This window comes from Candoia aspera, chromosome 4, assembly GCF_035149785.1.
Source record: "Candoia aspera isolate rCanAsp1 chromosome 4, rCanAsp1.hap2, whole genome shotgun sequence".
In the NCBI taxonomy this organism is placed as follows: Eukaryota; Metazoa; Chordata; class Lepidosauria; order Squamata; family Boidae; genus Candoia; species Candoia aspera.
The window spans coordinates 96,778,273-96,849,493 of record NC_086156.1 but is presented as its reverse complement, the minus strand read 5'-3'; the positions used below and the strand labels follow the sequence as shown (position 1 = coordinate 96,849,493).

General features: G+C 42.5%; 2 protein-coding genes and 1 long non-coding RNA gene across 6 annotated transcripts; 1 reads left to right on the top strand and 2 right to left on the bottom strand.

The window, feature by feature from the left end:
• Positions 1-1,340: 1,340 nt before the first annotated feature.
• LOC134497375 (claudin-4-like) lies at positions 1,341-13,783 on the bottom strand. Its single transcript, XM_063303031.1, has 2 exons — positions 13,701-13,783; positions 1,341-2,410 (listed from the first exon to the last, which is right to left on the bottom strand). Exon 2 carries the CDS (start codon positions 2,390-2,392, stop codon positions 1,748-1,750), a length of 645 nt encoding a protein of 214 aa, XP_063159101.1. The 5' UTR covers positions 2,393-2,410; positions 13,701-13,783; the 3' UTR covers positions 1,341-1,747.
• A 23,934-nt stretch (positions 13,784-37,717) lies between these two features.
• SRRM2 (serine/arginine repetitive matrix 2) lies at positions 37,718-56,191 on the top strand. Of its 2 annotated transcripts, none has more exons than XM_063301062.1 (15): positions 37,718-37,870; positions 39,485-39,760; positions 40,670-40,771; positions 41,075-41,254; positions 41,690-41,767; positions 41,919-41,981; positions 42,553-42,579; positions 43,114-43,164; positions 43,253-43,342; positions 43,436-43,625; positions 44,516-49,395; positions 51,481-51,744; positions 52,878-53,003; positions 53,125-53,241; positions 55,113-56,191. In XM_063301062.1, exons 2-15 carry the CDS (start codon positions 39,522-39,524, stop codon positions 55,120-55,122), a joined length of 6,417 nt encoding a protein of 2,138 aa, XP_063157132.1. In that variant the 5' UTR covers positions 37,718-37,870; positions 39,485-39,521; the 3' UTR covers positions 55,123-56,191. The 2 variants fall into 2 exon arrangements, with proteins under 2 accessions (XP_063157132.1, XP_063157133.1); XM_063301063.1 differs by lacking the exon at positions 37,718-37,870 and adding an exon at positions 38,047-38,063.
• Positions 56,192-58,423: 2,232 nt separating this feature from the next.
• On the bottom strand, positions 58,424-64,878 carry LOC134495549 (uncharacterized). Of its 3 annotated transcripts, none has more exons than XR_010067828.1 (3): positions 64,799-64,878; positions 64,072-64,219; positions 58,424-58,760 (listed from the first exon to the last, which is right to left on the bottom strand). It is a non-coding gene; the product is annotated as an uncharacterized LOC134495549 (long non-coding RNA). The 3 variants fall into 3 exon arrangements; XR_010067829.1 differs by lacking the exon at positions 58,424-58,760 and adding an exon at positions 61,580-61,902; XR_010067827.1 differs by lacking the exon at positions 58,424-58,760 and having other exon boundaries at positions 62,902-64,219.
• Between the last annotated feature and the right edge of the window lie 6,343 nt (positions 64,879-71,221).

Here is a 71,221-nt window from a genome sequence, read left to right as displayed (position 1 = left end):
CATCATTACACACCAGTATTTTGGCATCATGGTGGTTTATTATGTTGCTGCATGAGATGGTTTATTTGGTTTTGTGGCAGTGTATTGTGCAACTCTGCCACAGAGCACAGAAGGTATGAGCCCAATCAGTTGTAGTTTATTGAGTAAACAATTAAGCAAACCATGGATTAACATGTAAACATCCAGATTCAAACTGGGTTCAAATGTAATACTAAGCCACAGCTTGCCTACTCATGATATACTGCAGCCATCTTCAGTATGAGCACCCTCCATATTATGGACTTAAAATTCCCATAATTCTCAGCAATGGCCATATTACCTAAGGAATTCTGGAAGTTCAAGTCACCACCTCTAGATAACCCCAGACTGGGGAAGGCTAGGCAAATGCAAGTACTGTAAAGTCTATATTAGTTTGAGCTCCTGGTGGCTTCACGGTAGTTTTCTTGGCCACAGTACAGAAATCCATCCCAACCTAGTCTACAGCTCTATCATTTCCTGGTGGTATCGCACCCAAATACTGACCAGATTCAATCTCATTTAGCCCTTTGAGATAAGCCAAGGTTGATTAGGTGCTATACCTAATTGGGCTGGGATTGCTAGTGATTGCTCAGCTATCTGAGTTCATGCAACACTCTAGATCAAAACCAAGCAAATCACATTATGGCTTATCTGTGAACACAGCAATAACAACCAGAGCAACAAAGTGGGGGGAGCATCAGTCACCATTCACCATCATGATTTCCTGCCCTCCGCTGGACAAAGAAATATAGTTGTCTTGAGTGTCCTCCTCCCACACTGCGTTCTACCCAAGCCAGTCTTTCTATCCTGCCCTTCTGCAATGCAGGAGTTTGGGAATGCCCTATTGTGAAAAACCATCCACCCTCACATTCAGATTCAAAAAAGAAAAGAAAAGAACCACATGATAAAAGCTTTGAGTCCATGAGCCAGGGAAAAAAAAGACTTTTTCCAGTGGTAGATTCCCAGGTCAGCATCAGAGTTACACATACACAAAGACCAGAGCAAACTGCTATATACAAAAGCCTTAATTTTATTCAGGTTATATTAAAAAAAAGAGGAAAAACTGGCTTCCAGTATGAAATGCATGCAAGAGCAATTGAAAAAAGTTAAAAACAACAACAGGTCTAAATGGCCACATCCCCTTTCTTCACAAAATACTGTACAACAAATCACAGCTTCAAAAACATAAGTTTAGAGTAGCGTTTCTCAACCTCGGCAGGTTTCAGGTGTGTGGACTTCAACTCCCAGAATTGAAGTCTGGGGAATTCTGGGAATTGAAGTCCACACATCTGAAACCTGCCGAGGTTGAGAAACCCTGGTTTAGATAACCATTTCCACCCCCCCACCCCACCCCCATATGATCCTATTGAACAGGATTTGATCTCTGAGCCATCACAGACAGTTTCAGATTGTGGAATGGAAGGGTGGGGGCAAGAGCACACAAATGCCTTTATCACAAACTACTTGGAAACAGGACTTTGATTCAACACCTATCTATCTATACTGAATTCTTCTATCGCAAATCAAGGATCCTGTCCAGAAGAAGAGCTGAGACACGTGGGAGTCAATCTATCTAGCAGTAACGGGGAAGGAAGAATACTGATGGGCCAGAAACGTTGGGAAGCTCTGTTCTCCATAGGGACATTCATTATGCAGTTCTACTGCTCTCAGGGAGTCCACCAGGAACGAGCTTTCAGGATGGCAACTGCATCATCTCGGTGGGAGACTCTTAAACATAGTTCTTGCTGGGGTAATCGCTGCGGGGTTGAGAGACAGCAGCCGTGTATCGAGCACTGTAGTTGTTGCTTTCTTTCTTGGGGCAGTTGCAACAGAGCAGTGCTCCTCCGAGGATCATCAAAGCAGCAGCAGCCCAACCAAGGTAGAGGGAGGATCCCAGCTCTCTCTTCTGAGCCTCTATAACCAGTGGGCTGTAGAACTCCCGGATTATAGTGTTGGCCGACCAACAGACTGGGATGAGGCAAAGGACTCCCGCTACCACAAAGGTGGCTCCGGAGATGATGATGATACGTGCCTTGACATCTTCTTCCTCCACGCAGTTGGTGCATTTGGCGCCCACAATGCCAACCATCAGGGCGAACAGGGCCAGAAGCACGGAGATGACCATGAGAGCCCGGGCGGTTTGCATGTCCTGAGGCAGGGCCAGCATGGAGTCGTAGACCTTGCATTGCATCTGGCCGGTGCTCTGCACCACGCAGCTCATCCACAGCCCCTCCCAGGTGATCTGAGCCGTCACAATGTTGGTGCCGATGAAAGCCGTGACCTTCCACATAGGCAGGGCGCACGTGATGATTGCCCCGATCCAGCCCACTACAGAGAGGGCCATGCCCATGATTTGAAAAGCAGCCGAGACCATGGTTCAGTGGAGGAAGTCCTGGAGGGAGACAACAGCGTAGCATTAGAATTTTGTGAAATGTTGGCCTGATATGACAGTGCATCAGATAACTACATTTGTTATTTGGCAGGGATGCAGGCTGAACTGTCAATTGGATTTCCTGTTTTGAAACAAGAAACATATTAAACCTTAATAGGAGTCCAGAATAACCTTATACAAACAAGGACAAAAAAAACAGGAACATTCAGTCAAATTTATTTTCATGATGCAACCTACCTACTTTGCATTCAGGGGCATGGGGGGTGTTCAGTTGCCCAGTCATATCTCATTTGGTGTCACTGGCCCCCCATCCCACAAATGCCAGTGTTTGCAATCTCTGCCCCTTGCGCTTTAGCCTCTCTTCCGCATATGGTTAAGTATAAGCCCCCATAAAAGGTTGTTCAGTTCTGCTCTAGGGAGCAGGCTATGTGTCATTTGGCACCCACAATTTTCTCTATACAGCATCCGATTTAGTGAAAAATCCGAAATTTTGCTTATGGACACTAGTTTAGCTAGTGTTCTAGAGGGGGATTAGACCAGATGAACCCACCAGAGACATTACTAGAGTATACAGATAGTCCTCACTTAACGACTATTGATTTAGTGATGGTTCAGAATTATGACAGTGCTGAAAAACCAGTCCTTGCACTTACAACCAGTCCTTGCACTTATGACTGTTGCTGTGTCCATGCGGTCACATGATCACAATTTGGGCACTTGGCAACCGGTTTGCATTTACAGCCATTGCAGCATCCTGTGGTCATGTGATCACCATTTTCGACCTTCCTAGCCAGCTTCCAGCAAGCAAAATCAATGGGGAATCGCATTATTCACTTAACGACCATGTGGTTCACTTAATGGCCATGGTGATTTGCTTAATGATTGCTGCAAAAAAGGTCATAAAATCAGGATGCTTAATAACTGCTTCATTTAGCAACCAAAATTCTGGTCCCAATTGTGGTTGTTAAGTGAGGATTATCTGTAACTTACATTACTCCCCAACAGTACAGCCAAATGTCAGAGTAATGAAAGTTACCATGCACACATTTGAGGGTCCAAGGCAGGAGAGGTCTATCAACTACTGTAAACCAGAAGAGATACGACCAAAGCTTTGTGTTCAGCAGGAGGACATTTCCAAGTTCCTGCTGCTAGAGAGAAATAGGGATTAGCTAATGTTTTTGAATCCTGCCTTTGGTTTCTAGACATACTTCAAAACCATAGTCCAACACTTCTGGAGGGCATCAGGCTGGGGAGGCTGACCTAAATCCAGGTTGAGAAATCCCTGGTCTAATTCAGCGAAGGCTCTATATGGCAAACATATGAGATTCTAGAGCAGTGTTTCTTGACCTTGGCAGCTTGAAGCTGTGTGGACTTCAACTCCCAAAATTCCCCAGCCAACCATGCTGACTGGGGAATTCTGGGAGTTGAAGTCCACACAGCTTCAAGCTGCCAAGGTCAAGAAACACTGCTCTAGAGAAACATAGTAAAAGTGGAGACAGCTAATCTAAATTTCAGACAAATAGAAAGTTAATGAAAAGATCATATGAGCCAACCATCTTGGAAGTTACAGAGCCCGTTGTGCTGATGTTACAGGCTCGCAGAGCCGGTTTTTCCCTGGCCACCTCCCCTGGCCCCCCAGTGGTAAGGATTAGCTGCACGCATTATATAACCTGTTTCCTAAGCAAACTAAGAATCTATCACTCATCCATTGCCTACCCATTAGAGGGGTTTAATTATTAGGGGAAGGGGACTCTTTCTTTTAAATAGCAACATAGCATTTTATTCACCAAACTTGCTTTTTTTTTCCCCATGGAGGGAGTAGGGCATGTAAACAAGAACTGGAGGGTTCTTTCCCCACCTCTTTGGAGATCAGCTCTAGATCCAGTCAGTTCTGGTTAAAAGATGGATAGCTGGTAGGCACGTGGCAGGCCTGGAAAGATGCTCGATAAACTTTTCTATAGCAACTGAACCATTGTAGGATTTTTTCTCAAATAGTCCCATTCTGATAATATGCCTTTGAGAGAGGAACCATTGTTCACTGAAAGGGAGTATGTTTGGTATATCAAAGATCTCAAGATGCAGTTTCTGGCATCTTCAACTTAAAAAAAAATCAGGTGTTAAGTGTGAGGAGCCACATTCAAGAGGGTGTGTTGTTATGTGCATGCTGTTATATCATTGTTTCTGGGTGTTTATGCTAATTGTGTTATTGGGGCTTGGGGGCAGTTAAGCCTTGTATGCGACCTGGAGCCACTTGGGTAGCTATATAAATTGTCTTAATTATGGCAAGCCAAGATGTTATTTGCAAACCATGGACTGGAAAGACCCAGTTTCAAGTCCCACCCCAGCCATGGGAGTTCACTGGGTGATTCTGGACTAGTCACTCCCTCTCAGCCCAACCTACCTCCCAGGGTTGTTGTTCTAGGGGAAACTGGAGGAGGAGTGCTATGTATAATGTTGCTTGAGCTCCCAAAGGAAAGGTGGGATATAAGCAGTGGTGTGCTAATAAATGTATAACAACTGACTCAGCTGCCTTCATTGACACTGCTGTGTTGCAAACCACCAAACAGCTGATTGGCACGCCGGGCATTGAGGATCAGAATTCCTGCTCTCAAAATTCCTGAAAATTTAGCAATTAGCTCTTGTGAGCCTGTGCAAGCTGGCTCCAGCACTTCACTGGATATAAGTCTATCTAAAAAACAAATCTAACCATGACAATGCTGTGAGATAAATGGCTGAGTCAAGTGGGATTTGAACCTAGTTTCCCTAATCAAAGGGCAGCATCTTAACCATTACTAATTAAGGCTCAGTCATTTCACTGGAAGACTGTTGTTGTTGTTTATTCGTTTAGTCGCTTCCGACTCTTCGTGACTTCATGGACCAGCCCACGCCAGAGCTTCCTGTCGGTCGTCAACACCCCCAGCTCCCCCAGGGACAAGTCCGTCACCTCTAGAATATCATCCATCCATCTTGCCCTTGGTCGACCCCTCTTCCTTTTGCCTTCCACTCTCCCTAGCATCAGCATCTTCTCCAGGCTGTCCTGTCTTCTCATTATGTGGCCAAAGTATTTCGGTTTTGCCTTTAATATCATTCCCTCAAGTGAGCAGTCTGGCTTTATTTCCTGGAGGATGGACTGGTTGGATCTTCTTGCAGTCCAAGGCACTCTCAGAATTTTCCTCCAACACCACAGTTCAAAAGCATCGATCTTCCTTCGCTCAGCCTTCCTTATGGTCCAGCTCTCGCAGCCATATGTTACTACAGGGAACACCATTGCTTTAACTATGCGGGCCTTTGTTGTCAGTGTGATGTCTCTGCTCTTAACTATTTTATCGAGATTTGTCATTGCTCTTCTTCCAAGGATTAAGCGTCTTCTGATTTCCTGACTGCAGTCAGCATCTGCAGTAATCTTTGCACATGCCATGCAAAGTCATTGTTCTACCAGTCTTTAAGCAAACTCCTGCTCCAATTCAGCAATTTGCCTCCTCTTTAATCTGCAAATGAATCAGTAATTGCATCCCAGCCACAAATGTTGCTTTTTTTATTCTCCACCCGCCCCCGCCAGCTAAGCCAAAATTTAAATCAGGTTTATGATTTTCCTTCAGAGATGCAAAATAAATCAGAATCTGCCACTTCAATTGCAGATCATGGCAGGAGATAGGGATGTACATGAGTGAGTACAAGGGTCTCCCTCAAAGTGTCATTCTTATTTCTCTGGATTGGTGATATATCCACCTGATCCTACAGCTGATGACTTCAAATGCTAATTTTGTCATCTTGCCAAGTGTGTGTTAAATTCTTCAAGGCTATACTCCCACACTTTCCCCGTGAATCACACTTTCCCAGCCACGCCAAATGACCAAATCAGCTATAAGTATACTTTCAAGGGTTTATAATCTCTGTGGCTGTGTGACCCATCCCCTGGTTTTCAAGACATCCTGCCTGATTAATTCTTTTGGAGAACTAAAGAGTCTTTTGCATAATTTTGACTGAGCTTAATAGTTATTGTTGCTGTTATGGTCTTTCAAGTCCACCCAACACCTGATGACTTTTTCTTGGCCAAGAAGTGGTTTGCCATGACCTTCCTAGGGCTCAAAATAGAGTGACTGGCCCAAAGTCACCCAGCTGGTTTTGTGCCTATGAGAGAACTAGAATTCAGGCTCCTTATTAGTCCAGCATCTTTATTAATTGTAATTCTTCAGTCATACGAATTTCAAAAGTTCTAGAGCACAAACGTATTGTCAATTTTAATTCAGAAAGGAATGTTTCTTCACTACAGTATTAGGATTTCAGATTATGTAGCTTATAGATTTGCTAATGATGGAGAATTAAAGATTTGAGGTATGAGACATTTGGATATTTTACTATCATCAACCAAGTGGGAAATGGCAATTAACACTTGCTGCAACTGTTAACAGAAGAAAATAAAGAAATCACTGGGTTTACACACAAGTCATGATTTGTTTTAACCATGGTTTATTATATAAATCACCATGGCAGGGATCACACATGATAGGAAGCCAACCCAAACAAACCACATCATAGCATAGTGCAAAATAAACATCACCAATGACTTGGATTCTTGCAAGCTTTGAGAACAATAGTTTAATCCTAAACACAACCCTATCTTCTACACACCTCCTGCCCCAAGCAAGTTCCTGAAATTTCCAGCTTTGGAATCAAGTTTAATAAATGGGCAGGGAAGGTAGCCAGGTGGCTGAACCCTTTTTTCTCCCAAAGGAGGAAAATTTGGTTTTTTAAGTCATGCTCCCATCTGACTCAGGAAACAGCCTAAGGGAGGAGGTGGTTTTGCTTCAAGTACAAGGTTTACCCCAACTCATCACTCATACAATTGTTCCAAGACCAGCTCAGTAAAACTCAGCAACTTGTTTTTCCCCCCCCCGCCCCCTTTATCTCATCTTGAATAGGAGCTTTTCAAATCTTCCTCCAATTAGTCAGGTACCTAGAATATCAACGGCTCTTGTGCAATTAACTCTTCTCTCCCACAGTTTTGCTTGCAACAGGTCAAAGATAGTTGCACTGTGAGCTGTCTCAGTAACCACATCATCCCTTGCCCTCAGGGCTTCATGAGAGTCATCTGGAGTTTGTTGGCAACATTACGCAGAGGAAATAACAGGTATTTATCAACCTTTCACCTGGCTATTAGGCAAGCGATACATACCCAGCCAGGGGCTTTCTCCTTTCCTGGAAATGGTCAACCCTGCTTAAACTGAGTGTGGCCCTTGACTTCCAACCCACCCCCTTAACAATAAAGCCTCTTTCACGCAATGTGCTTATATATAATTTGCTTGGTTTGTGATTAGCATACTGCGTGAACTCAGCCATTGGCTAAACAGGTTCTGTGAATCCAGCCAACTGTGGTTTATTCAAAAACCAATGTTAAACAAACAAAGGCTTAGCCCAAGGTGTGAACCCAGCCTCCTCAATTCCAGGCAAATTGTGCTACAGCAGGTTGCTGAAACAAAAACCAAACAGCAGGGCAAGAGAAAGACAGGACTAGTTTTGCCTGCAAGTTCCATTTCTCATACAGAAAATGAATTTTTAGGGAAGAATTCCTCTAGCCAGGCATCCTCAAGATGTGTTTGATGTGACTCTTCAGATCAGCAGTCTGATGACACTTGTTGCTGAATGCTTCAGGATGACACTGAGTGAAGGGAAACCTGATTAAGGCTGAGCTTGTTCTAAAGCTCAGAACTTTTGTTCTGCTGTTCCATATTGGCTGCTCTGAGCTATTTTTTGACATCAACATCAGGCTGTTACAGCTCAGGGATCTAGAGGGAAAAGAAAATAGATCTTGCAAGCCAAGAGCCCATCCCTGTGCTACTGTGCAAGAAACACCAACCCAAGATTTTATAAAAACAATACACGAAGACTAAGAACATTGGCTGAAAGCCACGTTTTGGATGAACTTTCTGGGATTAGGGGTGGATAACAAGAAAACTCGTCCAGGTAACCTATGCAAGTGGCACCCCTAGAAAAATATGGCCCAAATACACAAAACTAGGGGTCCTGTAAGCTGAGCATTCAAGATTTTTATTTTACTTTAAAGCAGCCATATTGAGCTTTATCTGGCTCAGTACACTCTTCATATGCTTAAAATTATCGCCATCATCTCTTAGAACCAGAATAAAACTGCAGAAAAATCAGGATGGGACTGGTGTGTGGGAGCTACGCATCACCATCCAAGCAAGTAAACCTTGGGCGTGAAACACTTTCCAAATATAAAGTTAAGACCAACTACAAAAGCCAGTTATTCTATTTCACTTGACAGCAAAACTAGTAGTTCGAAAACATGCCCATGTGAGTAGATTAATAGGTACCGCTTTGGCTGGCAGGTAATGGCGTTCCGTTTAGTCATGCTGGCCACATGACCACGGAAGTGTCTATGGGCAAACGCCGGCTCTTCGGCTTTGAAACGGAGATGAGCACCGCCCCCTAGAGTCGGACACGACTGGACTTAATGTCAAGGGAAACCTTTACCTTTACCTAAGATTAAGAGATCCTTGAACTCTGGAATGTTAAAACCAACAAACAACTACATCAGTGTTTCTGGACCTTGGCAGCTTAAGATGTGTGGACTTCAGCCCCCAGAACTCCCTAGCCAGTGAGTCCACACATCTTAAAGTTGTCAAGGTTCAGAAACGCCGGTCTACATTGTCAATTCCATCTGTTTCATCCCCATATGGCAGGCTATTTGCAATGGCTTATTAAAGCAAAATCATCTTTTTTTTTTTTTAGTTTGGGTACTTTCCTAATTGTTTTCCCTGTTCCAAGATTTTGCAACCCACAGGCAGGGCAGGCCAAACAGCACCTTCCCACCCCCACCCCCAGATCAGGCTGCCCCAAATCAATGGGCAGAATGACTAATGTTTTTTTGACAGCCCCATTTTAACATCCTTTTTCTTCAACCCTGAGATGGGGAATGGAAGCCGAGGGGCTCTGCCAGGCGAACAGTTTCCGCTGCCATCTTTCACCTCCTTCAGAGCCCTTGCCAAAGGCTGGCAATTAGGCCATTTTATCGATGAAAATCACTGGTGCGTGTTCTCAGGGCTTTTGTGGTGGGGTAAAGGACAGGAACACAACTGGTTTACCTCAGAAGGCTCCTGCTCCCACCGAGCCCTTCAGTCCCCTGCTGAAACAGACTGATGCAGTGACACTGCTCTAGCAGACAGGGTCTTGCAGCCCATCAGAAATGGTGGTGGTGGGGAGACTTGCCCCCAACCTCCGTGTCTGCTTTGGTCTGACTACAACATTATCCAAAGCATTTTTAGACCACCATGTGCACAAGCAGTTTTTAAAATCTGTAAAATAATCTAAGCCTCAGAGGAATTTCTTACATATTAAAGTGTCTTCAAGATTTCTCTGGGGCCATGCTCAACTTCTAGTGAGAGCATGTGGCCATGCAATTTTCTTGGCAACTATACAAAAGCAGTTTGCCTCCATTTTCTTCCAGGAGGTTTTCTTGTCTTCCACATTTACCCAACAGCCCCATCCAAGGCCTAAGCAGAGCTGATCCTGCTTAACTTCCAAGATCAGCTGAAGTCCACTGGGGCTGCTATCTATTGAAGATATTTATACACTGAAGTTTGGTCTAGTGGTTAAGGCACCAGGCTAGAAACCAGGAGGCGGTGAGTCTAGACCCGCCTTAGGCACGAAGCCAGCTGGCTGACCTTGGGCCAGTCACTTCCTCTCAGCCCTAGGAAGGAGGCAAGGGCAAACCACCTCTGAAAAACCTTGCCAAGAAAACTGCAGGGACTTGCCCATGCAGTCTCCAAGAAATTGATACAATTGAACAGATACACACACACACACACACTGAAGTGCTTCTTTCTACTGATGATGTACAGTATTTATGTATATGTGTGGTTCCTGCCATATCTATATAGTTTATGTTTTTGGTTGTTTTAGTCTGGGCTGCGGGTTTATGTGTATTTAATTGTGTTTATTGTTTCTGAATTTTGTAAGCCACCCAGCATCTAATAGAGTGGGTGAGTATAAATCATCATCATCGTCATCACTCCCAAGCATTTTGCACATGTACACCACAGGTTTAGCAGTGGAATTATGTAATCACATTCTCCATCCCTCCACCCCCAGATCACTTGCAGTTGTGCTCAAGAAATGGCTTCTACAAAGTTGCTTCTTGGCAAACTGAACCCCTGAAGTCTAATCTCAGAAAAGTGGAAAGTCAATGTGTTTAGTCAGAAAGGATAGGCACTTATTAACAGTCTTCCTGCTTTCCCATCTACCTAGTCTGAGTTTTCCCTGTGAGACACACCAGTCTTCCTCCAGGTGGGTCTCCAAAAGGCTGCTATTTCTTCCAGTCATTGTAGGAGGAGACACGTGTTAGACCATGATAGGAAAAAATAAGGAATCTGGAAGCACCTTTTCTGACTAGCACATTTTGTTAAAAGGCATAAGCTTTTGGGAGACTTCTGATCTTCCTTTCAGAGATTCTTTCCAAGAAGGAAGAGGAGAGAGAAGTGAAAAGGCAGGCAGACATCAAGTTATAGAGCTCAAAATGGGCCCCTCTTTTTCAATCTGAGAAGAGATTGAGTACTGCCTACACAGAAGATGACAGCTTCCTTTATTGTGGCCTTCTGGCTGTGTTCGTACTACCTGCTTACCCACAATTCTTCTTCTTCCTAGCATTATTCCCGTGTTGTGGCAGGGTCCGCTTAGTTACCTGAATAATGATTTATGCAATTAATCTAATTTCTGGATTCATGTGATATACTGTACCATCAACTAATAACATGGGTTTCAGTTTGCACAACATACTATGCTACAAACTGATTGGCTAGCTTGTGCCTCAGCGTGCCATGTAATACTGCTTTTGTAACTGTATTGTATTTATATACCCTGCCTTGTCTTTGGGAGCTCAGCGAGGTATATGTGGGGGGACTTGCTTTATTTTTCTGTCTGCAGCCACAACTCTGTGTGGTAAATTGGTAAACCAAAGTTAGCTGTACTGGTTACCCAGTGCTCAATGCTTAAATGGAGACTTGAACCATGGACCAAGTCCAGTCTCTTAATCGCTGCCTCATATTGGCTCTCAAGTTCAGGAAGACAGTTTAATAGTCAACACACAATCCAGTTAAGGCTACAAGATTGTACCATTTTACATCATGATGGCAGGATCAGTTCCACATCACATCACAACTTTCTGCTTATTCTTATTTAAGGTCAACTTTCTTTCTGTATTTGCTCATAGATTGGATAGGTAGAGTGGGGTGCCATTCTCTCCCCTGGCAGTGTTAAATCTCATTCATCAGATTAAGCCATCTCACTTGGTCTTATCTAGTCTTGGGCAGAACAGCCAGTAATACCATCTTCACAGTCACTGCTTGTAACTTTGTTCAGGAAGAAAGTCTAGCTCAGTTATGAGGCCCTGATATTTCTTATGGGGAGAACTTCACTGCTATACAAAGGCACTACTGGGCCAAGCACCATGCTCCTAAGTTTCCCATCTAGCTTAGAGTTCAGAGGCAGGATGGATTATTTCAGATGAGCATCCCATTGCTTGATGCTCCGAGTGTATAGGAATTCACCTGTTGCAAGGTTTCTGTATAATGGTCAGTGTAAGAGCTTATGCCTCATCTCCTTTTCATCCCTGCCTCCTCCATTTCCCTGAAACACAGAAACAGCAAAACAGAACTCTGGATTGCTTCCCTTGGGAGTCTGAGGTATTTCAGGAGAACCAAAGCATTTGTTGCCAGGAATTTTATTTTCTGTGCTTCCTCAGCTTGTCTCTGAAAGAGATTCACTTTCTCAAGCCATGTCTACAGTCCACTTCAAACAGACGCAGTTGCAAGATGCACTTAGACAGAATTTGGTTTACTCAATTAAACCCACTTTTGAAACTACCTGACATAGTTTCCTATGGGTTGTGCAAACAGCCAGTAGGGATTGACCCTGGCCTTCGTTTATCCCCACACACTCAGAATAAGTTATTTATTGTGAGTGCATGCCTGTGCATGTGTAGTACAGGCAGCTAAAGAAGTACTCAAGATTTCAACCTTAGCTTTAGGCATCATTTTATAGGGTGGGAAGAAAATAATGATCTACAAAGAGGAAAGGGAACATTCGCCAACCGTCATCGCGATCCCACCAGTTCATCTATCCAACCTTCAAGGCAAAGGGACACGCGGTCACCGAGTGGCTACGCTCCACAGAACAAAGGTTTCCCCCTCTGATTCACGTATGTCTCGGGCGACGCCCAAATGGGGGCGACGACAAGAGGGCGGGGACGCCCTTAGGGCTTCTTCCTCGCCCTTCAACCGAAACTCGCCCCCTCCCCCCATCTCCAGGGTGAAAGGGGTTTTCTGCAAAACCAGCGCGCGCCATCAAAACTTCAGGGCGCCACCCAGCCCTCGCTCTTATCAGGAAGGGAAAGAGCCGCTCTCGTCCACGGCCGAAAGAGGAGACGCGGTGACCCGTAGCTTTGCGCAATTCCCCACCACCCAGTTCCCAAGAAAAAGGGTATTTTACACCTGACGTTTGTTACGCCTGAAGAAAAAGAGAAAGAAAAAAGAAAAAAAACCTGCCAAGGACGCGAAAAAAAATCAGGATCTATTGTCCGAAACCGACCGGCTGGGATCAAATCCGTTTCTTTCTATAGAAGGAACAGCCCTTGAGTTTCAGTACCCGAATCTCGGCGGCTGTGGGTTTTTTAATGTGATACTTTGTGGTTTTATTGTCTTTAATACTGCTAGCCGCCCAGAGTCCTGAATTTGAGATGGGAGGCCATATAAATCCAATAGATGAAATTCATGAAATAAATAAATAAAATAAACGCCCCTGCATATGCCGATCACTGTATCCAATACAGCTGGTTAGAATTAGGGTTAACCTACAACCCCCCCACCCCGCAAAGTAAATTTGGAATCGGTAGAAACCACCTAGATTAGGCAGCGGCGCGCGCGCGTCCTCGCTCTCAAAACAGCAGCTTTTCCCAAACGCTTCGCCGGCAGCACGAGGCTCTCCCGAGCGGGGACGGAAAGCGGGAGTCGGGTTCGAGTCTTCCTCGTCTCCTCTAAAGCCCCCTAAGTCTGGGGACACGAGAGAGGCGTCTTGGCCCCGCTTCCACATTAACCCCCCCACCCCCGTCCACAAGTCTTCAAGACTGATAAAACTCAGCTTTCATAAAGCTAGATCATACCGAGCATTGTAATATACATATGCGAGCATTTAAATGTATATACAGTAGGTGTATATTCCGTTGATACCCTAAAAGCCAAGTATTCCGTCATCCTCATCCAGACCCGACTCTTACCTGTTCAGTCGAACATAAACTCTCAACTTCGCTTCCACGGCCTGGATAGGGTAAATGCACGCACCTTTCCATATGGGGCCGGCTATATACCCCTCTCGTCCCCCCCATCCCTGCCCAGACCACACCCCTCCCATCCCGTGGTGACGTCACCGACAGGTGAAACTGGCGACTTGGGACGGGAAGCGGGAGGGGAACGAGACCCCAAAGGGAGGGAGGAGGGAGGCTGAGGGGAGATCGGCCGTTTGGACAGAAACCAGATCCAGCACGCTTTGACTAGTGTCGCGGTCCCTCACGCTGACTGGGGTCGAAGGACGAACTTGGGGCTTCAGTGGGGCTTGCCAAAACCTTGCAGGAAGAGATTAGAAGGAACAAGTGAATATTGAGCAGGGACCGTTCTAGGAACTGTTTCGCGCTGAATCAGGACGTCCTCTGTTTCGTTGGCAGAAACTCAGTGGGTGTGCTGGATTTATAAGTCGAGGTTAAGCAAGCCGTGACTGGAAGGACTATGTGAATATGGCCACTCTTGGACCGTAGGACTTCTGATGTGCCTCATTTAAAAATGGCTGGGGGTGCTCCTCTTCCTTTGAGTTGACCCCTGCTTTTGTTTTTGGGCATTATTCAAGTCTTGGGGAAGAGCTGTGTCTTCTTTATGATAAGCTTTTTATTTGTATAGCTGCGTGTGTGTCCATAAAATCAGGAGGAGTCTGTCCTTCTGTCCATAAAATCAGAAGGGGTCTTTCTGTCTATAAAATCAGAAGGTGTCTGATAGCAACTTTTCCAACCAGCAAATTTTATTAAACGGCATAGGTTTTCAAGAACTGCAGCTCACAAAAGCTTATACTTCTTAAGGAAATTTGTTAGCTGGAAAAGGTGCTATGGGCACCTCCTGATGTTTTTTTTTTTTTGCCACCATGGACTAACATGGCTCTCCTCTTGCTCAGTCCATAAAAGGCACTCAGGTCTTTGTCCTGCGATTTCATTGATTTATTTGCAAAGCTTTCTATCTTTTCCAGCTCCAAAGAGACCTTCAAACAGAGGGCCTTGGACTGAGTTTTGGTAGACTGCCTTCTACACCTGATGAGAGAAGAACCTCTGCCCCCCCATCCAACAGAGGGAAGGTTTCAAATTAGGGCTTCTGAAAGAGCCAAGAATATACAGACAAGCCACTGTTTCAGCCTCAGTTTCCCCAGTCAATAGTATGAACATACTAGTATTGGCCTGTCTTACGGGATTATTGTGAAGAAAAATGCTCGATAATGCAGGTAGAACAATTAGAAAAAGTACTATAGAAAAGGAGAGAGCCAGTTTGATGTAGTGGTTAAGGCACCAGGCTAGAAACTGGGAGACCCTGAGTTCTAGTCCTGCCTTAGGCACAAAGCCAGCTGGGTGACCCTGGGCCAGTCACTCTCAGCCCTAGGAAGGAGGTAATGGCAAACCACTTCTGAAAAACATTGCCAAGAAAACTGCAGGGACCAGTCCAGGCAGTCACCAGGAGTCAAAAACTGACTTGAAGGCACCAATCTGCCCCCCCCCCCGCCCAGAAATGGCACTATATGACTGCTATTGCCATATCTGAGGTGAGTTGATGGCACAGAAAAGATTTGGAATTTAACAGTTCTAGTGCTTCTTGTCCTCTTCACATGCTCAGAGGCACTGCTATTCAGACATGTCAGGATTGAACAGAGGTATTTATAACAGGTTTGGGGGTTCAACTCTGGGGATTGGTGCTTCAAATTAAGTCTCTATAGTAAGAATGTGTGTATGAGAGTCATCAGTTCCAGCCTTACCATTAGACAAAGTGGGGCAATTTCTTTACTGACAGATAATGGGGTCCAGGGATCAGGGATAAGAGCCCAGGGCACATGGCTTTTATAACCTGCCCTGTGCCCCCTAAATGTCCCCTAAGATAGCCTGCTGATTTCTCATGGGTTGCCCACCTGTCATGTCGAAGTAAGATTTGACTGTTGGTATCAGCCTTTGTACATGACTTGAGGGGCAGGCAGCAAAATACCTTGTTCAGGTCTTGATTGTATGTATGTTGGTGTATGAAGGTGTAAGGGAATGTTGTGTGCCAATGACTCCTCCCTCCCATTGGTATGCAATTCCCCATGGGTTTGCACAAAGGAATGCATCCCCTGGGAGAAAAAAAAGATTCCCTCCCTACTTCTCTTTTATAAGAATACAAAAATAACCTGTGCCAAATCAGACTGACCCAGCATCCTGTTTGCCCTTTGGCCAATCAAGCCCTTCAAGAAGGCTCGGTTCCTCCCAGAAGACTGGTACTTAGAGGTACACTACCTCCAGACATGGAGGTTTTCCTTGAATAGCTGCAAGCTGCCACCCTCCCTTCTCCTTAAAAGGCATCAAAGCAGATAGGCATTCCAGCCTGAGCAGCAGATTCTGAAAATAAGAGAGCTGTCTTACAGATGTTTCCCCAGCAGTTTGCTCTTTTGGACTGAAAAGGGACTTCACTCTCCAAGTGTGCTTAGGAACACAATGAAGAGTTAACTTGGAGACCACTGGAGATCTACATTCCTGAGTTTCTGGGACAACAAGGAAGTGAATAAGAAGGCTGGGGGCTGGGAGTCTGAATCCTTTTCAGGAGGAACAAACAACAGATGTGTTATATGCAGGTTAAAGCACATGTGGAAACCTGCTGACCAAAATGCTTTTGAGCATGTGTGAAGCTCCTTCCCTTTACTAGGGAGCAACACTAGTTATTCCTCATTTGAGATGAGGCTAAGGACTTTAGGGGTACAAATTGTGACAGTGTTTCCTCATCCAGCTAAACCACAATGTGGTTTGTTTGGCTTTAGCATGGAATGAACGTGCCAATCCTGCCTGAGTGTCAAGTTGATTCAACGTTGGGTCACTTATTTATGGATTTATTTATTTATGGTAAGCTTATGTTAGATAAATGTAGCACTGTGGCTTTGAACAGGGTGGAAGCCAGTGTGTCAGTTTCTTGGGATTAGATATTTAACAAACAAGAAAGTAAGGGTGTGTGTATGTGGCTCTGTGTGTGCAGGGTTTGAATAACCCCCCTGGTGGTTGTAAAACTGTCCCCTTTCTGGGCATGACAATGAATGTTTCAAATGGATACAGCTAGGAGATCCGGCCCTTTCATTCCTGGGATGGGAAAAGGGAGATGCAGAAGGAGAAGGAGAAGGAGAGGAAGAAGAGGAACATAAAAACGGAAGCTGTTCAGAGAGGGCAAGAATGAGAGATGTGATGTCTGTGGTTTAACAACAGCAGCCTAGGGAAAATCAACAAGGGAAATTTCCCCAGCACCTATGTTTGTCTATTGCCTCAGAACCAACCAAAATGCCTCAAAATAGCGAAATAACTTGCAATTTTTCCACAGTTCACCATCAAGAGTGATGAAAGATGACGCTAAGGTTAGCGTTTTTTCTCACCACCCAGCATAACTAACCTTTTGTTGTTGTTTATTTGTTTAGTTGCTTCTGACTCTTCGTGACTTCATGGACCAGCCCACGCCAGAGCTTCCTGTCGGTCGTCAACACCCCCAGCTCCCCCAGGGACGAGTCCGTCACCTCTAGAATATCATCCATCCATCTTGCCCTTGGTCGGCCCCTCTTCCTTTTGCCTTCCACTCTCCCTAGCATCAGCATCTTCTCCAGGGTGTCCTGTCTTCTCATGATGTGGCCAAAGTATTTCAGTTTTGCCTTTAATATCATTCCCTCAAGTTAATAATAGCTAACCTTAGCTTTTATATTTTTCCTGAGCCCAAGTGTTGTTGTTTTTTTCTGTTTTATGGCAACTTTTTGGAACATCAAACTTCTGTTCATGAAGAAAACATCATGGAATGTGGTCGTATTAATGGCCATAGCAAAAATAATACTCCTGAGTTTGCATCACACACAAAGCCGCAATGATCCCTCTGGAGGGGATCCCAGGAAGACCGACTAGGACCGGTGGTCATGAAATGCTGATCAAGTTCCTTCCTCCACAATGACTTTCTACCTCAGGGTTTTTCAAACTGGTTTCCACAGGACTGACAACAGTGCTGCAAAACCCTGATGGGTTCTGTGAGAGACTGAGGGGGGGAAAAAAGGTTCACTCGAATACAGATAATTTTCTATCCCTAGAGCAGTGTTTTTCAACCTTGGTAACTTGAAGGTGGGTGGACTTCAACTCCCAGAATTCCCCAGCCAGCCATTCTGGCTGGGGGATTCTGGCAGTTGAAGTCCACCCACCTTCAAGTTACCAAGGTTGAGAAACACTGCCCTAGAGTTTTGCCTCTTGATCAGGGGTTCTGGCAATTTTTTTTTAACTAACAGGTTCAGTGGCCCGAAAACCCCTATTCTATGCTATTCCACTTTAAAATATGGAATCAGTATACCTGGTTCACTTGCCTTTACCCAGGACTTGTACCATATTTCTTCTGTCATTCCTCTGTGTGTGTGTGTGTGTTTTTTTCATCCAGGTGAAATCTTATTTGCTTGCAATGTTCCCAAATGGTGCAATTTCTTTAGGTACAGATATCCTGAATGCTGTTCTCAGTTTTTACAGGACACAGGCCTAAACATATGGGGCAGGTGAGCCTTATACTACTCAGCACATTCTGTGATGGGCACCATTTTATAAGGTCATCATTTTGTTTTTAATTGGAATTTAATTACAAGCAAAGCAAACATTAGGTAATTTGTGTTTTTATGTTGATATGGAATAACAGGTAACAGCAGTTAAATAAATAAATAAATAAATAAATAAATGTGCTACCTAAATTACACACACACACACACACACACACAAACATATACACCTATTGCACTATTCTTTTGGGATAAGCAATGTGATGCAAAGAGCAGAAGGTGTAGTAAAAATTAAGCCTGAGAAACTAGAGCAATGTTTCTCAACCTCAGGGACTTTAAGATGTGTGGACTTCAACTCCCAGAATCCCCCATGGCTGGCTGGGGAATTCTGGGAGTTGAAGTCCACACATCTTAAAGTCCCTGAGGTTGAGAAACACTAAACTAGAGGCATGAGATAAGGAAAAGAAAGGGTAATCACCAACACCGTTCATTATACCTCCCCATGCCTTTCTATTCTTGCAAACCATCTTTGCTTCCATCACATCCGTACGCTGCTTCATACGCTGCTATTTGTTCTTTAAGTTCCATCCAACCACTTTCTTTCCAGTCTTCCCCTTCATCCCGAGCCATTCATATCTTCGTTTTGTGATTAAGCAGCATCTGTAGGTGGGGGTCAAAATCTGCAAGGTGTTGGGTGTGGTGTCCCAACCCAAGCCCCACCCCTTTTCTACATGTATCATTCATGCATATATAAAAGGGGCAGGGCTTGGAGCATGATGCTGAGCCCATGATCTTGAAGATTTTGACTTCCCCTTGGACACCTATATTGTAGTTTGATCCTTTGCAGGTCTGTAAAGCAAAGGAAAGCTGAGGTAAGATCGTAAGCACACCTGCAGTTTCACTTAGTGATGGCTTTGCTTAATGACTGAGTTGCTGGTCCCAATTGTGGTCATTAAATAAGGACTACCTGTATTGTATGCTTTCTATGAATCAGAAAACACACATTTTCCTTTTCACTTCCATACCTTTTTCTACAACCTGCTGAAGACCAAAAGTCTGTTCTGCAAGCCCTGCCTGGTATAAATTCATAATGCACTTTCCAGATTTCCTCGCTGACACCTCTCATAGCCTTTCAATCAGCATTCTGTCAAATATCTTTCCAGGCATACTTAACAATCTAATCCCTTTGTAGTTTTTGTGTTAATTCTTACTATTTTTCCCTTTGTTTAAGGTAACAATAATGGCATTCTTCCAATTGTTAGGTACCAATGTTTGCACATTTTTTAAACTAGAGTCATATATTGAGATGGGCAATTATATACATTTGATATAAATAAATAAATAAAGTGTGCAACCACTCTATAAGCCAGGGCTTCTTAAGCCAGGGGTGATACCATGATCCCTAAAGATTAAATAATTTTTATGATCTTCCAATGAATAGGTGCCTAGATCACAAAGGAATCAAGCCATTTGATGGGCACCAGAGGGAGTGAGATATGTCTCCTTTCTGCCAAACTGCAGTCTATCTGGAATGGTTTGTCAGGATTTTCAGAATCCAATGTGCTTGTTTCAGGTCCAAAACAAAACACATTTTCCACTTTGTGCATTTGTGCGTGTGTGTGCGCGCACCTTTGAGTCAGACAAGTCATTGCAGTTTTCTTGGCAAGATTTCAGAAGCGGTTTGCCATTCCCCGCTTCAAACATTGGAACAGTCAGGCATATGGTGCAAGACCAAACGGCATTTCGTTCTGTTATACATAGGGTCACCATGAGTCGTAAACGACTCGACAGCAACTAACAACCACCACAAAGGCTGAGAGAAAGTGACTGGCTCAAGGTCACCCAGCTGGCTTTGTGTCTAAAGCAGGACTAGAACTCACAGTCTCCCAGTTTCTAGCCTGATGTCTTAACCACTATACCAAACTGGCTCTCACTTTGTACATGTCCCCACTTTACTTCCGTATTTCTTTTTTCTCTAGATCTGCACTGGATACTACCAAAAAAATGGTCATGTCTTTCATCCAGAACCTCTCATCACAAACAATCTAATTATACTTTTTGGTTAATTTTCACATATGCTTATGAATAGAGTCATCCCTAAATCAGGTATTTGAAACAGATCTTTTTCTAAACTGATATCCTCCAAATAATCACCATTCTTGTTCATTTTCTGGATGGCTCAGTTGCATTTTCGGTACTCTTTCACCTTTTTCTCACCCATCCATTCATGTCACCTAATAGAAGTGTTTCTCCCCAGCATTCACGTTGCACATTTTCTTCCCCAAACTCATCCCTGGTTCTTCTATTGCCACCATTCCCTAGAGTACAGCATGAAACTATCACCAACCAATTAATTCTTACTTTCATAAATATTGAAAACAATCTAGATGACTATTTTAGTTCTTTCATTCATAATGAAACATACAGCTTCACTTTCATGCCTGCACTCATCAACTTTTTTCTACAAAAGCAGACCATATTCATACAATCCAATTACATCAGTCCTCTTCTTGGTTTCAAGGACACCATTTTCCTTTTTCATTTCACGTGTTAATTCATGCTTTTTAATATTTCCTCTTATATTCCAAGTTGCAGTCTCCCCCATGACAAGACTGTCTCCAAATGGGCCTCTAGATATTGTCTTCAGCTGCCCATCATGGCTTTTGTCACTCAAGGGTTTCTCATAATGGTTTTTAAGACTGTATGATAGAAAAGAAGTAGAGCTGATGATCAGGCTTAGTTGTACCCGTGCCACATGTATTATTTACTGTAAATAGTAAGGACTGATAAATTTGGGGGCATTTCGATTAGTATGCCCGAAATCCAGCCAAAGCGCAGCTCATGCATTCTCACACTACTCTGTGCAAGCTAGTATCTCTAATCCAGGGACTACCTTGCAAGCCAACATACTTTGCTTGCCTCCCATCAGTATGAAACACATGCTGCAGTGTATTCATACCCTCAGGATACCTGATAATTAATGCTAAATAAAAAATTGATCTGGACTTTTTTTTTTATTCTAACCACCACTTTGGAACAAGACCTTTCTTCACTCAAACAAGCTGCATTTTGCCTATGTGGACGGGACATAGCTGGATGAATATACAAGAATATTCTGTTGAAAATGTTATAATCTTATCTCATTCCCTTTCAATAAATCTGGTTAAAGAAGGCTCTGTGAGAATCTTGCTGTCAGTTGAATCAGTTACCCAAAGCCTGACGTTCTGAACACTGGCTAGATTCATAAATTATGAGATGTAACAGAGAGACTTGATACCATGATAAACGCTTTGGCTGGTTAACATGAATGCATGCACTGCCTGTCTCATTTTTTGCTGAAGATTAATTAGTGTAATAGTATCATGAGAAGTAATCATTCCCCTTTATTCTCCATGGAAGATGCAACCTAGGAGTATGACATCCTGCTCTTGACATGGTATTCTAAGAATTGAGAAGCTTAGGGCTTGTAGAAGAGGCCAGCTAGGATGGTGTAAAATGTGCACACTGCGTTTTGTGAATAAAATAGTGGTGTTACCTGGTATTTGTACAGTAGTCCAGAGAAGTAATCATGATTGATTGATTGATTATGTGCCATCTGGTCACTGTTGACTCTTAGTGACCACGTAGATAGATTTTCTCCATGATGATCTGTCCCTAAACTGATCCTTCAAGTCTTCCAAAGGTGCGCCCATCATCACTGTAACAGTCCTGTAACTTGCTGCTGGTCATCCTCTTCTTCCCTTCCCTTCCCTTCCCTTCCCTTCCCTTCCACCTTTCCCAGCAATACAGCCTTCTCCAGAGAGCTAGATCAAGTAGGATAGCCTGGTCATTTGTGCCTTGAGTGAACACTGGGGTTGATTTGTTTGATTATTCACTTGTTTGTTTCCTTGGCTTTCCATAGTATTCTCAGGAGTCTTCTCCAACACCAAAGTTCAAACGCATCAATACTTTTTCTATTCTGCTTTTTCACTTTTGCTTCCATAATATGTCGCAGGAAATACTATTGCCTGCACTAATCTGATCTTTGTAGGTATAGACACATCACAGTATCTGAAGATCTTTTCTAACGCCTTCACCAAGTGCTAGTCTGCAGCGTATTTCTTGACTGCTTGTTCCTTTAGTGTTGAAGGCAGAAACTATTCACCACTTCCTTATATCACTGTTACTTCTAAGGCTGGTTGTTGAACCTGTAGCAGCTTCTAAATACATATTAAGGGGCAATCTGAGAGAAGGTAGAACAGAATAGTTGGCTCAGCTCATACACTGTTTAACCCAGGTTTATATAACCATGATTTATTGAGGCACAGTTGATTGGGATCTGCACAATGTATTAAGCCATTAAGTTAATATTACAAACTACAGTGGCTGGGTTGGTATAACACATTAAGCCAAAATCACACCCCGCAAAGCACAAATCCACTTACCCTCTTGTGTTCCAAGATGGACTGAAACTGAAAGAAAGAGAATTTGGAGAAAATCATTACAGGAAACTTCCTCACTCTATAAACTGTTTTGAAAGAGGATTAGAGAACCTCAAGAACTGGTGGGTGTTTCTTTCCTGGAGGTACTGAGGAAGAGGTTGGGGGACTATCTGTCAGGCATACTGTAGTTTCATTCATTGGATTATCTATCTTCTAAGATCCCTTTCTATCACTTAAACTTGGCAACTTTAGCAGCTGAAAAGGTGAACATGACATTTTCCCCTTCCTGTTATCTCTTTGCCCATAGGCAAAGATGCTTTCCTATTCAGGCAGGGTTCTTTGTTTTAATGTAGTTGCTGAAGTGTGTGTGTGTGTGTGTGTGTGTGTTTTACTGGGTCAGGGTTTCTTTTCATTGATATGTCTTCACTGTGCTTTTCATTTTAAATTTATGTCTATTTTCTCCTTCTTAGTTAGGCATGGATTTTATCCGTATTCAGATTCCAATGAGTCCATCTTGCCTGCTGTTTCTGACAGGAGGGTGAGAGCTGCACCATAAATAAATTGGCAAACCTATCTGAGTGGTAGCTGCTGCTCCAGGATGTTGTTTTGAAAACCTGAAAGGGGAGAAAACTCAGCTGAATCATTGGCAACTGAGAACATTGTGTGAGTCAGTATTTGGAGCTGAGTCAAACCTAAGTATCGAGGAACCAAATTCGTATGATGACATGTTTGTTCTCAGAGTCACCAGAAGTTTGAGGAACTATGGAAATGGCTGGCTGACATACCCCGTCATGCTACGTGGATACTGTTTTGTCTGTGGCGGAAACGGCAAACAAGGAATGTATCAGAATCTGAGATAGTCCTAGAGTAAAGAAAGTGGAGGAGATTGACTTCATCTCAGGTACCTTTGAGCAGATGTGAGAAGGCAAGAGATTGCTTAAACCATTGATCCTGGCCATTTTTCTTCCCAATATGACCCCAACTATTTTTCGCTCATCCAATGTAGAACTAGACTACTACTCTAGGTATGCTAAGATATGTATCTTTGTGTCAGCCTTTCTCAGCCTTTTGACCCTGGAGGAACCCTTGAAATATTTTTCAGGCCTTGGGGAACCCCTGCCCATTCAGGCTCAAATATAGGTCACAAGTTACAAAATTATTCTATCCATTTCATGTGTAGGCCTGTATATATGCATTAACAGTGTTCTTAAACTAAAAATAAAGAATGAAACTTACCTCTTTGATGAGGAGTTGCCTGAATTTGAAATAATTTTTGAAATACATTTTGATCTCCCAGGGAACCCCTGGTGACCTCTCACAGAACCCTAGGGTTCCACAGGACTCGGGTTGAGAAACCCTGGTTTGTGTGCTGGTTAACCTTGATGGGATTCACAATGCACACCGTACTACGGTGCAGTTTGTCCGAGGCCCCTTTCACACAGCCACTGGCCTTGCCTCTCACATCCTCAGCAGCAATTCAGTGATGCTGTATTGGTGGCCCACTGCCCCTCTCTCCTCTCATGGAGCTGCTAGTAGAAATGCACAAAACTGGCAGCCAGTCAACACCCCAATCTCATTCTTCGAAAACTGTGTTTACTTTTTGCAAGCAAGAATGAATAATTGCATATGTATTCAATTATACAAAATTACTGCTTGGTGTAATTGGGGAGGATGGTGCGAAGGTGGCAAGGCACCGTGGCATTGTTGGCTACTGGAGAAGGGAAGAACCAAGTAGGAGCTCTCACTTATGGGGAGCAGCTCATCTTGCAACTGTAGAGGAAATGCTGTAAAAGTGGCTTTGCGTGTTTTCTTCGGAGCAGGAATTCAGTCAACAGTGAATTGTCTCAGCTTCCTGCACACCACACAGGATTCATGGTGTTGAGGGAACGCAGAGGGGCACCAGTGATCTGCACTGATCAGCACCTCCCTTCTACATGTAAAGGCCTGGTTTTGGCTTTGTGAAATTCCTGTGGCCTGTCAACTATACTTTACAGCTTAGCTATAATTGTGTTGTGCAAACCCAGCCAATTGCGACTTGGCCACAGCACACTGTGACACGTGAATTCAGTCCAAACATGTGTAAAGGGAGAGGTTGACCAAACATCAGCTGGCCTTCAGCAGCTGCTGTAGTTTATCTTGCAATGCCTACTGTCTGACCCTGGACTCTCACAGTTATATTATAGGATTGAAACAGGGTGGCTAACAAGTACTAATCAATGTTTGTCCAGAGTCAGCCCCTCTGGGAGAGAGGTGGAATACGGAGGTTAGTTCTGTCAAGGTTAGAACCAGTTGTCCCGAAACTAGATGAGTCTCCTACAAAAACAAGGCCCAGATAGCCACCACTTCTCCTTCTGCCCCCAGTGAGACCCCCAGTCTAGTCTGCTGTGAGCAAAAAAAAAAAAAAAGGCACAAGATTTGAACCTTGTTTCTACTATAAATAGGGTCTGCATGTTGATAGTTGCTAGAATTCTTCTTAACACCTTTTTAGTTCTTGCAATAAACATACTTAACAGGCAGCTGTGTCTTTGAAACATAGCTTATAAGACTTCTGGTACCAGTATTGGCTGAGTGAAGCCTGATGGAGTGAAACCCTGATAATAAGGATTCAAATAATGTGGGCACCCAGGAAAACTCCTGGACCCAAAGCATGGGTGAGTGTGCCCCAGCAATTCCACATGCTGGATACTGATGCTAGATCTTCCAGTTCCTTTGCTTGTAAGTGGTAGATTGAGTTCACACATTCATAATGCCATAATAAGGCAGAATATTATGGTTTTGTCCTATATTGAGATTCATAAGATATACATAGCCCAATCTTATTCTGTGGGGTTTAACTACCACAATTGGGACCAGCAACTCTGTTGCTAAGTGATGTGGTTGTTAAGTGAGACATCATGTGACTGCAACAGACTTATGACCTCACTTCTGATGCGGTTGGTAAGCAAATCACCTGCGGTTGTTAAGCGAGACATCACATGACTGCAATTTGCGATTTTACTGCTGGCTTCTCCATTGACTCTGCTTTTTGGAAGCTGGCTGTGAAGCATGCAAATGGCGATCACATGACCACAGGCTACTGCAATGGTCATAAACACCTGTCAGCTGTGAAGTGCCTGAATCTCAGCCACATGACTATGGGGCACTATGACAGTCATAAACATCTGCTGGTTGTGAAGTGCCTGAATCTCGATCGTGTGACTGTGGGGGGGGTGCTGTGATGGTGCGAGGACTGGTTGAAAAGTTACTTTTTCAGCGCCGTTGTAACTTTGAATGGTCACTAAACAGGACAGTCGTTAAGCAAGAACTACCTGCATTGGGAATTGAATTCATGGACCATTGCACATTAGATGACTATATATACTTGCAGAAAGGGAACTATCAGAATGATATATGCAGTCCACCCTCCCTTAGGCTCTCAGAGAAAGAGATATACTGTATAAAATATATCAGATGTAAAACCTCATACCTAGGGGCATTACATAATGCAACATCTCTCTCTCTCTCTTTCTCTCTCTGAGAGCTTAAGGGAAGGTGGATGTATATATCATTCTAAGAGATTCAAGGTATAGCATGTCTGTGAATTCAGCTATTGTGGCTTATAAACCATGGTTTACAATTTAGTGTGTTAAGTGAACCAGCCAACTGTCTTTTACCAAACCATGGCTAGTGCAATATGGGAATTCATCAGCAGCTTGCCTTCTGCACGCACCCAATATGCTCCTTGAGTCATTTAGCTGAGAAACACTCTTCTGGGGAGATAGTTTATGGGTGTTTGATCTATACTAATTTTTCCACTGGAGCATATTATCTTGGAATGGAATCTGCATCCAGGAACTGCGTGTCCCTTGGCTGAAATCCTTCAAAGAACTTCAGTGCAGCCTCCTGTTTGGTCAGCAGTGCTGACAAGCGAGTATTCGCAGCCCCCTCGCGCCAACAGCTTCTCCCATCGCATTTCTGAGTGCATGGTGGGGGCCTTATTGAGAGCTTAGAAGGCCCCTCTTCTAAGAAGGAGTGCTTGCTAGTGCTACAATTGCACTGGAATAAAGTTGTGACTCCCTCTTCTCCTTTTTTCACACAAAGAAAACAGCACGAGTCCTGCGCAAATACGTTAGCACTGTTGTTAATGTGGCACCAGAGAACAATAGGGTTGGCACACCTCCTCCTCCTCCTCCTCCTCCTCCTCCTCCATTTATTTGGACACACTACATAGACAAAAAAAAAATGTCCTTCTAAAAAGTGGTAACTGGCAGAGAAGTAGCTTTACTGGTCTGTCCCTGAAAAAAACAAAACAAACGGATCTTGTGGCACCTTAAAGACCAACACTTTTTGTCATGGTGTGAACTCCTGTGGTCTAGCTGCCCACAATTGCTGGATTCACTCACAGTACACTATATTGAATAAACCACATGACTTAGAGCAATGTGGGAATCCAGCCCGAGTGGGGGTTTGTGTGTGTGTGTCTGTTGGGGGGGAAGAATCTGGATAAAGAGGAAGTGCAAGAAAGAATGTAATGAGCAACCCGATTATATTGGCTTATATTGGACTTCAATTTTGATCAGCCTTTAGTGAACATTCAGCACTGACGATGCAGAGTGGGAATTTCCTGAAGTTGAATTCCAGCACGAGGGCACCAGACTGAGGAAGGCTGAAGTAGGTTGTATCCTAGAACAAACCATGATTAACCGGCCAGCAGGTACTTGGAAGAAGGTGCAACCTGTGCTCCAGGATTTTGTTGCAGATGTCATTGGCTTTGTTACAATGACTTGTCTATCCATGGAGCATTTAACCATAGTTTGCTCCAGGAACAGGTAAACTTTTGCTGTTGGGGGGTGCAGGGTATGGAGGACAGACCCCGAGTGAGTGAGGCTAGGGTATCAAATGGATGGAGCAGATGTTTGGTTGGGTAGAGGGGTAGGGCTTTTTATTTTATAAATCATGCATTCGTTTCTAAATTACATGCTATTGAGCTTTAATATGTTTCCTGTCTCAGGATGGTGAGCAGTTGTGCCACTGATTTCTAGTAATAGTGGTTGAGGAGATCCAGGGGCTGGATGGTGGGCACAAAGTGGGGCTTTTGGGGACATCAGTTGCCCATCCCTGGTTTATTCAACCTAGATGTTTGGTGCCACACAATAGACATAAATATAAACTGATAAAGCACAGTGGCTGGATATTGGGTTAGTTTATGGTCTGGTATGTCCTGCCAGCTCATCCACCAAATACAGGTTGCTCAGAAGCAATAGTTAGGATGTACAACTTCCCAGCAAGTATCTGGTTGGCTTCTCTGAGAAGTACAGTTCTGCACTAAGGGAAACTTTGATCTGATCTTACACCTTGAAGGATAGCCCACACCAGAAACTGAGAACTGAAGTTGGCAGTGTTTGACACAGCAAGGGACTGACAGGGTAAATTCCACCCTTTTAAACCTTGGGTTTCATGCTGCTCTTGAAAGCATCAAGGGAACAGTTGCTGGAAACAATTGCTTATTTCAAGGAAGGATATGCTGAGACCATTCTTGTTTTTTGGTGCGGAAGCAACATAGAGATTGGTGCTAATTATGGGATGGCAGACCTGTAAAGCTGAGGAGACTTCTATTTTTGTTCTATCATGCCACCTTCTGGACTTGAGACTGTTGCACAGCTCCACAATGCTTGCCCTGATGCAATCAGGTACCTAGAGATAAGTATCAACATGAGTTGTGTATAGGAGTCCTGTAAAAGTTAAAAGATAAAACAGATGCTCAGCCTGAAGAAACTTAGGTCTATCAGACAATGGTAATTGTGCCGCTGATCTTTCTCCCTGTGTACGTGTGTGTGTGTGTGTGTGTCTCCATTCTATTTTGAATTGATCCAGAATATGGCATAAAAGAGGAGCTACTTTTTATTCTTGTTGTTAATGATTGTTCCACTGAAACTAAATTCTTAAAATCTGATGACCTGATTGGTATTTTAGGAAACATCCTGAGCCATGCTAAGTATGCTGCTGGAAATTAAGATCGACATATGCCTAACCTTCCTATTTTTTATTTTTAATCCATTCAACCATGTTCAATTCTTGGAGACTGCCTGGACAAGACCCTGCGGTTTTCTTGGCAAGGCTTTTTGGAAGTGGATTGCCATTGCCTCCTTCCTACGGCTGAGAGAAAGTGGCTGGCTCAAGGTCACCCAGCTGGCTTTGTGCCCAAGGTGGGACTAGAACTCATGGGCTCCTAGTTTCTAGCCTGGTGCCCTAACCACTACACCAAAGTGGCTCTCAACCTTCCTATAAGGATGATGAATTCTGGGCACCATATCTCAGAAGAATATTGGCAGGTTAGAACAGGTTCAGGGGAAGGACTGAGTGAGAGATGAGAGGATACAGAACTGAGGGAAGACATGGAAATGATGTTCAGGTACATAGACAGGTTCAATAGGAAAGATGGTCAGAGACTATTATCCACTGCCACAGAAAATATAAACTAGAAATAATGGGTAGGTGCAAGTTGCAGCTACCCATCTTTTGCTTAAATGAAGAAAAAACATCCTGACAATCTACAGTAACCTATGGAAACTGTGGGTCTTCCATCTCTGGAGGCTTTTAAGAAGAGGCTGTGTAGCCACCTCTCAAAGAGGGTTTAATTGTTCTTCCTGCACATTGCAGAGGGTTGGATTAGATGGTCCATGTGATCCCTTCCAACTCCACAATTCTGTGATTCTATGAATTTAGAGCCCATCTGTTAACCTTAATTGTACATAGATACATGAGAATAACAAGAATCTTTTCTAATTTAATTTAGGAATCCAAACATGGTAACTAATATGGTGGGTTGCAAAGTAGCAGGACCTTCCTAAGGTCACAGTGGGAATGGAAATGGAGGAACCACACAAAGAATACTTCTGTCAACAGCATAAATCAAGGTATATCATTTTGGAGAGGATGAAGGTAAACATTTAGGCTTGCTTTAATAGGACTGGAGGCTATATTTGCATTAACAATGGTCAGGCAGTTCTGCTGAAGTTGTTCCGACTTCAAGAGCTCCTTGATTTGAGAGTTGAAATAAGAGGGCTTTACTTCTATACTGTTAACCCAGGTGGTGAAAAATCATTATATTCCTCGTGTTCCTCCATGTAGGAAGTTATGCAAAGTTCTTTTCTTGTTTTCTAGAATCTCTTTCAGGATTGTGGTAACTACATTTCCCAGTCAAGAGCAACTATTTGTCATTAGTTACTGCTTCCTTGTCTGACTTCTTATGATTGATTCTCACAGGAAATACCTTAAATCTTATATGAAAATATGTTTACATACACCCACACTTGCACTTCTCTAAAAAACATCTCCTCTTCAAACTGTTTATGGGCATGACTTAGACACCTACTTTGCCATGCTGGAATGTATGCAGTAGACTACTGTATATAAACACTGCATTCTCATACCTTGCTAAGCTATACTTTGCCCAACAATGGTTTGTTAAATCACTTGTTCGACACTGAGCAGGGAGTAAAACAAGATGTACTGTATGATGTTCCCTTGGTTGAATAATATGTTTATGGATAAATGTATTAGAAATGTTTATTGTGAGATAAGAGGTATGTTGCCTGGGAACATGAATGTCCATGTACGTTTATACTCAATGGCTGAGGACCCAAAAGATTTGCAGTAAATGTCTGACAGATTGTATCATGCAACATAGACCTGAAAATTAATAAATCAAAATCAGGATTGCTGATAGGAAACATGAGTGAACAATTGCAAGTTAGACATAAATGGCAATAAATTACAGCAAGTAGATGAATTTGTATACCTTGGTAGAACGTTTATTTAAATATATGGAGAAATTTTAAAACATTCAACTGCTGGTGGAAAGGTAGTAGATAATATGTGGCCTGGTGCAAGAAATGAATGTGGAAATGAGCAAAATGTGCATAAGGCTGTGGAAGTGAGAGTTGTGTATGTACGGAGAAACATAAAATTAAGTTGAATGTAGTGGGAACGGTTTACTTAAGACGTGTGCATGGTAAAACAAGAAGAAGCAGAGTCAAGAATAAACAGGTAATCAATACAAAAGTGAGTGGCCAACATGAAGGAAGTATATTGAAGTATTTTAGTCATATAGAAAGAATAAAAGGGGATCAAATCACAAAGCAAATACATGAAGAAAGAGTGAATGGATCAAGAAGAAAGGGGAGATGGTATGGAGTTGATAATATCTTCAAAAAGAGAGAGGGGAGAAATTTTTAAGAATAGAAGGCAATATATTAATCAGCACACTGATATGATGGAAACATGGATGAGTTGCAAAGGTGGAAAGGCATGGAGAGCTATAGTGAATGGTGTTGGCATTAACTAGATTTTATTAGATTTTCTTTTTTTTCTTCTTGCCTCATGCTTTTTCTTCTGCTTGCTACCAATTGCTCATTCCAAAGGGAAATGTAGAAAGGCATGCATGGTTTGTGAAATAATTTATTTGTGCAACACACCAGGCCAAAACCCACAAAAACGTTATTTATTTATTATTAAATGTGTATGCCACCTGACTCCCATGGACTAATACAGATCATAATGGCTTGGTTCACAAAATATGCTAAGCATTTTTTGAGCCCCAGAGCCTCCCATCAACAGCAGACCCAAAAAACCTTCCCCCATTTGGTCCTCAACAGATGAATTGGACTACAATTCCCAGCAGTTTTAGCTTTATGGCCAATTGCCTGGAAAGGGAAGACTGTCCAAACTAGAAAAAAATATAGATGTCTGAGAATGGTACAAATTAAAATCCATGATGCAATGCAAATGGTATGTACTGTCCCTGCAACTTAAGCCCCACTGGACTAAGTGGAATTGATTTCAAGATATAAAATCAGCTGCCAGAATAAATATACTTGAGTTGTTGTTGTTTATTCGTTCAGTTGCTTCCGACTCTTTGTGACTTCGTGGACCAGCCCATGCCAGAGCTTCCTGTCGGTCATCAACACCCCCAGCTCCCCCAGGGATGAGTCTGTCACCTCTAGAATATCATCCAGCCATCTTGCCCTTAGTCGGCCCCTCTTCCTTTTGCCTTCCACTCTCCCTAGCATCAGCATCTTCTCCAGGGTGTCCTGTCTTCTCATTATGTGGCCAAAGTATTTCAGTTTTGCCTTTAATATTCCCTCAAGCGAGCAGTCTGGCTTTATTTCCTGGAGGATGGACTGGTTTGATCTTCTTGCAGTCCAAGGCACTCTCAGAATCTTCCTCCAACACCACAGTTCCAAAGCATCTATCTTCCTTCTCTCAGCCTTCCTTATGGTCCAGCTCTCACAGCCATATGTTACTACTGGGAATACCATTGCTTTAACTATGTGGCCCTTTGTTGTCAGCGTGATGTCTCTGCCCTTAAATATTTTATTGAGATTTGTCATTGCTCTTCTCCCAAGGATTAAGCGTCTTCTGATTTCCTGACTGCAGTCAGCATCTGCAGTAATCTTCGCACCTAGAAATACAAAGTCTTTCACTGCTTCTACGTTTTCTCCCTCTATTTGCCAGTTATCGATCAAGCTCGTTGCCATAATCTTGGTTATTTTGAGGTTTAGCTGCAGGCCAGCTTTTGCACTTTCTTCTTTCACCTTCATCATAAGACTCCTCAGTTCCTCTTTGCTTTCAGCCATCAAAGTAGTATCATCTGCATATCTGTGTCATGTTCACTGTTTCAATGTACAGTATACATCGTAATGTTTCACATGCCATGGCGCTGACGCGCATTTCTGTTTGGGAGGGAGCTGCTGTGAAACCTTGTACCAAGCTCTGTATTTGTGTTCATTACAATGGAATGTGTTTGGGTTATGTTCTCTGTTCAAGGACTTTTCCCGCAGACCATCAGAAACCGTTAGGAGCACCTGGGATTGTGAACTTGGGAAGATTGTACGGGGGGAGGGATCTCATTTGCACCAAGGGTTTTTAGTTTGCATTTGGCATGCTTTTATCATTCTCAGCTTTCTCTGTGATCCTGCATACTATTCTTTAATAAACCAGATATCTTTAAATTCCTGCTCATGAGTCTGATAGTGTTTTAGAATAGGCAACCGTTACAATCTGAGATTGTTAATGTTTCTTCCAGCGATTTTAACTCCGGCCTTGGATTCTTCAAGCCCAGCACGTCGCATGATGTGTTCTGTGTACAAGTTGAATAGGTAGGGTGAGAGTATACAACCCTGCTGTACTCCTTTCCCAATCTTAAACCAGTCCATTGTTCTGTGGTCTGTTCTTACTGTTGCTACTTGGTCATTATACAGATTCCTCAGGAGGCAGACAAGATGACTTGGTATCCCCATACCACTAAGAACTTGCCACAATTTGTTATGGTCTACACAGTCAAAGGCTTTAGAATAGTCAATAAAACAGAAATAGATGTTTTTCTGAAACTCCCTGGCTTTTTCCATTATCCAGTGGATATTGGCAATTTGGTCCCTAGTTCCTCTGCCTTTTCTAAACCCAGCTTGTACATCTGGCAATTCTCGCTCCATGAATTGCTGAAGTCTACCTTACAGGATCTTGAGCATTACTTTACTAGCATGTGAAATGAGTGCCACTGTTCGATAGTTTGAACATTCTTTAGTGTTTCCCTTTTTTGGTATGGGGATATAAGTTGCGTTTTTCCAATCTGATGGCCATTCTTGTGTTTTCCAAATTTGCTGGCATATAGCATGCATTACCTTGACAGCATCATCTCGCAAGATTTTGAACAGTTCAGCTGGGATGCTGTCGTCTCTTGCTGCCTTGTTATTAGCAATGTGTCATGCGCTGCCTACCTCTGAATAATTCTCAGACACTGGTTCTGTGGAACAGGCTCTGATTTATTCACAGTGTAGGTACAGTATAGGAAAAAAGCTGAGAGTGACAGGAGCGCGCCGGTGCGGGGTTTAAATACCCCGCGCCGGTCAGCGCCCCCTCACTCGCGGTTACGTCACCCCCCTTTGTCCAACACGTTGTCCTGCCGGTAGGTGAGGGGTTGCGAGGCCCCGCTGGCGTTCCGGGATCGCCCATCATCGGTTTCTCTATTCCTCCGGTGATTGCTGTCAGCTGGGCGATCTCCGTTGCGTTAGCACTAACAGCTTGGGTGTGCCTCGCGATCCGTTTAGCCATTGTTTCTTGTCCTTCAGTCTTTGTGAGTTGATGGCTACTTATCTTGAGCCCCTTCCCCTGTTTCCTTGCTATTGTCATGTGTGCCATTGCGCTGATGTCTTCAGCTCAACGGCACTCATGACACAATGCTTCTCAAGGCCCATTCAACCTCACTCTTCAGGATGTCTGGCTCTAACTCACTGACCACATAGTCAAAGCTATCCCCGATATTGTTATCCTTCCTATACAGGTCTTCCATATATTCTTGCCACCTTTTCTTGATCTCTTCTTCTTCTGTTAGGTCCTTGCCATCTTTGTTTTTGATCATACCCATTTTTGCCTGGAATTTACCTCCAATGTTTCTAATTTTCTGGAAGAGGTCTCTTGTCCTTCCTATTCTATTGTCTTCTTCCACTTCCGTGCATTGCTTGTTTAAAAATAATTCCTTATCTCTTCTGGCTAACCTCTGGAATTTTGCATTTAATTGGGCATATCTCCCCCTATCACTGTTGCCTTTTGCTTTCCTTCTTTCTTGGGCTACTTCTAGTGTCTCAGCAGACAGCCATTTTGCCTTCTTGGTTTTCTCTTTCTTTGGGATGTATTTTGTTGCTGCCTCCTGAACAATGTTGCGAACTTCTGTCCATAGTTCTTCCGGGACCCTATCTACTAAGTCCAGTCCCTTAAATCGATTCTTCGCCTCCACTGCATATTCCTTAGGAATATTAGTGAGCTCATATCTAGCTGATCTGTGGGTCTTCCCTAATCTCTTTAGTCTGATCCTAAATTGTACAATAAGAAGTTCGTGATCTGAACTACAGTCAGCTCTGGGTCTTGTTTTTACTGATTGTATAGATGTCCGCCAGCTTTGGCTGCAAAGGATGTAGTCAATCTGATTTCGGTGTTGTCCATCTGGTGAAGTCCATGTATAAAGCCGTCTCTTAGGTTGTTGGAAGGGAGTGTTTGTTATGCAGAGTGAGTTGTCTTGGCAAAATTCTATCAGCCTATGTCCTGCTTTGTTTTGTTCTCCCAGGCCATGCTTACCTGTAATTCCAGGTGTCATCTGACTGCCCACCTTAGCATTCCAGTCTCCTGTGATGAAAATAACATCTCTTTTAGGCGTATTGTTCAGTAGGTGCTGCAGATCCTCATAGAACTGATCTACTTCAGCGCCTTCAGCATCTGTGGTTGGGACATATATTTGGATCACTGTGATGTTAGATGGCTTGCCCTGAATTCGAACTGAGATCATTCTATCGTTTTTTGGATTGTATCCAAGCACTGCTTTAGCCACTTTACTATTAATTATGAAGGCTACTCCATTTCTTCTGTGGTCCTCTTGTCCACAGTAGTAGATCTGGTGGTCATCTGATGTGTAGTGGCCCATTCCAGTCTATTTCAGTTCACTGATGCCCAAAATGTCTATCTTTAATCTTGACATCTCACCAATAACCACATCCAATTTGTCCTGGCTCATAGATCTGACATTCCAGGTTCCAATGGCGTGTTGATCCTTAGAACATCGGATTCGCCGTTCACCACCAGCACGGTCGGCCGTTAGCAGTCCTTTCAGCTTTGAGCTAGCTGCGTCATCACATCTGGGGCTAGTTGAACTCATCCTCTGTTCCTCCCCAGTAGCATTTTGACCGTCTTCCGACCTGGGAGTCTCATCTTCCGATGGTATATCAACATATCTCTGGTTGTACTATACTTGAGTGCAGCTATGCATTTATGCAACATTAAGCACACAAACCCCACACCAACATGCAAATGGACTGGTTGTTGTTCAATTAAAAAGGTCCTGGCTTTTTTTTGTGTAGAAAGAGGAATTAGAAATTGAAGTCTCCTCCAGGTTCCATATATTTTCTTCAGTTTTTACTTTTCAGTCTCATCATCTTAACCATTTCTTCACTGGCTCAATATGACAGTACTTCCTGTGTTTCTTCTTGCATCATGCATTCCAAACTGTTGGAAATGTCACTTGTGAGGAATGACAGTGGAGATTTCATTTTCACACGATAGCACTTTCTCACAGAACCTATCAGTCTATGATGTGGTTCACAATTTACTTTGATTAATGGTAATTCAGTCAATTCAGTCCTGTTGCTAATTGGGTGATATTAAGTGAGACAGATATCTCCCTAAATCATAATACGGTTTCTCTGATTTTGATTTAGCATGTTATCTGAATCCTGCCAACTGTGTGTTTTTTACCCCATATATCATAGTCAAGGAAACCATATCGTAGTATGATGTGTGAACTCAGTCACTGAAAGAATAGCCATTTCATCTTCTTTTATTCAAAATATAAGTTTAAACACAAATATAGTACCAAATTGCCTGGTTGAAATGTGCAAAATAGTAGATAAATTCATTTGGGGAAGTGACTTGTAGGAAGTTTTATATTAAAGTGGAGAAGTTGCCTCTGGGACCCTACTTGCCTTGAATGTCCTAGGAATACCTTCACAATTACAGTATCTGTTTTATACCAAGGAACCTTTTAAAACAATCTGCAGACAAGTTACTTGGAAGATAGCCAATAAAGCTGATTTGTGAGATTTTAACTTACTGGTGTGCTTCTGGAATGCATTCAATCCTTCCTTCTATTGTATAATTGGGTTTCAATTATACCTATTTAGTTCCAGCAAATATAATATGTGGCCAATTTTACTAGATGGAGAAATGTGTTTATAAGATCACCTCAAACATGACCTGCAATTTATCTTATCCTCCTCCTCCCCAGTACAGTTCTCCATTGCCCCATTGTAAACACAGCCTGTGTGATTTGTTAATAGTTGTGTATCATGCAATTCCATAAAATTGAGTTGAGCAAACCATGAGCCAGGTTAAAGTCTGTATATTATGCAAACACAGCCATTATATTATGCTGTAAATTGATTTTGTTTGGGGATAGCAGGCAGTATGAACACAGTAGCTTGAAAATGGTGGTTTATTCAGTAAACCACAAGTTAGCATGCATGAATTATGGTACTGTGGTGTGACTGAACTACTGTCCCACTTCCGTACTTTAATTGTAGTTTCACCATTCAGTCTTTTCATATGGCCTGGCAACCCTTGGGTCGCTTGGAGCATTTCAATGTGCTAAAGTTGAGGGGGGTGTGCAAGCTTAGGAAAGCCTAAATCAATTTTCTATCAACAGAGGAAATTAAATTTTCCAGGAGGTCTCCTTGCATTTTGCCCATTCTGAGTAATGCAGTTTTTAAAAATGAATTCTGCCACCTTCTTCCGTTGAAGCCAACGCACCGCGTCGTGAAACAGAAAATAGCAGACTTAACAAAATGGCAGGCCCGTGCATGACGGGAAAGCATAAGTAGCATAGCTATCGCTTAATCCGCCCTCTGCAGTGCTACGGAAGATTTTTAAAAAGTTTTCCATTGGGCTTTACGGGGAAGTCTCTCTAGGAAAACAATTTACTGCCTTTTCATTTACTGAGGAGGGAAGTTCGCAATTCCAACTGGAACGTGTAGTCCACCTATAAAAGATATTGGGGCGACAGCTACGACAGAAAAGTCATATCGGAACTACACTTCCCAGCATTCTTCGAAAGCACATGATTACAGGAATAGCGTTTGAGGAACGTAGATACAATGCACATGTCCTCCGACCTAAAATTCTCGCGAGATTAACTCTCCCCTTCAACTCTAATTTGGGAGAGCGCGGTGGCTGACGGGAGAGACGGATATTTACATCCTTTTTTCTCTCCTTCAGCCCCCGCGACTGGAACTGTATTTCCTGAAGTGTACTGCGCGTCCGTCTGATGGTGGCGAAAAAAGGACACAGAGAGAAGCTGGAAGGGAAGTGAGGGGAGAAACCGAGAAAATTCGGTCCCGATACACCCTTCTCGCTTCCCCCAGAGCGCTTTAGGAAATGGCGGCCGACCTCCGTGCTGCATGCGAGGCATCTCGGGACAGGTAGTCTTTATACTCGCCCTCTGTGGGTAGGGAGGCCCTGCCAGCCGGCGCGCGAACTCCACTTCCCATAAGCCAACGGGCGGAGGGGTTACCAGGCAAGAGCGAATTGGAGGGGACGGAGGGAGGTTCCAGGGTACCTCCTCCCCCCTCCCCCTCACCCTCCGCCTGCGCCGCGGCGGCTGCTGCTGCGTCGGGTGAGGGAGCGCGAGCGGGCGGCGCAGGCAGAAGCGAAAGGAGGGGGCGGGGGGCTGCGCGGGGAGAGGGACGCGGAGAAGCAGCAGCTTGGAGGCGGGGGTGGGGCGGCAGGCCTGGGGAGGTGGGGGGGGGGCTGGACGGCGCCACGGGCTCGGTGTGTATGTACGTGGGGTGGCCTTTGGGGGTGCTGAGGTAAGAGGCAAGCGAGATTTGCCCTTCGTGTGTTGGGAGGACCTCGAAGCGGGTGCAAGGGTGGATCGCGGGCTTAAGCAGGCCTTGAGGGAGGAGGCCTAATGGGCTGGGGTGATTTCTAGGGAGGGAGGTCGGGCCTAAGGTGGCAGGGATTGGAGTAGGGGGCTGACTAGGCCTTACTGGTCGGTAGGTTGGGGGCTGTTTTGGAGGGGTAGGTAAGGAGTATATGTCACAGCAGATGGCAGCACCTAGCCAGCCTTGTCTGATGTCAAAAAAAAAAAAAAAAAAGCAGGTTTGGGCCTGATTAATGTGTGTAGATGGGAGACCATCATGCAAGTTTCGGACTGTAGGTTAGGCTAGGGAATTTTTTAAAAAGCCAGATACAGAGCAAGCTCTTTTGGCTATACTGTTGCTAGAGAAAATGATAATGGAAATGTTCGTGTAGTTATCAGTTTATTTATTTATCTACTTTGTGGGTTGAGCTGGCCTTGAGGAAATCTTGCTTTTAAAGGAGTAGAAAGCATGGAAGTGGCAGTGGAGCTATTCGGTTCTTGAAAAGGTAGTAGGAGCCTGTAAAGGAAGGAGGAGGATAATGCAGTATAAATCAGTACTATTAAAGGGTAGCAATCTAGTGGGTAGGTGCTAGCTGTATAGGGTTGTTCAGATTTTTAAAGAAAAGTGTCTGGTGTTAAGCTTGTAAAAAGGTAAGAGTTGTGCAGGCCAATCCTTACTCAGAAGTAAGTCCCAGTAAGTTTCCATATTAATGTACGTAAGTTTTCCTCTTTCATTGGGAAGGGGATTTTAAGTGGGAGCATGGGGAAGAAACCAGATGAGTATATAATATAAAGAAAGAGGGGCTTAATAGATCTGTGCTTCGGAGCACAGGTTGTATATTAATATGAAACAACTCTGAATGCAAGTGTTGAAATCTTGAGAATTGAGACAAGAACTGTGGGTTGAATAATTTTGGATGATGGACTACAGCTTTTGGTTTGGAACAAAAAGAATGAGTAACTGGGTTGTGGTTGCAGTAGTGTAGAGAATAAGAATTTATGCAGTAGTAGGGTTCCTCTAGAGAGCCAGTACTTGGGCCATTAGATTCTGATCCACTGTCAAGAGAAAATTGAAATCTGGGGTCTGGTGATGAGGCACAAATTATGAGTAGGGAGGAAATAGAAATAGTTCATGAAAAGTAAGAGGGAGTGATAAAATGTGTAGTTGTCTGGGTAGGGGATGGATTTGAGAATAAGGAGATTTTAACAAAAAGGGAAAGTAGTCAGTTCATGGAAAAAATACTGCAGCCTTTTTCCTGATTGCGGGTAGTGGAAGATATATCCATCTGGGGATATGGAAAATGTTTGGAAAAACTGCCAACTATTCTTTTTTGTTTTTGCTTTTGCCTCTTCTCATACTGTCTTTAGGTATCAGAGGCACCAGAGGTGCTAGTCTGTGAGAGCCATGTACAATGGGATAGGACTCCCCACTCCCCGGGGCAGTGGCACCAACGGTTACGTGCAACGGAACCTCTCGGCTGTGCGCCACAAGAAGGATCGGACTGACTATAAGTCAGAAGAGGAGCTGAGGAAACTGGAGTCATCTCTGGTTAAAAAACCCAACCAGGACATCCTGGATCACGAGCGCAAGAGGAAGGTTGAACTGAAATGCTTAGAACTGGCTGAGCTCATGGAAGAGCAAGGGTGAGTTTTTACAGGATGGTCAAGGCTAAAACATTTTCAAGATATAATGGTGATTGAGAAGACTAGTGAGAATAGTAGTGGCCAGCTGGTAGGAGCAAATAAAGCCAGCACTGTTATTAGAGAATATATAGATTTGGAAATGAGATGATCAGTATGCTTTACATCCAAAATTTCTCATTTCAGGTCCTTGGCACTGAGTTTTTGCAAAAGGCCTCCTTTATTTTTTGTTTGGAATTATTAGCAGAACAAATCTTTTAAGTATAACAATATTTATATACTGGGTAAACACCATCTTGTATTAGCTGTATGCTTTTTCCATGTTGAGTTGTCAGTTTGAGTTACTTTCAGTGGAACTTGTTCAGAAGCATTTCTTTTAACTATCACCCAAACTTAATAAGATTTTTATATACTTAGTGGATATTCTTGCAAGTTTTTTAAAATTAGGTAATCATATTTTGGATACTAGAAATGGGAATGGTAGAAAATAATATCTTCTATAGTAACAATAATGCCTAGCATTGTAAAGCATTTTTGAATATTATATAGAGATTATCTTGGTAATAATATACAACAATAATACATACAATAATCTGGTAGGGTAGGCTAGTCTTATCCACATTTTTCAGAGAAAAATGGCCGGCTGCCTTAAGGGATTAAATGGTTTGTAAGGATGTTGTAAAACATTTATAGTAGAAGCTGAATTTGAACTAAAACCTTTTTTGTTTACATTTTGGTTTTAGCCAATATGCTGCGCTAAGTAAAAGTTACGTACTTTCTGTAGGGTGAATTCTTGGATCTCTTATAATCCATGCATTTCAGAAACATTTTGTTACGTCATTTGACTGAATTAGCTTTTATATGGGATGCCTCTTGTAAGTCCATTAAACTCCATTCTGATGCATACAATAGGTATGGAGAAGGGGAGATTCAGGAGAAAGTAGCCACTTTTCGGATGATGCTCCTAGAAAAAGATGTAGCAGTTGTCAAAGAGGGAGAACAGCAGAAGTCAACGTAAGTAAGGCATGGGTGGATTTTATGTTGATGTTTTGGCGTGACAGCTACTTTTCATCTCTAAGAGATGCTGTTCATAAAATGGAACATTTTTATGAGATTTTAACATTTCTGATTGGAGTTTGATTTTGTTGTAAACCACCCAGAGTCCCTCTTTTGGGGGAGATGGGCGGTAATTAAATTTGAATAATAATAATAATAATAAATAAATAAATAAATAAAATGTATCGTGCTTCAGTCTGTTTACTGACTGGATCCTCTTTGTAATATATTTTCTGTTCTATTGTTTCTTTTCTTCTCCAGTATTACAGAGACCCATCAGCTGGCTGAGGCTAATGAGAAGAAGAATGAGAGGCTGCGAGCTGCTTTTGGGATCAGTGATAATTATGTGGATGGCAGCTCTTTTGACCCCAACCGCAGGGCCAAGGAGGCAGCATCAGCTGCAGCGGCCAAACAGCAACAGGAGCAGCAAAAGCAGTACAGGTATGAGGGGATCCCTACTGGAAGGAGGTGAGCAGGAAGAGATAGCTCTGATTATATCTACTACAATATAGAAATGGTGTAAGCTTTTCTGTTGCAGTAGGAGACTTTTTTAAAAAAAATTCAAATAAAGTACCTGAAATGTAGGAAATATTAAGCAAACATTGCATTTGGGTATCTTAATGAGACCCCTGTAACATGTATTATTTTATGAGATATTTCATGATTGATCTCCATTCTTGATTAGAATTTATACATAATTGACTTTATTTCCTGTACCCTTGAGAGATTTTATGTTTTGTAAGAAAAAGTTACTGAAAGAGAGGATTCTTAGTAGGCAGCTGCTTATGGTAGAGGGTTGTGGATTGAATTCAGGAAGAGACTGCATTTATGGTCCTGTTTGGGATTTGGCTTATTATTTGATCTGTGTCTCCTCAGTCTTGTCAAAGAGTCCAGCAGCTCCCGTTCGCCATCTCCAAAACAAAAGAAGAAGAAAAAGAAGAAAGACAGAGGCAGGTGGGTGGTTGAGCCAAGGCTCTTGAGTTCTCTTTGCAGACTCAGATTCAGACAGAGGGGGCAAGATTTAGATTTAGAAGTAGGAAAGGAACTTTCAAATTTTAAAGTTTCTCAGAAAATGTATCCTGCCCTTTTGGCTTATCTTTTCAAGGTCTGAGAGCAGATCACCTTCTCGAAGAGAAAGGAAAAAAAGCTCAAAGAAAAAGAAACACAGGTAAGGGGATTGAATGAGGTAAAAGTGACCGGCCTAGTGTGGGGAATTGGATTTTAGGGGCATTATAACTTGATTTGATTGTGGTGATGATTTACTAAGTCCTTTGTGGTTCTGTCTTCAGGTATATCTGAGAACAGGGCTTTTGCTTTCTCTTAAGAAAGCATCAATCCTCTTTTTTTCCTCTGGTAAAAAGTGGTTGTATAATAATTAGAGGCATGCTATCTGATAGGTTTGTAGTTTTCACTCTGTATGCTGCATTTAGTTTTCCAGAAATCTGCTTACAACCATCCTTGGTGGGATTCCTGGGCAGAATTCACATTTCTAATCCAGCATCAATTTTGAACATCAGCCTTGCCTAGCTAAAGTTACTGGGTATGACATCAGTTTTCTGGTAACTTTGGGAATAAAGTCTAATACTGAACCAGGAAACCTGGTGCATTTTTAATGACCTGAACACAAATTTTATAATCCCTGTTAATTAGACATAATGTTGCAACTGATAGAAGTTGTAATTTAAAACATCCACAAGCATCAGATTGCCAACTCCTACTCTGTTCTTCTTTTTTTCTAGATCAGAATCAAAGAAAAGGAAGCACAGGTGAGTCTTAATAACCATTAGCCATTTTAAAAATGTTTGGTTGTAGAAAGTAGTGGTTCTTTCAGTTTACTTATTCTCAGAATCACCTCAGCTAGGATGCTTTAAGTTTGATAATTTGTATCTAGGAGGGCTCTGCAGTGCTTAGATCTGATTTCCAAAAGGTGCATTGGAGTGTGTGAGTTGCAAATGTAGCATTGTTTCCAATACTTAAAGCAGGTGTGCCTTTTCATGGGATCCTGATCCTAGAAAAAAGAGGAAGCTGCTTTAAGGTTTTGCAGAGAGCTGCTGTGTTTGTGATCCCAGGCACATTAAAGTGCTTTCAGAAGCTGTGTATCTACATCTAAACTTTGTTAATGATTCTGTTACAGTAGTTTCCCTGCAGTGAATTTCGAGGTGGTATATTAGAGATCAGCTATTCTTGGTTATTGCGAGATTTGTGGATGTCCTGTGAAGGACATGAAAAGAACAGAGGGAGAAACAGTCACTGCATACATCACTGTTTAAGAATGATTCAAAATAAACTTCTTTTCCCAGATCTCCAAGTCCCAAAAGCAAACACAAATCCAAGGAAAAGAAACGGAAGAGGTAAAAACCACCTATTCTATCTGTGCTATGCAACTAAGGTTGATATTTTTTTGCATGCATCTGATTCTCATTTATAACTCTTTCTCAGGTCCACCAGTGAGTCTGCATCTCAGAAAGGCCGTCGGGATCGTTCTTCCTCCCCAGATGGCTCTTCCTCATCAGATGCTTCCCACAGCAGGTAAAGCTTGGAATGGAGAATCAATTGTAACTAACTAAACTAAATTTGGACACAGTCTTGTGGATTAAGCTGTTGATCATTACTTGTTTACAGATCAGTTAGCCCCATTATTCAAAAAAGGAGCTTCCTTAGACGGCAGAGCAAGTCTCCCTTGCCAAGTTCACGAAAACCAGAAGCTGAAGGGGTTTCCAAGAATCTGGGAGAGAAAGAGCGTTCATCTTCTGCTGAGCCTGCCCGCCGAGGCAGGAGTACAAGTCCTCGAGAAAGCAGAGAAAAGCGAGAGGTAAATAATATACATATGCATTATGAAAGTGAGAAAGAAATATTTATATAAACAAAGTCATTTGGAACAAAATGGCTTAGGAATACTGATAGGAATACTCATTAAAATTGGAGAGGAGAAATAGTGGATTCCAGGGACTTCTTTTAATTTATTAAAGCAATTATAACCTGCTTTTTAACAAGAAAAATTCCCAGACTGGCTTTCAAATGAATAAAAGCAAAGCAATGTCTTCCTCAGACTTACAATCTAATGATATTTTGTTGAAATACTGTGTTTCCCAACCAATGCATTTTTGTGATGTGTGGACTTCAGTCCCCAGAATTCTCCAGTGAATATACCATTGCTAAGAATTCTGGGAGTTGAAGTCCACACCAAATTGCCCAGGTTGGGAAATGCTGTTGCAGAATGACAACTGTGAGAAAGAGCAACAGGACCACTTGCTGAAGAGGTAATAGTATTATCTAGACCTCACTGAGCCCCTTTTTTCATTATACCTGCTTATTTCTGTTGTAGCTGCCCATTAGGATAGTTTAGAAATTGGTGTTTCTAATTACTTTGTCTTCCTTTTTTGCTTGATATAATTTTTTTTAGTTTGTAAATACCAAGTTTTTAAATTATTTCAGTTGCTCAAGGTGCTTTTCAGACTGAATTTCACAGTATAAATCAATAGGGAAGGAAGATGAAAACAACCAATCCCAGGGAATAGTTTTTACTCTTTGTGGTTTTGTAATGGCCACCTGGGGTGTAAATGGGTTGCTTAGAGTTAAACAAGTATCCTAGTGACCTGTCCACCTAAAAAATGGCTGTAATAATAGTTGGGAGCTGGTTAGTGTGTTTTTTTGTTTTTTCAAAGGACAGTTCTAATTATAGTTTTTTATACTCCTGTTTAGAAAACATCCAAGCATTCTCCAGTACGTGAGACCCTTCAGCATTCTCCAAGTCCTTCATCTCCTGCCAGAGAGAAAGAAAGAGACAAGGACAGAAAGTCTGCTCGCCATGGGGGTCGAAAATCCACCCCCTCATTTGAGCGTGATCCAAAGTGCAAGCATCATTCTCCTATGCCGAATGATCTCTCTCGAGAAAAGCGTCCCCCTTCTAAGGAGAACAAGTCTCCAGCCTGTTCCTCTCCATCTGCTAAGAAGCAGTCAGAGGATCGTAATGGGACTGTTCCATCATCCAAGGCTAAGATTTCTCCTGACCACAAGGAGGAGCCTACAGGTTCCTCATCTTCTAAGGCTGTTGAGACCAAGTTGAGGAAGATGTCTCGTGAGGACTCTACACCCCAGCGCTCACCTTCTCCTTCAGAGAGTGGTAGTTGCTCCTCTTCCTCCTCCTCTTCTTCCCCAGCAACCAAGGCTGCCCCAGTTTCTCGTAACTGTTCTCCAGAGGATCCTCCCAAAAGGCAAGACAAAGAGAAGACCTCTACCCAGAGAGAGAAATCTAGCTCATCCCCTGAAATCTCTCATTCTGGGCAAAAGCAGTCTTCCAAGACATCTCGACGTGAACCATCCAGCACCCCTCCAGCTAAAGGCTCCAAATCAAGGGCCAGTCGGAGGGACAAATCTCTCTCTCAAACACCTACTACTCGTAGAGGTAGATCTCGGTCCCGGACCCCACCTAAGAGAGGTAGATCACGCACACGTACCCCACCAAGGAGGGGCAGGTCTCGCTCTCAGAGACGTGCTCGATCTCGTTCGCGCACTCCATTGCGAAGGGCACGTTCTCGAAGTCCCCAGTGGCGAGGCCGGTCAAGAACACCTCAGCGATGGGGTAGGTCACGTTCACGTACACCTCCCAGATGGGGTCGATCCCGTACACCTCAGAGGCGTGGTTGGTCTCGTTCTAGAACTCCCCAAAGGCACGGATGGTCTAGAAGCAGAAATAGTGGAAGATGGGGCAGGTCAAGAACACCACCAAGAAGGGGGAGGTCACGTTCAAGAACACCAAGAAGAGGCAGGTCTAGATCAAGAACTCCACCGAGGCGAGCAAGGTCCCGTTCCAGAACACAACCCAGAAGAGGCAGATCTAGAACTAGGACCCCTCCCAGGAGAGGAAGATCAAGTTCTTCCCCAAGAAGAGAAAAATCCTTGATTTCAACCAGACGAAGCAGATCTGTGTCATCTCCAGATCGGAAAGCCTCCAGAATTTCTTCTAGGAGAAGTCGATCTGATTCATCTCCACGAATGAGGGAAAGATCCAGGAAAGTGCTAAGACGTAGTCCTTCTGGTTCCTCTCCTGAATCAAGAAGGTTAAGAGCATCTCCCAGACGTAGTCGGTCTGGATCACTTCCGAAAGCTAAAAAGAAAACTCAGTTGTCTCCAAGGAGTCGTTCAGGCTCATCTCCAAGGTCAAGGAAGAAAAGATCAAGAACACCTCCAAGGCGCAGTCGTTCTAGTTCTTCTCCAAGAGTGAAAAAGAAATCGAGGTTATGCCTCAGGCGAAGTAGATCTGGATCTTCTCCAACACCAAAAAAGAAATCTAGATCACCTACTAGGCGTAGCCAATCCAGGTCACCTCCAGCCCTAAAAAATAAAGTCAGGATGTCCCCTCAGAGCAGTTCTGGTTCATCTCCAAGGCTCACAAGGAAGTCTGATGTTTCTTCAGCAGCTGAAGAAAAAACTAAAATCACTTCAAAAAGAAGTCGATCTGGTTCATCTCCATCACTGCGAAGGAAATCAAAGTCTCCTTCAAGACACAGCAGATCTGGGTCCTCTCCAGAACCAGAGAAGAGATTGCCAAGAAGGCGAAACAGATCTGAGTCTTCTCCAGAAGTGGAAACAAAGCCAAGGGCAGGATCATCCCCAGGGCTGAAGAAGGAAATGAGATCATCTCCAAGGCGAAGTCGGTCTAGTTCCACTCAGTCATCAGCAAAGGAAAACTCCTTATCACCAGTAAGGCGAGCAGCTTCTCCAGAATCAAAGTCTGCATCCCCACTGCAGCAAAGCAGATCTGGAAGGTCTGTAGCAACAAAAGAAAAACCTAGATCACCACACCAAATGCAGAGCAGGTGTAGATCACCTCTGGCTTTGAGAGAGACCTCTCTCTCTCCTCTAAGGCCAGTTGCGTCTGGAACTTCATTAGAGATAAAGAAGAAATCTTCTTCACCACTGGATAAATGCAAAAATGATTCCTTGGAGTTAAAGAAGGCTAGGTCATCTCCAAGGCAAAGCACATCTGGCTCTTCTCCAATGACCAAAGAGCAGTCTAGATCACCTCCCAGGACCAAGTCAAGATACTCTCCTGAGATGAAGAAATCTTCACCTTTGAAGCAAGCTAGATGTGGGCTGTCCCCTCAGGCAGCAAAAGAGAAATCTCCCTCCAGGAGAAGTGAATCCAGATCATCTCCTGAACTAAATGGCAGATCTAAAACTCCTCCAAAGCAAAATAAATTCCAAGAAGTGAAGGCAAAATCTGGATCTTCCCCAGGACACAACAAATCTAATTCCATGGCAATAATGGAGAGTGCTTCGCCTCCATGCCAGAAGAGTAAACCAGGCTCATCTCTCTCTGGAAAAGAGAAATCACAATCACCCTCAAGACAAATGCCATTTGAGTCATCACCAGTACTTAAAAAGACAGATATTCCATTAAGGCGGAGTAGATCTGGATCTTCATCCTCATCCTCCTCTTCCTCCTCCTCGTCGTCCTCCTCTTCCTCCTCCTCCTCCTCTACTTCATCGTCGTCATCTCCAGAAGATGATAAATCTCGGTCACCTCCCAGACTGAGCCGCTCTGCAGTGCTGTCAGTCAACAAAAGTAAATCAGTTTCATCCCCAATGCATGGCAAATCATATTCTCCAGAACCAGAGAACAGCACATCTGCAACTGTTACAAAGCACAACAGACCTGGAGCTTCTCCAGAAACAAGAGAGATTTCCAAAGCTGCAGTGATGGGGCCTAGATCACCTTTAGAGAAGAAGGGGGTATTCAGAGATGCATCTCGAAGGAGCAGATCAGGTTCTTACTCTGGGACTAAAGAGAAGCCAAAACTGCACTCCAGTGAGAGCAGTTCAGAATCCTCCCCAGAATGGAAAGAGAAATCTGAGAGCAGATCTGTCTCACCACTCAGATCAAGAGTAAAATCAAAAACACCTCCAAGACGCAGAGCATCAAGGTCACCACCCAGATCTAGACCAAAATCCAGAACTCCACCAAAGCGTGGCAGGTCTGGGTCTCCACCAAGACCTAAGGTGAAGTCCAGAACACCTCCAAGACGACGTAGGTCTGGCTCATCTCCTAGACCCAGAATAAAGTCCAGAACACCACCCAGACGACGTAGATCTGGGTCATCCCCAAGGTCCCAAATGAAGTCCAGAACACCACCCCGCCGCCACTGCAGAGCTGGATCATCCCCAAGACCCAGAAAGAAATCTAGAACCCCTCCACGGCGACGGAGGTCTGGATCACGAGCAAGAGAAAAGTCTAGAACACCAGTTACAAGAAGACGGAGATCTGTGTCACCAGTGAGCCCTAGGCGCAAATCTCGAACACCTCCGAGACGTGGACGGTCCAGGTCACTCTCCAGAGAAAAATCAAGCACCAGCACACATCCACATCGGTCTCAGTCATCATCCTATTGTGACAGACCTAGAACTTCTTTGCGACAAGGAAGATCTGGCTCTCCCTCATGGAGGAGTCGCTCCCGTTCACTCTCCAGGCGACGAGATAAATCTCGGGGTTCATTACGGAGGGAAAGGTCAATTTCCTCTCCAGGTAGAAGCCGCTCAAGGTCCTCTTCTCGTCAGGAGAAATCTAAACTACCACACAGAGGTCATTCCCATTCTCCAGTACAGATGTTGCAGTTGTCCCCAGAGAGGACTGCAGCCAGTCGGAATGCATCCCGTTCACCTCCCAGATTAGATGCTTCACGTGTAACAGCATCATATAAAGGCACTGGGTCCAGAGTATCCCCTGATGGTCAGTCATCTCCTGTGAGGAAGCATTCCAGATCAGGCTCCCAGGAAGCCTGCACCTCTCCAGGAAGGAAATCTCGTTCCCCTCCTGTTCTAGAGAGATACCCCAAGTCTGACCTCCAAGAGAAGCCAGCAAGCTCCTCTCTTTGGCACAGCAAGAACAACATTGCCATCCCTTGTGCTCTAACCCCACCTTGTGAGGAATCTCCTAAATTGCAAAAGGTCCTCTCTCCTGATCCATCTGCGCTACGTGAGTTGCCTCCATCGTCGAAGAACGGTGACACCGCAGCCATCCGAGACAGCCCGGGAGATAGGAATCAGGCCGCGCACCAGGTTACAATTAAAGATGATACAGGAGTTGGTGTACCTTTGTCAGGGAGAGGCAGTTCTCACGCAGGCTCCCTTTCTCCTGTAAAAGCCAGGTTGTCGTCCCACTCCTCCTCCTCCTCCACTTCCTCCTCCTCCTCTGCTCCCTCCAGCCCCTTACCAGCATTGATTTCTGTGCTAGTGCCATCCCCCAAAGAAGAGGAGATTGGATCTGAAGGAAAAGCACCAGACAGGCCTGAGGTACACTTACCTACCCTTGAGGCCGAGCCACAGTTGGCTTCTGTCACCACAGAGGAGGACACCCGGAGCAGCTGTCCCACCGTCCTACAGCTCGCCCTCCCCTCTCCTCCCCCCTCTGCCCCTTTGAAGGCCAAGAGAAGTTCGTCTGCTTCATCTACCAGTTCATCCTCGTCCTCGTCTTCCTCCTCCTCCTCCTCCTCATCAACTTCTGATTCTGAGTCCAGCTCATCTGAGTCCAGTCCCCATGATCAGGCAGCAAAGGATCTTGAGGCTGAGACTGAACTGAAACAGTAAGAGCCTTTCTTCTTAGTCATCCCTTTCCTCCATGTCTTTTAAGTTGTTGGCAGTCACTGCCTGGTGATACTTGACGCCGAGTTTCTTCTTGGTCAGTTAGAAGGTACATCCACATTCATTCCTTTTATCCATGTCCTTTTCTTACATATCTTGTAATCCCAGTCTCCAGAAGGACATCTCTGTCATAAAAGATGTTGTGGATCCATAGTCCATAAGCACCTGCCTCATATTTAAAACACATGTGTAGTGAAAATAATGAAATACAAGTGATACTTTGCGATGTTTCTGTGTAAGTATATAAAATAGGTACAGGTGTGTATAGGATAAACACATCCAATAGCGTTTTTGTTTCTAGTATTGCTCTATTTAAAATCTGAAGTTATTGAACTCTTGTGTCAGTTGAACTGTAATCTAGACTTCTATATAAGCAAATACAAAGAGGCCAGTGAGCTATATTTCTATGCTTGGCTGTGATATGGGAGAATCAGGCTCCCTTCCTCTGTAGGGAAACCAAATGAACTCAAGGGGCAGCAAGGTCTTACCAGAAATTCTGGTGAGAAATGATTCCAGAGAACAGGAGCCAGGTGAGAATAGGGTCTACTCTAGTATGAGGGATAACCAGTTGATCAAGGCCAACAGTCAGGTCAAAGACTGGCAGGTCTTTCAAGTAACTAGATGTGCCCATGCACAGAGTGGTTGCTGTGCTTGTCTTTCAGCATCTGTATTTTTCTAGGTTCTCATATGAATTGTGCCAGTTGAAAACCTACGTTTCCACACACCTCTTTGCATATTCCGTATGTTTCTTGTACCTAGTATTGTTACCCTTTTGAAATGCTGCTCCATTCTTCCTAATACTTTTGAAGCACTGTAATAATGGCCTTTGTCCACCAGAGGCTGCCCTTGCTTATGTTACTGGCTACTACTAGTAGATATTCCCATGGAACAGAATTTTGTCTCTGTATTATCTGTATTAAGTTTCATGCAAGCATCGTACTTCATCAAAGTATGTCTGCAGAAAATGAATGCTAGTCTTTTTTTGCCGGATATGTACTTACACAATTCAAATACAGTCTTGGTTTATCTACCTTCTATCATTCTGCTTTCAAGATTCTAGTATGGAGTACTGAGTTTTTGGTGTTTGTTTTTTTTGGAGAAGACTTGGAATGGCAGAGCAAGAAAATCAGTGTAAAGAATTAATGGGGTGGCAAGAGGTAGCGTGATAGAATCTATAATTAAAATACTGTTCCATTTTGAGTCATTGGCCATCTGAGACCCTGTTTAGTCATGATTACTTTTTGTTTGCGAGAGCACCTTAAATCTTCAACTCAAGGTGTTTGTATTCTGGATCTGTTAAGCAACAATGCGAGTGACTCATCTCTGCTCCGAGGAAATGAGGTCTCCATGAGGTAGCAGTAGCCTTTGTTAGTGGAGTCTAAGCTTCTGAGTTCCCAGCATAGTACTAGACATCAGTATTCCTGTCAGTGCTGCCCTTGGTATCCACCAGGCTTTCTTCCCCATATGACTTTTTAATTAAAAAAAAAAAAAAAAAAGGAAAGTAGTGTGTTGCAGAGTGTCTTCATTTCAATTTTTATCATTTCCAACAATGTGTCTAGGCTTTAACCTAGACCTCAGAAGCATTTATCTGGAGGGTGGCTGCAATCGGGTTTGTTTTTAAGTACCTATATAGGTAGGTAAAAGTAAAATAAGGTGGGAGGCTAGTGCGGTAAGGAGTAACAGCATCAGTTTTCTTTGTGGTAGTTTTGGACTGGTTATGCCCACCACTTCTGTCATTTTGTGAGGGTGCCCATAATATACATTCAAAATTCCATCTGCATAAAGAGGTTGGGGATCTCTATCTTAACTGTTTTTTGAATTATGGTAAGGTGAGTATGCTGCTTAGAAGAATTTAAAAAAAAACTCAAGTCAGCTGTTTCCCTAGACTATTCCCGCAAACAGCATGTGCTGGAGTTTGTTTATACAGAAATTTGAGTTTCTTGAGTTAACCCACCTGAACCTTATTTCCTCTGTTGCAGGCATCCAGTCTTTAATTATACCCTCTCCCCTTTACTTTCCTTGTAAAGGCCACCAAGCCCAGTGCTGAAAGAGAGTAACCGTGATGAGCGGCCTCTGGAAATGGGCAAACGTAAGTGCCGTTCTCGAAGCTCAAGCAGTTCAAGCAGCAGCTCTTCCTCTTCTTCTTCGTCCTCCTCTTCTTCAGCCTCTTCCTCTTCGTCATCTTCCTCCTCCTCCTCATCTTCCTCCTCCTCAACGTCGTTGCCTAAAACAGGACTCCAGGCAGTGATGAAGGGCCCCCCGAAGAAGAAACCATCTCCAGAGAAGAGAAAGTAAGTATTTGGTTACTGAAAAGGTATAGTTTGCACCTGAGAATCAGTGTTACTCCCTACTGGTAGTGTTTGTGAAGTGTGGAGGTGAACCAGCTCTTCCCTTCCTTGGCTTGACTTGGCACCCTAAGAGGATACCTCGTCCCTATTTGCTGAATATTTAGGTGGCTTCTAGCATCACATGCCTAGTGACAATGTCATGAGAACTTGGGGAAATAGCCCAAGAAGACTGGCAGGTGGTAAAAGATCTGCAGAAGGTTTGTGGCACCAGCTTTTGTGGGGAGGGAGAGAGGTGTATCAGTTACAGTAGGACTCCACATGGAAGGCTGTGCCTAAAAGTACTTTAAAAATACTACAAAAATAACAAAATTATTTGCTAAGGGTGTTGTGGCTTGTATCTGATGTTATTTTCATTAGCTTGTTTTGCCGTGTTCTCTTCTTGACACAGAGAGGAATGAAGACCACTGAAGTACTTTGTACCAGAAAGCTGGCTTAGTCTCCATCCAGTTCTGGTTTTTGATACTTTGCCAGATATTTCCCATGGAGATTGGAACAGAGTTCACTTCAGTGGTTGGCAAGTCATGCCCTAAAAAGAGAGGGTTTTTTTGCTGAGACCCCAGTGATTCTTTTTCTTCTCTTTTATTGCTGTTTCCTGTTCCTCCCAGGCCTGCCAAGATGGATGGGGAAGTGATGGCAACCAATTTGAAGAAAAGCAGCTAGTGCTCTCTTTCTTTTAGAACAATGTTTCGCAGCCTTGGCCACTGTAAGATGTGTGGCCTTCAACTCCCAGAATTCCCCAGTTGAAGTCCACACATCTTAAAGTGGCTAAGGCTAAGAAACACTGTTGTTGAGGCAGTGATGAAGACTAGACTTTTTGGGAAAGTTTTGCTCGAGAACCTACTTGGAGCTGGCATGGGATTAGAAATTCTTTTTTTAAAGCAACATTGTGTGATTACTGGATGTGATGCTCAGAGACTCCACTATCCAGGTATATGCATAGCTTTGCACTACTGTTCAGCATTTTGTTTGACAATAAATACCTTAACTTTTTTCTTCAATAGTTGAGGGGGTTTGCATTGCCTAGTCGGAGTGCAGAAGGTGCCATTTGTTTTACCATTGGCTCTTTCTGCCTCTAGGTCACGCAGCCCCAGAAAACCAATTGACTCGTTGCGAGATTCGCGCTCTCTCAGCTACTCTCCAGCAGAACGGCGTCAGATTTCCCCTCCTGCCCAGCCACCCTCTGCTCCAAGGGATCGACGTAGGTGGGTCTCCTCAGCAAGTCTGACTTCCCATGGCTGTGGTGTTGGCTAGGGATTATCTCCAGAATGAGAAGGGATTTGACATTGAACCCAAGTCAATTTCCTATCCCTATTCTCTGTCCAGAGACAGGTCTAGGGAGAGGTCCCTGCAGAGAAACAGACGAAGCATCAGCAGGTCTCCAGGGCGAAAACGGCGACGCAAATCCCCCAGTCCCCGAGCCACTCGCCGCAGAACTTCAAGGTAATGAGTATGTGACTTGCTAGTTTTAGAAACACCTAACAATTGCTAAAGGTCCTGTTAAGTGTCAGCATTAGTGATTCAACCGACTTGAACTGTACTTAACCAATATGGTTTTGTTATTTCTGAAACAGTTGGTGTGTTCTTACTCATTTCCTGAAGGTATAGTGGAATTGTGCTAGTCTCTTTAATCCTAAAGTCTCCAGCTTGAAGTCTGTGGATTCTTCCCATTTACACCTAGGTGTAAATAAATGGGAAGTTGACTTGCTCCAGATAAATTGCCAGCATGCCAATATCATCTTTATTTCCATGATTGTCACTGGGCGTTATTTGTTTAGTGGCCTTGTCTGCCTGGGGGAGGGGAAAGACAAAGCTAAGCTGAGATAATGATGGTATAGAACAGCCTTTCTCAACCTTTCGACCCTGGAGGAACCCTTGAAATATTTTTCAGGCCTTGGGGAACCCCTGCACATTCAGGCTCAAATATAGGCCACAAGTTACGAAATTATTCTATTCGTTTCATGGCAGGCCTGTATATATGCATGAACAGTGTTCTTAAACTGAAAATAAAGAATGGAACTTAATCTTTAATGTAAAGTTGCCCAAATTTGAAATAATTTTTTAAATAAATTGTGGATTTATTTAAAATCCCCGAGAATCCCTAGTGACCTCTTGCAGAAGCCTGGGGTGTAGGGGTATAGAATGTCCTGGCTAGACTAGAGGTTGAAGAGGATTATCTTCACTAATTTCTCTTCTAGTAAATGGGTATTTTGTGACTAGCTACATCCGCTGTGTTTCTTGGCTACTTGCTCTCTGAAATCCAAGCACACTTGCCTACCCAAAACAGCTGGGGAGTCCATTAATCTCAAAGTAAGAGTCCTTAGGTTGAACACACCCCATTTTCAGAAAATGCTTGTTCCATTTTCCTGCTGATCTTGAAGTGTGAGATCCAGAAAGCTGTAGATGTAACATTTATTCCTTTCTTCTCTTGAAACTTATCAGGGCTGACTTCTTAAACTCTGTAAGGCTTGACCACTATTCTTTTTTATTTAAACTGTTTATGCTCTATTCTTTAGCCTAAAAAGCTCCCGTAATAAACACCACTCATCTTCTGCCCTCGCACTTGCAATCTAAAAATACATAGCATGGAGAAAAAAGGAGATGAGAAGCAAAAGGAGGCAATTTATACATCAGTTGTAATATTTTATGGTTCTTAGAATTAGTCTGGTATGATGAAAGTGGATTGTTCAGAGGGCATCAGTGATGCTTTCTTCCTCTTTACTCTACATAAAAGAACAAATATTCCTGCTTTTTTTCCCTGCAGGGTAGTTGGTTCTAAAACCCTTTGTAAAGAGGGTATCCATAGCTCAGCAATTTGTGGCCATGGGTGAAAGTGGCAATTCCTGGTATTTGTTGCTGCTTTAGTAATATTGGTTATCTCCTCCTCAACTTGGAAGAGTAAAGGAATAGACCTCCCTTTCTATCACTGTTGGTGGGGAATTTTGCTATATTTATAACTTATTTCTAAGCAAAAATGGCTTCTGTTGCATATTTGTGTGAATTTTAAGTATATGGAAGTCATTGCCCTAATCTGTTTTGGTCCTTAGTACATTGCAAATACATTGGGCTCTTGAAATGGTTCCAGTTGGCATTATAAACTTCAGTGTCTTCCTTTTTCCCTCTCTCTGCATTTCCTCTTCCCTCCTCAGTCATAATTATCCCTGTACCAGTAGTAGTTCAGTGGTCATGTTTCCTTTACACAATATACTTAAAAATATTTGTACATGTTTAGGCCGATCACCTCTGGCCAAAGACGTTGGATTGCCATCTTGTTTTGCATTTCTTAATTTTTCCTCCCCGCTTTTCTCCCCAAGGTCCCCGTAAGCCTTTTGGAGAGTGGAAGGTCCCCATCCTCGCCACCACAGACTGTGCCGCCCCCAGCCTCCAACAGTGCTGTCCCAGGTGGGAGTCCCCCGCCTCCTGATGTCCCCTGGAAACCAGTGCGTTTGCATGGGGAGGGGTGGTGGGCTCTTCATTTGCCATCACCTTTTTATTCTCATTAGTTTCTTCCTTTGCCGTCCCTGTCTTTATTGCCCGTCATTTGTCGGCAGCTACATTCCCCTTGTCCCTGGACATTTCTGCTCAACGCCCACCCGGATCCACCGCCTCTTCCTGCGCTCCTCTTCCTCTTCTTCCAGCAGTTGGTGATGTTCATTTGATTTTTTTTCCCTCTCTCCCGTGAGCATTTTTTTTTCCTGTGCGTTTTGCAGCTAAAATCTTTACTTCTGTGTTTTGAAAGAGCTGTCTCCTTTTTGTTGATTTAGACATAAAAGGTTTTAAAAAAAAAAAAAACACAAATGGGTGGGTGGGGAAGTAGAGGGATATGTGACCTAATCTGTTTGATTTAGTGTTTCTCAGGCCCCCCCTGTTTGAAGTGGTGGAGGGTTGTAATAAAAGAGTTGGAGTGCATGTTGGCAACCCAGAAGTTTATGGAAGGGCTGTGCTATCTAGTAGCTCCTTCCTCTGTTACCCACTGTTTCTATCAAGCTTTTTTGACGAAAAGCAGGCAGTTTCTTTCAGTAGCCTGCAACAGTGGGATTGATTCTTGGTGGCAGCAAAATTGAGGGTTAAACTATTCCTGTTCCTCCCCCAGAACAAAAAAAATCAATATGCAGTGCTCTTTTTCCTTTTTATCCCTCCCTCCAAGGAGACTCTTTCATGTTGATCAGCTGAGCCAGGTCATGAGGGATTAAGTTTGGAACTGGAACAGGGGCATTCAGGCATTTTAGGGGGGAAGGTGACTGAAATTTTGCTGAGAAGAAGCTGAGAAACCCTAAATCAGGGAGGGTGGGAACAGAAGTTTCTTCATATTTCTTAAAAGCATTTAATTTTTTTTGATATGTACAGCAAGGAGATTTTTTCTGTCAAATAAAAAACTTACGAAATGCAGAAACTGTTGCTGAGTCATTAAGAATTTTCTCCAAGCCTGGTCAAAGGAGATCTTCAGTTAAGTATACAGGCTTTTCAACATTACTGTTGCTGCTTACTCTATTTAGAAAGGTACTCTGTGCTTTCTGTATGTTTTAAGGGGGAGCGAATAGCAAGAACAAATAATTGTCCCATCCATTTTAGAATACAGGCATGCACACATTTTTCTTCCATCTGCTAAAGATAGTTAACCAAATAAAATAGAAAAGGGTAACTTGAACTTTTAACACAAAAATTACTAAACTTAAACTTTTGAGTTAGCCTTGTTTGGGCAGAGTAAGCAATAGTATCCAAACTACTTCCCTCTCAAACAGGCCCTGTGCAATAGACCTTATTTGGATCTGTGGTTTGGGATTTGATGTACAGAGAGAGGAGAAATCTCATTTCTTTTTTTAAAACAAAACAAAACAACAAAACAAAACTGATCTTCATGCATTTGAAACACCACATTCAAGAGAGCAAATTCAGATGTTCTGAAACATGACTGATCAAAACAAGATTCTGTTCCAGCCAGGAACAAAAGGAATAAAGGAACTATAATGGCTTGGTTTTTAAGAACTACTCCAATGTTTTGCCTGTCTTCCACCAGTTTAAACACAACTTCCTGCCAGTTGTGTTCATCTTCCTTGCAGCTGTCTGCTGTTGGCTTTTGGTTACTTGGTTATGTAGTGTTCTGCGTTAAAGCCATTCTGGTTTGCCTTTTGCCCTTCTCGGTTCCCTAACTGAAGTATGAGTAATTATTTTAGGATTTTTCTGTTAGTTTGTGTTCTGGGTGGGGAGGAGGGGGAAGAAGCTTAGGCATGAATTGATCCTACCCATCATGTTTACTAAGACATGTTAGAGCATGCTCTTGCCAATATTGTTTGTTTTGTTTTTGGTCTTGCTTTACAAAGGAAAATATGCCCCTTGCCAGAGCAGCATACAGATTGGGAACCTCCTTTTTTCACTCTCTTCCCCTCATGTCAAATCACAAACTGGCATGAAGCTCTTGGCATGGAATTTCACATTTAAATGTTTGGGATGCCTGAGCCCAAAGTCATCTTAGATTCATGGAGCTAATTGTGTAATACTAATACAGGAAAAATTACACTGCAACATCAAAAATACATATTTTGTCTAATTGTTGTCATTCCATGCCCCAACCTTCTTCCATGTGCCATTCAGTTTCTGTTGCCATCCTTATGTATGTGTTAGGTGCTAATGGAATTCAAAATGGTCTGTTTCTCAGCATGAAAAAGAACACGTCTTACCCTGAAATTATGGGCTTAGAAATAATGTCACAAACAAACAAACAAAAAAGGAAATAAAACAGCAGTTCCCTAGCTGGCATGAGTATATACTAGCTATGTGGTATCAGTAGATACAAATAGATGTGTTAATGTATCTGGATAAGGGTTACATTATTGGATGAAGGGAAGGAATTAATTGCATTTATATAGATCTTTCCAATTTAGTAAAAGTACTAAAACAACACATGGACACATTTTGAATAGTCTAGAACTGGCAATCTTTTTGCCCTCGAGGATAGCACGAACAGTGGGCGGCGACAGATGTGGTGCAGCACTGGGAAACCCTGAAGAGGTCCGGGGCTGCAATTCAGAGGGTTTCAGAGATGGCACTGGTAGGGTTGCTGTGTCACGCGCTAAACCTTTCTGTCCTTTTTTGGGGTGGGTGTTAAGCTAAGGATGGGAATGGGAATGGGAGATCTCTGTGAAACAAATCATAGCTATTTGCACTCTTAACCAGCTCAACCCTGTAAAAAAGATTTAAGTTTCCTTTTGGCTGATTTCAGCCTGATTTGAGGGCTTTATAGTAAACCACTTTGATTCCCATTTGTAAACCCTGAAGAAGAGAGAAAACTGACCTGAAAAACATTTTTCTCTGTGTGTGAAAGGGTGGTGAAGGGTGGCAATGGGAACAGGAGGCTGCTAGAAGCTTCTTGTCCCATTTCCAACCCTTTATTTTAAATAAAAAACGGAAAGTTACATCACTGAAATATAGCCATTTTGTGGCTATATTTTGGCTTGATTTTTCAAGGTGCTGGGGGAGCCACAAACAGCCGATGGACTGCCTACCCCTGATCTAAATGCGCACATACTACTCATGCACGCTATTTGTTTTTCCTCCTGGCCACCATGGTATGCACAGATGGGAAATTTTAAGCCTCTTTCTAATGCTGAAGATCATGTACCTTCATTCCAGGTGAGAGGCTCATGTTTTTGATTTTAATGAATAAGAGGATACCATCTCATGTTCTGACAGCTCACAAGAGCACCATTTCCTTGGATGCCCCTGTTCTTACCATAGCTGTAACAGCTGTTTGGAATACACAGTATGAGAAATAGTAATTCAGACAGCAGAACCAAGGTGGATAGCCATGATGGGCCCTTGGGAAAGCCCTTGAATCTACATGTCAGTTGTCTGATGAGTACTTTAATCCTTGAGAAAGATATGTATCTGGAAGTGTTGCTCCAAAAATATTCTCCTGTAAACTGATAATGAGTGCACTTCGGTCTTCCCATGTGGCATGCAGACTTTAAGACAAGGAAAGGTTGGGGCGTATAAAAATAAATCAGGGTTTCAAGAGGGAGTAAAATGTACTTCCCCTTTTCATGTTATTAAAAGCACAACTCTCTACTTCCCCTTTTCTCCACGTCTTTACTAGTAACTGCCAGCTCTTGAGGCTAGGAGTGTTTTAAATGAACAATTTTTGCACAAAAGATTCAGAGGAAGAGCAGAATAGTTCCTGCTCTCTGACATTGTGTTACTTGATTTATTATGCTTGTGTGCATTCATGTAATTGGATGTAATGATGCTGTAGAATTATTTTGTGTCTGTGTGCACGTACCTTTGACTCTTGGTGACTTCCTGATCAAGCTCCTGCTATTTTCTTGGCAACATTTTTTGGAAGTGGCTTGCCATTGCCTTCTTCCCAAGGCAGAGAGATAATGACTGGCCCAAGGTCACCCAGTTGGCTTCATGCCTAAGGCAGGACTAGAACACATGATCTCCCAGATTCCAGCCTGATGCCTTTAATCCCTACACCAAACTGGCTTTTAGGTTTGCTTTAAGTAACAAAACATTTGATTGATTGAATAAACTTACTGCATTAGAACAAGAGTAAGAAGCTGAATGTTGATCCATTAAAATCCTTGAGGCTTTTGTAAACTCAAGGCCTAATTTAGGTTAATACATTATTTCACATTTTTTCCAGTGGGATCCAATGCAACTTTCTTTGTATCTAACCAGCAGCCTGTGGTTGAGAACACTATGAACTGAATTTGAATGACTTTTAAAAATGCCTGTGCTTGTTAAGCCCTCAATCTATCTTGTCCCATCTTCATAAATAAATACAACATACATTTGTGCCAATATTTTATTTATTTTCATTATATTAATGGACATGAAATATATTCAGTATTAGTGACCCCCCCTTCCATGTACATAGCCACTAGCTTATCCTATCATTGTCATCCCCTTCTTCCTCCACATTTCAGCCAACCCCTTTCCTAAATGGCAAAATTAATTTAGGTTTGGAGGGAACTATAATGAGTTTCTAAATGTAACCAGCAAGAGAAATAAAACTTAATGAATTCTGAATTTGGCTTTGCTCAACTAAATACGTTTCTCGTTTTTTTGACTTCAAAAAACATGTCCATATTGGAATGCAGCGGAGAGGAGAAGATGACTCATGGAAGGAGAAGATGAAAACAGTAAAATTGCATGAAGAAAAAGTACAGGCCAAATACATTTGGAATATCTTTTCCATTTTTTTAGGTTTTCTCCCTTACTTTACTTAAATGCAGAAATATGTAGCCTTAAGTCATAAATGTAGCTTGGGGAATTTTAAGTCCAAAAGCTGGGAAACGGGGATGAATATAGTGGCAGTACATCAGAAAGAATCTGTACTTAAATAAAATGTGCAATATAATCTGTGGACAGTCCCACAATGCTTACACTTTATGCTGCCTCTTCCCTTTTCCATCCTTGTTCTTGATTGCGCTGTTCCTTGTTGCCTCCGTTGCTCACAGTACACTCATCCATAAAGTAGGAAACACTACACTTGGACACAAGCGTTTAGTAGTGCTTTCTACTTTATGGATGAGTCCACTGTCCTTAAAATGTAGCTGTAATCTGTGGCTGGCTTTCACTGTTGTCTTCATCCAGGACTACTTTCTGAGCTGTCCTATTTAGTCTCCCCTACCCCACCCGCTGACAGCTCCCTGGTTGCTGATAAAACAGGGAGACGCCAGCAGGAGGGGAGGTTTGACAGTCTGTTTTGTGGGCTAGGAGTGAGACAGCACTTTTCCTAGTATTAAAAGTACTCTTGCTGCCCAGATAGGTTCACAGCTTACACAGGCTTTCAACTGCTGCTAACAACAGAGGGTAAAATGGCAAATAAACTAAATCTTTATGTGCTTACAGCTTTACTAGAGACACATGGCAAAATCGTGTAGAAAACAAGAGCTCCAAATTCTCTGAGGGTAGCTAGCTTTTTTTTTGAATTTTTCTTTTCCCCATGTGTTTCCTTCTATCTGAACATCTCCCCCCACCCTGCCCCAGTTGTAGAAAGACTAAGTAGACTAGGTTATAAGCATAAAAATACTTAGAAAAGGAAAAGCTAGTGGTTGTCATGCCATTTTCTAGATGGCCACTGCATGTGACTCAACCAGTTCATGTGGCAAAGGTGTGTAGCCTGCCCTCCTTCAGTAGTGTGTTCCAAGTCCAATGTTGAAAGTCAATGCTCATTTTGCATCCCAAATTATTTTTATGCATCTCTTGCTATCTTACTTTTCCCTGTGTGCTGCTTATTTCTGAATGTCCCTGTGTGCTCCTTATTTCTGAATGTCTTCCCCAAATGTGTTTGTGCGTAGTGGGGAGAGGAGAAAATTTTCCAGTTGTTCTCGTTCTCCCTTAAAATGCACATTTTTGGTGAACGTGCAAAACCAAAACCCAAGTATGTGAAACTGAACTAAATTCATCTTCTTTCCTTTTTCACTCCCACTCTCCCACCCCCCTTTTTTTAAAGTGCTAGGCATATTGGTTATTTATACATAAATTTTACTATTTATGGCAGAATTATTTTTAAAAAATGGGGAACAGAAGATCTGACTCCTGATGTCTTCAGTGTCATTGGTCCTGAAGTAAGTGGTAAAACCTGGCTTATCCAGTGCATGTTTAACTAAAGAAACCGCTTTTCCCGGAGAGGCAGCCATCACTCCTCAGTTTGCTTAATCTCCCAGAATTGTGTATGTTGTATGTTTAGCTCTACAGTGAGAGATGTGATATTAGAGTAGAGGTAGGCAAAGTGGTGCATCCCAGTTGTTTTGCACATCGACTCCACCAGCCTCAAATAGCACTGGGAGTTACGAGAGACTACGGAAGTTGCAGTCCAAAACTTTGAAAGGACACAGTAATATAGAATTACTCTATATTAGAGGTAATTGTCTGTGCTTGAGGTTTTAGCAAAATGCCTGATAAATACTCAACAGTGGTGGTGAATTGAAAAAGAAATCAAATAATCTGAGTGAAAGCTGTTGAATTACATTTCTTTGATACTGCATTTCTCAACCCTTCTCACCTTGAAATCTTCCATTTTCTTTGGCAGAATTAGGTGTTTTACAGATTGTGGAGACAAGTATGTAGCTCAGTTTTTGGTGTAGAAAACAAGTATTTCTGTTGAGAGTTAAAAGAGGTGAGCAATTAGCTTTGAAAACTGATATAACGCTAGCCATCTGGTAACTCTACTGCATATTAAGTTGATTTTATCTTTTTTAAAAGTAAGGATTTACCTTAAAAAGCACCTTAATTTAGTTTTACTTAATGAAAAACATATTTGGAAAAAGAAAGATGGAGCACACTGATCCTATTTAAAAATTCTGCCATTCCCACTCAGTTTAGAAAAACAATAAAACTCGTATTGTCTGAAAGGACAGTATTCGTTTGGTGTAGTGAGTGATGATGTACTAGAGTCCCAAGTTCCATTTCTAGCCATTAACTTTCAGCCAATCACAGCCTCATAAAATTTTAGTAAAGATAAAATGAAGAGTGGTCCCTATGTAAACTGCATTAAGTTCCAGGGGAATAGGGGAAAATAAATCCAACATAAATAGATTTAGTACAGATAAGAGTGACATCTGAGAAAAGCAGCCACCCGCATTGACCAGCTCCAGTTCCTTCTGACCTTTACTCTCAACTTTAAACAATACAGTACTGGTGTGAACAGCAAATTTGTTTCACAATGCCCAGACAAGCAAGACAAAACAAAGTATAGCCATTTTTCAGGGTACAGTACTGTAAAACCATGTATTAGCTTGTTTAACAGGTAAATGTAACTTCATTGGGCAGCTACAGTAAACAAGTTTAGTATGACGTGTTGTCACATGTGGCTGCCAGGTATGAATGTTGTATAGACCTATCTTAATTATATTTTGGGGTTGGGGAATGAGACATTTAGCTATAATAAAGAGTATTTCTTTAGAGAGTGTTTGGTACTTTTTGTTTTAATTTCAAAAGTGCTAGGCAATTTACCAAATAGAGTTTGATTAATTAGGGTAAATGTGTGGTTTTTCAATCACCATACTGTAGTAGGATATATGTCATTAATGTGTTGCCTAGTAGCTTTACAGAGATCAAAAAATAAAAAACAATATATCTATTGGCTCAGAGAAGATCTAGTTTTGAATTTAGGTCTGATCACATCTACTTGAATATAACCTTTACAGATACCAGCCAGACTTATTTTTAAATAATATCATAGTATACAGTAAGCCGAGCCATAGAAGAGCAGCACAAGAATTTATGGCTGTTGTATGCACTCAGATTATCGGTAAACATTTTAAAAATGCAATGCAAAGAACCTGTTGGCTTGTTCATAATCCCTTGGATGAAATCCAAGTCTCCGATCTTAGATTAAGCCCTGATAAATGCAGGGGAACTTACTTTTGAATAAACAGGATTGCCCTATTAAATATTTTCCAAAATGAGCCAAAAGGTTTTACAAAGCAGTTAGGTTCACGGATACATTATTAATGTGATTTTAAAACAGTGGAGATAAATTGAGGAAATTTCTTCTTTCCCCTAATTTTTCTTTTAAATTATTTTTTTGTCAAAATATTGACTTTTAACGAATATTATTATGGCTAATTTATCTAGAGGTCCCATATCTGTCTCTTCATCGTCTTTGATCTCTCCCTGCCCTTTTTCCTATTAAAGCAGCAGTTTCCCACTTTTCTGTTATGAGATCATTGCATTGCGATTGAAGGCTTTAAGGTGCTACTACAGAAGCACCATATTATATATGACCACTCTGAACCTCAAACTAAATTTTTTTTTTTTAAGACCAAAATTTTTGAGAACATGAAAACTCATAGATTATTAGGTACTTCTGCTAAAATCTTAGGAGATTTTTTTTGGGGGGGGAGCCAGACTTTTAAACAAGAATACTAAAAATCTTGGAGACTTGTATTCTCTTTGGGTTTCAGCCATTTTAAGAAAGATATTTCTTTCCGCACCCATGCTGGAGGCCACCTGCAGTACTCTTGCAAATCATTAGTGGCCTCTGAACCACATGTTGAGAATTATTGAACTAGATCCTTTGTGCATTAATTTAGACAATTTCTCCATTACCTTGAATGATTTTTGAAAAATGCCCTTCAACCTTGCCTTTTTGAGCGCTATTGTTAAGTATGTATCAGGCACAACAGCAGGTCCCTTTCTCACAGAGTATGGTTTCATGTACCCTTGAATCTGAAAAGATCACTTATGATCCCTCCTATCTTGGACAGCTGCATTTCACTGTGATTCCAAAATGGAGAGGAAAAAAAATCATGCATCATATCTTACCAGCCAGTCTTGGTTCAGAGGCAGGATTCATGAAGGAAGTATGATTGTATCCTGAGACAGAGAGAAGTTTTCAGATCAAGGTTCTGTGCAAAGGTGCAGGGATTTCCTTATACCCAAAAAACAGGTTTCTATACAGAAAGAAATTGCCCTAGAACAAGTGAAAAATGGAACTGAAGGTAAAGAATTCCTTTAAAATACCGTTAACATATTTTGGGGAGTTGGTTTGAAAAGGATTTTGATTTTTTTTCCCAACACTAGAGGGCACATACATTAAATTTCCAAGATCCCTTACACGGTGCCTGAAGAAGCCACAGTGTGCACCCATTGGCGCCTCCGCCATATTTCCTCTTCTTTAAGTCACGATATGACTTATGTAACTTCCCAATTTTTGCTTCCTGTCCTAGATATGCTTAGAATAGGATAATATGAGGAATAGGGATTTAATAGACTTAAGGACAACGACCCCATTCTCTGTTCCACCTGCCTCTTGAAAAAATACGGGCCTTCAAGCACTCCTCTATTTTCCTTTCAGACAATTTTGCCCCAGTTCTTGCCCAGAATATTTGACTGACACTGGTATGTGGGGCTCACAAGGAGCCCATGGATCCATTGTCCTCTATTAGACAGATGCTTCTTCTACGCTTATAGTTGGTGCTAGAAGCTGGATTAACTCACCGTGTAGCCCCACCCTTCCACTTAACAGCCCATAACAATTGTGTAAAGCTACCTCTTGGTTGTTCGCAATCTTTCCGGACCATGGGGGAGGCCAGCTGCCAGATGAAGTAGAGAGATGGAGGCAGTGGTGCTTGGCCCATTTATAGAAGATGCCTCGTCACATCTGCCTGCCTAGTTTCTCCTCCCACTCGAGAAGCTAATCACGTGACTCCTGCTATCTCTCCCTTCCCTCCCAGGCCCAAACCACAGGAAATGTCAAGAGGCCTCTCTTTTCTTAAGTAGAGCAGGAAATTACATCTACTCACCTCAGTGTCTCAGAGTTTTGCCTCCCCCCCTCCCCATATATTAAGGAACTGTGGTTAATCTATTTGTGGGGTAGCTCTAGGGTTTTGGCAGGGCTCTGCCACCTGCATCCTCTGAAAATGGGGTGGTCCTGAAGCTACGGTAGCTCTAAGTACAGTTAGACTTAGCAAAGGCTGTTGAAATATGCGGTAGTCAGATAGTCCCACTCAGCCACGTTGTATTCAAAAGTAGGATAGTGCAAACATGCTCTGTGGGCATGTGGAGTAGACCCTTTTCTGCAGTGGAAGACATGGTACTAGGCTCTCTTTCAAGAGAAGGTTGCGTTGTCCCTTCTCTATTCCCACAATCCTCTATTCCCATCTTTGATAATCAGTAGGTCGTATTTTGGAAAACCTCTGTATGTTAATTATGAAGTCTGACCAGCTGTTAGTGGCTTTACAAATCTGTTCCTTGTCAGTTTGATTATATATTTTATCTTGTTATGTAGTTTAGACATCGCTACAGCTAAGTGAGCAAAATCCAGCTCCTTATTTCTCTGGAAGCATCTTTCTCACTGGATGGTCATTCCAAGGCTCGTCCTGAATTAGGACTGGTGGTGTTTTGATTTTAGTTCCAGGGTATAATGATATACTTAGGCACTGGCCTTGGATTGAGATAAGAGTACCTTGTGGTACTGCAGATTTTTGGGGACTACAGTTCAGTTGATGGAGGAAAACTGCTGGATGCTTATGTACTTGGGCAATCTTATATGCTATTCTCTACCTGTCTTTCCCATTCCACCTGCCTGGAACTAGTGATAATTTTTGGTGGTATTTCTAGACCCATTCTTCACAGCTTCTCTTGCAATGTCTACATCATTCCTGATGGGTTTTGTGTTTTGCTTTATGTTTTCTCTGAGGACTTTGTGGGCATGTTTAGAATTTTGAGGACATGCTACTGGCAGTTTCACAAAATGGCTCCCATGGAGAATATGGCAAGTCATTAAATCCATTTACGTGAAGGCAAACCGCTGAACTTGTTCCCACCAGATCTTCTGGGTCTCTACTGATTAAGCTTGCTTTATTATTTTCTGGGAAACTGGACACACTTCTGAGCAAAGTCTGGCTTTTTATTTCTAAGAATACTTGTAGGAACCATGAGAGACCAGGAGCATTCTTGGAAATAAAGATAATGTCCAAAGCTGGTGCTTTGCTTTACAGCATGCTAGTTTCTAATGCATTTATTTTTTAATGAAAATAATAGAAATCAAATAAAATGAAATCAGGTAGACCTTGGTGGTCTCCAAGGAATGTTTCACTGAGCATGTAGGCACCCCTGGGTACCATATTGGGGATCCAGGGAGTAATCAGTATTGGACTAGGCACACCAGTAATCCTTGCAAAGGTGTTTTTCTGTCTAGACTCTGTTGAACCTCGGTTGCCGTTGACACTTTATGACAATTTTGCAACAGGCGGATGTCAGAAGTAGATAAGCAATCTTTTGAGAATCTTGTTTACCAGTGCTAAGTGAAAGAGTCTGAAGATATTTAAATAGAAAGTGTAGAGAACAAGCTAAGGAATGATTTAACAAGGCTTTCATGTTTTTAACCTTGAAAATTGAAATGTAAATAGGAGCAAGGAGTTAGATTGCAAAGAATGACATTTCCCAGTTTTTCTTAGTTGGAAGCTAGTTCTAATTCATCATGGAGACATAACATTAATATATACTGTGTGTGCAGTTCATTTGTATTGTTTTATTATCCTTTCAACTACCTCTTAAAATAGAACTCCAAAGGGTGTAACCCAAGAGCTGTACTCAGCCTGTCATCATCACTTTTGTGGTCCTCAGACCCCTCTGAGGGGTGGGGATCCATCTTTTTTTCTCAAGAGTTTCTCCAAGTTTTTAAAGGATAAAGTGGGTGTCTTAAGCATCTGCAAGACACCTATTTCAGCTTTTGCCTAAACCGATGCTCAAAGCTTGGTATGGTCCTGAAACTGACAGAAATTGAACATCCCTGCCATAAGGTAATGGGTATTATTATTCTTACGTAGAGGGCTCATGGCAAAAAAGGTGAAATTTGGAGACCTCCCTGATAATCTCTTAGGCATTATAATAGCTCAGTACTTTTTAAAATAAACCACATAGATTTCCTTACATTTTCCACAAAGTATAAAAGATGGTCAGTCTGTAACTTAGCAAGATTTTAGAAAGGTATTATCTGAAAAGACCAGGAGTGAGAAGGCTTCCGGGGTCAATATTTTTTATTAGAATCTTGAGGTCAAGCAATGACAGAAAGATGTAATATAATAGAGAATAGAGGGAGTACTGGTAATCTGCTGCAACCCACAATCTTTACTTTGAGAAAACGTCTACACGCACAAATAAGTACACACAAATGGAACTTCGTGGTTGATTTTTCCTATTGGCAAGAATGCTGTTATTGTAATGACTGCCTATTCAAATCAATAACCAGACTCACATAGAGGTCTATGGAAATCGAATTCAATGATGAATATTATGCAGAAACACAGGCAAAGCTGAGAATACCAAAAGCGTGGGATTTCTCCCAATTAAACTACAAGCGATCCCAAACCCCTCCCCACATTGTCAGTGCAACTCCATTCCTCTGCAGGTGTTGGAACAGGAACCATGACAGTTATTCTATATGATCTTTAGAAATCTATGTTCTCCATCCAGGGATTGTCAGAGATCTGAGGGCTGATTTAGGTAGGATCTGATTTTCTGTTTTCTGTCAAGACGTAAAAATGTCCTGAACCCTATGAAGAAGTTTTTCAATTATACCACTCATATATTCCTCAACCAGAAAAGGTAACCACTCGGATTTTTTCCCCTGCTCCTCGAAACATCAGTGTCCCAGAGGGACACTCTATCTTGTTCTTTTGTTTCTCAGTGGCCTTATTTTGGCCACAGAAACATTAGAACCCACTGTCTGGATTTGCTATTCGAAGGAATTTTATCAACATTGGAATCTCTACAGATTAGACTTTTTAACACCCTAATTTGGGTAAGAGGAGAAACTCTTCTACCATTACATAGCAGTATGTATTGTCAAGTAATTGGAAATTGGTTGATCTGCATCTGTTGATCCTTGCATAAATGGGCCAATTATGCAACATACCACAAGCCAGCATCTTGACAGGCAATTATTCTTCAGATTTCTTTGAAGCTCTTGGATTCCATATTGTACATTATAAGTAATGCCAGTTTCTAGATAGTTTGCAGTGGACTCAAAGCATTTATAGATATTATGCAGGACCTCTTTCTAGGATACCAGCATAAAGATTATTTTGGAAGTATTCTTGTTTCTCAGAAAGAAGCAGAAATAGTTGTGATGACTCTAGGCCTCCTTTGCCTAAACAGTTTGAATCAAACAATATTTGGAGAAAAGACGCTTATTAAACTATATAAAAACATCTTTTGAGATTGTCTATGGATTTGGGGGTAGGCTGGTTTCAATTCTTATGGTGACTGGCACAAGTAATTTCCTTTCTCTGAAAGATACTTTGTTTACAATACAGTATTGTACTTCAAATGCATTTATTATAAATACAATTACTATTATGTTGATTTGTTTACAATATTGTATTTTATGCTTATTATAAATACACTAACTGCAACAATACTACATTTAGTTTTTTTTACAAAACACACACAGACATATGACCCTTTACATTTTAAAAAGTCTTAAAAAAATTAAAAGGTAAAATGGGGCAGAGAGCCTATTGGGTACCCTGGGTTTAGATGACCCATCCCTTATATAATTTAACTTCTGTTCTCACTCATGAAATTGGTTAAAGCAGAGTTTCATAACCTCAGTGCCTTTAAGATGGGTGGACTCTAACTCCTACAATTCCCCAGCCAGCCAGGCTTGCTGGGGGAATTCTGGGAGTTGGAGTCCACCCATCTTAAAGGCACTGAGGTTGAGAAACACTGGGTTAAAGCACAGTGTGCAAGGGATTGACTCCTGAACTGCAGATGTATGTGTATATTATTATGGGCTGTTTCAGGTATTATATTTATCTGTTGCATTTTTACCCTCATAACTCCTGTATCTTGAGTCTGTGTGTGACTGGTTTGGAACCCTTGAGTTTTATGGCTGAATAGGGCTCTGAACCCCGATTCATCCCTCTCCTAGTCCAACGCTGATTGTTGCCTTCCTCTCACAATTGTGGAGAAAGGGTTAAGCTCCTGCCTTTGCTTCCACATTCATGAGATCATGTCACACAATTCCAAGTTCTCATTTCTTGTGTGTTTTGCAGAGGAAGTGTTTCCCTCTGTTGTAAACATGGGCACTTGGGAGGGCTGAAACTGTCTGTGTGTTTGTGTGTGTGTGTGTGTGTTTGTGTGTGTGTAGATAATTTTAAAATGAAAAGGGAAGCTGGCATACTGCAGAGGAACACATGAGCTTGCAGAACCATTTTTATTTCCCAGAACACCCTTAGATTCCACATAGCCCTTACAGATATTCCTAGAAAATAAAAATGGAAAAGGATACAGCCTAGTTCTTGGTTTGCAAATATAACCAACAGCCCAAAGGGTGGGGCAAGGCAAACTGGGTTGACCATGAATATCTGGTGAGGCAGGGGCAGGAAATGGCATTTCTAGTTTGCCTTCTATTAAGTTTTGTTTTGTGACAGACTGTGCTGCTCTAGAAGCCATTTTGTGATTGGCAAGGCTCTTCATGGCAGCCATTTTCTTAGCACCCATGTTGGGCTGTCAGAATGCCCAAGGTGCCCATTGGCTCCCCCAATGTTAGAGGCTCTGATTTAAGCAAACTGTAGTCTGTACTTGTCTCATTTCACCTTCTGGGATTCTTGTTTTGAATATGTTAATAAGATTGAAGCAAGAAGGTGGCTTAGGAAAAGGGTGGATGATATTAGATTGTGCAAACTAGAACCTTTTCTAGGCCCTTATATTGCTGCTTTGGTGAAACCAGCATATTGCTCAGCCTTCTCCCAATTAGCTAAATTAGGGTACAACTCTCCCTATCCCAGGCCAGTGCGGATGGTCATAATGGCTGGAGAGTATGATGGAACCAGTTTGGAGAAGACTGACCTAGACTTTTTTGTTTTCTTTTTCCTCTCTCCTTCCCTCATCCCCAAGCAACATAACATTATTCAGTTTTCCCTTGTGGTTTCCTGAATGTACGAGAGCATCTTATCTGATGAGGCAAGAGTCCTTTTTATCTTTTAAGGAAAGCAGGCAATGGTGTTTACAGCTAAGATACTAGTGTCTCAGCTAATGCTGTTACGGCTTTTTGATGACAGGGCACTTGTATGATAGTTGCCTTGGGCACCTGCTTGTGAATTTTCCAAAGGCATCCAGATGGCCAATATGGGAAGCTGAATGCTGGACAAGATGGGCCTTTGGTCTGATCTATCAGGACTCTCCTTTCATTCTTAGGAGAGGCAGTTTGGGATTCCTCTGTTGTGACAGACAGAATTCCTCTGTTGTGACTTTTATTTTTCTGGTGATCTGGTTTTTTCCCCCTCTTTTTGCAGAAGTAAGTTTCAGTCTAGGGGAAAAGGAAGTTAATAGTACGTGGGCAGTCTGTGGATGCGTCACAGCTTTGTTGCAGGAATGATTTTATATGTGTCCAGGAGAGGGAGGGAGGGAGGGATGATGGGTGGATGGATAGATGGATGGATAGATAGATAGATTGATTGATTGATTCTTTAGCACTGGAATGTAGGAAATTACTTTCTGGTATATCAGACTATTCATCCAGACTGGAAGAGATTCTTCAGTGTCAGAGACAGAGAAGAGCTCTTCCTGTCATCTGGACTTGTCATTTTTAAACCCAGGACTACTTCTGAACACAAAATACGTATTCTGAATATGTTATGATTTCTTTCCTTTTAGTTCAGAGGTATGAATTGTGACCAGATTTAATGTCACCTGCTTTAGAGTAGCTAGTTTGAAGTTCTTCAGTATTTTATCTTCTGGTTAATTTGGCAGTTCCCTAAACAGGAGAGAAGCTCTATTGAACATCTTGATTAATTGACAGCCCATCCATAGAGATCCCACCTCCCTGGTAATAGGTTACACTGTTTCACAGTCAACTGAATTCTGCCTTCCTTGAGACTATTGTTCTGTGTCCCACAGTGTATAAAAAATACTGTATAGAGAACAGGTCTTCTATGTGATACCTTTTCAGGTATTTAAAATATAT

Excerpts from the sequence above, each read along its gene's own strand:
- LOC134497375 (XM_063303031.1), bottom strand. The coding sequence starts at position 2,392 with ATGGTCTCGGCTGCTTTTCAAATCATGGGCATGGCCCTCTCTGTAGTG.
- SRRM2 (XM_063301062.1), top strand. The coding sequence starts at position 39,522 with ATGTACAATGGGATAGGACTCCCCACTCCCCGGGGCAGTGGCACCAAC. Across the intron at positions 41,768-41,918 it reads AAGAAGAAAGACAGAGGCAG|GTCTGAGAGCAGATCACCTT; the intron begins GTGGGTGGTTGA and ends TATCTTTTCAAG. Across the intron at positions 42,580-43,113 it reads TCAAAGAAAAGGAAGCACAG|ATCTCCAAGTCCCAAAAGCA; the intron begins GTGAGTCTTAAT and ends TTCTTTTCCCAG.